General features: G+C 46.0%; 2 protein-coding genes across 2 annotated transcripts; one reads left to right on the top strand and one right to left on the bottom strand.

Annotated features, from left to right (window-relative positions):
• The first annotated feature begins 1,418 nt into the window (after positions 1-1,418).
• On the top strand, positions 1,419-10,661 carry GTF2A2 (general transcription factor IIA subunit 2). The gene is made up of 5 exons (XM_055002695.1): positions 1,419-1,476; positions 3,360-3,491; positions 3,860-3,964; positions 5,935-6,061; positions 10,363-10,661. The coding sequence occupies exons 2-5, from the start codon at positions 3,420-3,422 to the stop codon at positions 10,386-10,388; spliced, it is 330 nt and encodes a 109-aa protein (XP_054858670.1). The 5' UTR covers positions 1,419-1,476; positions 3,360-3,419; the 3' UTR covers positions 10,389-10,661.
• A 12,505-nt stretch (positions 10,662-23,166) lies between these two features.
• GCNT3 (glucosaminyl (N-acetyl) transferase 3, mucin type) lies at positions 23,167-26,456 on the bottom strand. Its single transcript, XM_055003000.1, has one exon. The coding sequence runs from the start codon at positions 26,315-26,317 to the stop codon at positions 25,001-25,003; it is 1,317 nt and encodes a 438-aa protein (XP_054858975.1). The 5' UTR covers positions 26,318-26,456; the 3' UTR covers positions 23,167-25,000.
• Between the last annotated feature and the right edge of the window lie 24,999 nt (positions 26,457-51,455).

Below are 51,455 nucleotides of genomic sequence, written 5' to 3'. Positions count from 1 at the left end.
AAATATTAAATGATCGGAGTAGGTGGCTGTGACTGTACCATTTCAGACAAGCCAAAGGATTCCCTCCAAGTGGCAAAAACAACACAGTTTGAAAAGAGTTCTGCTAGAATGCCTCTCCTGGATGCAATAGTTCTTTCTGTTTGGAGGGTATTTTTACATAGGCAACAGTAGAGAGTCTGTTCTGCTACCTCTCTATTCTGTAACCTTATTTTGCTGCAGTTGAGGCTTACCCTCAACAGCCAGAAGTTTAGGGCACTTCAAAGCGAGTGTCAAAAATTTCATCTCTCCACCACCACCCTGACCAAGAAGGCATGCTCTTCAGAAAGTAACTCATTTTACTTTATAAAGTAGGCTATCAGCCAGAGAGAGAAACAGGCTTCCTTCATTCAGTACAACTGAAATGCATAGCCTTTTTTTAAAAAAGCAAAATTCTCATTAATCCTGAAGACAGGGAAACACTATCAGGGCTTTGTTGATTTGCAGCCATATTAAGAATTGCACGTGTTGACTTTCTCTCACTAGCAAGTTTCAGTACTAATTGTTGGTTGTCAAAGAGCTTTATACACTGTGTGTCCGGGGATTAGAGCACCACAAGTCATGCCTCGATGTCCAGGAACCTTTGTGCATGTGCAGAATGCCCTTTCTGCTCCTACACTGCCAGTCTTAGGGCTGCCAATTCCAGATTGGGGAATTCCTGTAGATTTGGGAGTGGAACCTGGAGCAGGCAGGTTTTGGGGAAGGGAGGCACCTCAGTGGGGTATCATGCTAGAGTCCACTCTCCTAAGCAGCCATTTTCTGCAGAGGACCTGATGCCTGTCATCTGGAAAGCAGCTGTAATTCTGGGCGATCTCCAGGCCGCACCTAGAGGTTGGCAACAACGGTTAATGCAAGCCAGCTGGCCAGTCCTGAGCCTCTTTAGGGTGACATGTTGCCTGGTCCCGTGGCAGCTTCCCTACAAGAGACTCCCACTGATCCAAATGGGCTTTACTCTCAAGTAAAGGTGCAAAGGGGTTAAAGGGTCGCATTGACCCCTAGAGCTAAAGTGCGGCCACTACGCATTTTTACCACTGAGCATGCGCTTGTCAACCGAGAGCGTAACCAATCAGCACAGGGATGAGGCGGGAACACTGGGACGGTCCCGCCCCTTTCCTTTCTCGGCTCCCCTAGAGTGCGCTTGCGCAAACCCTCCCTCAGCTACTCGCAAACCTGATTATTGTATTATTTTTCAAAAAGGACTTACGTTAAGTTTATTTATTCACATCTCCAATGTAAAAAAAACCCGTGAACAGGAAATAAAAACGCGCAGGCCCCGTCACGCTTCCCGCGCCTCGGGCTGCGCATGCGTGCCAAAGAGCGTCCGTACCAAGTCGTCTCTATGGCCTCGCTCCTTCCGAAAGCCTATTTCCGCTTCCGTGTGATGAGCTTCCCGTTCCGGGTTGAGACTTGTGGGGGAAAGGGAGGGAGAAGGCGTGTCTGGTAGGTCGTTTCCCCCCTTTTTGTGGGCCGGGGTCTCTGGGGGGGCGGGAGAGGCCAGCCGCTTTGGGGGTGGGGTGGGGGGCCTCGTCTGCCTTTTTTCAGGCGCTGCTTCTTTATGGGGAGGGTTGAGGGGTCCTGCCTTGAGGAAAGAGGCAATGATCACATACACAATGTTGCTAATAGTATTAATAATAACAATGCTAATAATGTTAATATTATTGTTTAGAGCGCTCTACGCACGTTGTCCCCTTAACCCCCTCACCAGCAGCCCTGTAAGGTAGGCTGCTGTTATTGCGTCAGGTGGGAATTTAGGGTTCCCGGCCTCCAGGTGGCGACTGGAGATCTCCCGGAATTTCAGCTAATCTCCAGGCGACAGAGATCAGTTCCCCTAAAGAAAATGGCACCTCGGGAGCGATGGACGTTGGCATTCTGCCTGGCTGAGACCCAAATCTCCAGGAATGTACCAATCCAGGGTTGGCAACCTTAGGCCTGATTATCCTAGCTTGCTTAAGACCAACAGTGATGATTGCGAAGGGACAGTCGTCCTGTTAGGCTGTCCTAGCAAAGTAAAATCAAAGCCCACTGGCACCTTAAAAGGCTTCACAACGTTTATTTAGCGATGAGCTTTTGGGAGTCACAGCCTACTTCAAGTAGAGAAAACTGCCCTGGGAGATCTCATGGGGAAGGCTGGAGGTGGGGAGGAATCTCCCAATACAGTTTTTCCCATGAGACTTATGGGGGGAAACGTATTGGGAGATTCCCTACCCACAGCTTTCCCCATAAGATTTCCCAGTGTGCTTTCCCCCTTCCTATGCTTATCTGAAGTGGGCTGTGTGACTCACAAAAGCTCATCATGAAATGTTAGTCTTTAAGGTGACCCCGGACTTTCATTTTACAATCACTTAATCAGTTGTCAACCTTTGTTTTCATGATGGTGTTTGATGCGTGTAGAGTGTGCGTATAGTGTGTGCTTGAAACACTGTATGAACCTAAGAACACCTGAGTCCAACCCCTTATCTGTCAGTATCAGTCTTATCTCTTTCAAGTGGCATTAGCTGTCCAAAGATGAGGTAGGCTTGTTCCCCTGGGAGCCTTATTCTTGTTAGGGTATTAGCTGTCCAAAGTCTTAGCTGGAAGTCTTGCATCTTCTACTACCCAGACTTTTAAACTGGAGAGGCTGAGAACTGAACCTTCGTGTAAAGCAGATGCTGTATCGCTGAGCCATGTGCACTCTTGAGCTTAATGATAAGTCAGAATAGTTGCTACTTCCAAATAGCAGCGGAAGGGGAATACATTGTATAGTGCTTGTCTTGCTTTGTTTATACCCCACCTTTCTTCCCAATGGGCACTCAGAGTGGTTTATGTCATTCTTCTCTCCACCATTTTATTGTCACTGCGATCCTGTGAGGTAGGTTAGGCTGAGAGGGTGTGATTGCTCCAAGATGAGCTTCCGTGGTAGAGCGGGGAATCAAACCTGGGTCACCCAGATCCGAGTCTGTCACTCTAGCCACACAACTCTGCCTTTGTCGTCACATTAAAATTGTTAGCCTGTGTTTTAAAGATTGTGAGGTAATGTCTATGAAGTTTTTTGAACTCCTCCCCCCCCCCCCTAAAAAACTTCTGTAAATGCTTTGTGCTTATTCTTACTCTGTTTAGTAATAAAATGGCTTCACAGTGGACTTAGCCACAAACGAAATGTGGGAAGGAGGCCTGGCTTTAGATGCAAACCTTGTTTGCCACAAGATGGTGTTCTCTTTCTTCTTTTGTGCAGTGGGGGTTTTTGAGATCAGACTGTTGGCAACTGTTTTGAGGCCAGCGATTGCGACAGATGAGTGTTCTTTCCAAAAGGGCATTCGCTTACAAATGGTGATGACTGTTTTCAGGCTTTCAGTGGAGGTGTGACAGAGTTTTTTGGTGGATGATAAGGAACGGCTCTGTAAGCCATGGCCTACCAGCTGTACAGAAACACCACGCTGGGGAACAGTCTTCAGGAAAGTCTGGATGAGCTCATACAGGTAGGGGGGTCTGCCATCTGAGTAGGGTGGTGGTCAAGTAACTATGGCATTATCCTGGCAGAAATCTGACACAGGTATTTCCTCGAACATCCTGCCCCTCTGGGGCAAGGAGACCTTCCCCAATGCAAGAGACTCTTCCACCAGCATTGGAGGAAGGTTCTTTGTGCTGAAGGAATGCACCTTGTTAGCTGGGGTGGGGGGAGTGGTAGGATGCAACCCACTCTCTGCACTGCTGAGAGTTGTGAAAACTTTGTGGTTTTGGCATCGCTGTTGCTGCAGCTGGCATGCCTAAAAAACAACAACTAGGTTTTAGAGCATATTTTTAAAAACGTTGTTCACCCATAAAACTTTCTCTCTTCCCTTTTCAGTCCCAACAAATCACTCCTCAACTTGCCCTTCAAGTGCTACTACAGTTTGACAAAGCTATCAATTCTGCATTGGCACAACGGGTCAGAAACAGAGTGAATTTCAGGGTAAGAAAACAAGATGCTTAACAGGGTGGCAAATGACTTTTTGTTGCACAATAAGTAAGAGTAGTACAAGCCACAATAGAGTTGTAGGTGGATGGAGGAGAGGTTGATCAGTGGCTGCTAACCGTGGTGAACCTCCATGTTCAGAGACGGTAAACCTCTGAATACCGGTACCGAGAGGCAAAACGGAGGAAGGGACTCAGCCTCTGTGCCCTATTGATGTCGACCAGCTGGTCACCATAACAGACAGTATGCTGGACTAGATTGACAGCTGACCTGATCCAGCAGGGCACTTCTTATGTTCTTAAGGAGATTGAAAACATTGTTCTAGCTTGTTGCTACCAGTTCTTTAACATTTATAATATTAAGTTGACGTTACAATTGTATGCCGTTTTCCCTCATTGACTTTAATTGGAGTAACCTTAAAGAGCTGAACTGTAAATAAGCGGTTGCATAAGTTGGCAGCGTCTCAGCTTCCGTGGTATTACTCATTTGTTCAGAAAGATAATGCTATTTTTTACATAGCAGGTTTGCTCTCGTCTACTGATTCCTCTATCCTCTCCTTAAAGACTCAACATGAGTTTTGTTAAAACATTAATATAAAACCTGTTGAAAAACCCAAAGAAACCTTCTTTGAGTCCAGTAGCAGCTTAAAGACCAATTCCCCTCCCCGCCCCCCGACTATAGGCTTTCATGAGTCAATGCTCACTCCATCATGTCCAAGCGAGCAGATCAGAATTCTCGTGCTGATGCTCTAATCCCAACAAGTTCAGGGTAACGAATCTTCCCACCGTGCCTCAGGGGGGACATGGGACTCTTGCCTCGTTGCAGCTGCTTGTTTTCTGCATTTCCTGTCTCTGTGTCGATCTCTCAGCTCTAGTCAAGCCAATTGCATTTTACATCCGGGCTCCCACTGGCCCTTCTTTATAACGCCCTCCCACATTTTCATCTGCATATAAGAGCTGACGGATCTTCATTCTCATTTGAATCTGACAAAGTGAGCTTTATTTCGGGTGGGAAGCCACGCTGGCCTGCAGTAGAACAGCAGAATTTGAGTCCAGTGGCACCTTAGAGACCAACAACATTTTCATGCTTTAAGCTTACAAGAGTCAAAGCTCCCTTCTGTACCCTAAAAACCTTGTTGGTCTCTACGGTGGCACTGGGCTCAAATCAAAGTGAACAAAGTGTGTATACACCCTGGAAAATTGTGTTACACGATCCAGACGTTTTTCTTCTGCTGGAGACTGACATAGCTGCCTACCTGAAACTACTCAAGCAGCACTATAACGCCATCTTTTTCTGTTATATCATGTTGATCTTTCTTGTTGACATTGGTAGAAATAAGCCGAACACACCATAGTTTAACAGTCTTGAGGCAAAGTCACAGGACCAACCTTGTCTGCTTCTCCACTTAAATCTAGTGTTAGCATCATGCTCTGGCAGTTCCCAGCATTCTTCGTTCTCACAATGATATCTTCCTCTTGGTGGTTCTTTTAAGATTTGGGGGAGAGCATGGGAACGCAGTGGGAGGGGGGAGAATGTGCAGCTGACCTAGCTTGTCACACGTCCTGGATTTTAAGTGGGTCAAGCAAGAAAGGTAATAGCATGATGAAGCAGGTGGAAAGAACAGTTGAGCTGAAGCATAGTTGAGGGGCTGAACAGAAATAGCTCTCATTTGCTTGTGCAGCTACGTCTCGCCGTTCAGTTTTCCCCATTTACTGTCTGATATTCCCTGAACTACCACAAGAGGGCACTAAAAGTACACCCTTTCTCAACATTGCCTGGCCCAGTATTTGGTGGCCCTCCAGTGTAGAAAGGGCTAGCAAGGTTGGCCGAGATTTTTCTGTCAGCTTTAGTGGTATTACATGTGTAATCCGCCTAGAGTCTTGGTGAGAAAGGTAGACCATAAATAACATAAATCAATAAAAAATATTTGCTCAGATCTTTTTCTTCTCCCTTCCAAAAAAAAAAAGGGCTCCCTAAACACATACAGATTTTGTGACAACGTCTGGACATTCGTCCTGAATGATGTTGAATTCAGAGAAGTCACTGAACTCGTGAAAGTGGATAAAGTGAAGATTGTAGCCTGTGATGGAAAAAGTAAGTCCTGCGCCAAAAATACAAGCATTGTGGCACCTTAAAAAGATGCACAGGTTTATTGTGGTGTAGGTTGTCATGGCCTAGAGCCACTTCGTCAGATGATGTCTTTGGTTGGCAGGTGTGTGTCTGCATTTTAAAATGTAGTCTTCCTTGTTCTTCTAACTAAACACTTCAAGTGGGTGAAAGAGAGCGTGGTGCCAGCCCACAGTTTGTGGAGATACCAAGAACAGGTGGCAGAGAATTTTAGATGCTCATTCAAGTTAGTTTTTAGATCTCATGGCTGCAGAGAAAATAGCAAATTTCTTGATTTATTTTTTTTTAATCTGTTCGCTCTCTGTTGAAAATTGGTCAAGGCCATTTATAGTAGGCTTAAATACCATAACACAACCCCCCCCCCCCCAAAATCACAAATACGCGAATAAGCAAAATACCTTGGCTGCATCTGGAGGTATGGAACCAGTTTGGGACACAGATTTTTTTGGCCTCTGGTGCAGTTTGTTCCATCAGAGCGATCCTTAGTTTGCTTCTCCTTTCTCTCCAGAACCTTTTTGTGACCTGTATTTACGTTTGTGGTCCTCTATTTTTCCTCTGTGCTATCCATGGATCCTTGTGAAAGTGTTAAATTCTTTTAAAACCCGAATCTGGATGACAGCACAAACTATGTAAAGCAAATACTGGCTTACAACTGGCACAGTGTGTAAGTATGGATTTCTGGGCTGTCCAGAATACTTCAGGCTGGCAAAGCTCCTTCCAGAATGTGTACTGAGTATTCTTTACGATGCTTGGTGCGTTGCTGTTCTGTCACCTCCATCCATGGACCAGCACCATGGTCTGGATCCTGTTGAAAGTCTCCAGAGGTGGAAGCGATTGCCATCAGAAAAGAACTTGTTCATCCCTCACCCCATTTGCAGCAATCCAGAATTTTGCCATTGTGGGGGGGAGGTTAAGAGAAACAGCATGGTGGGGGAGGGGAGATCTGGAAACCTCCTGCTCCCTTCCGTTGCTGGGAAATTTTTGCAGTCGTCCCCCCCACCTATAAATACCCCACTTACCTGCTTGTTTATATAGAACTTCTTGAGTAAAGGTCTGTTGGAACAGTCCAAGAGTACATGTGAATTTTGGGTATGTTGCTTCCTATATCTTTTAGATTTCTGGGCATTTTGGCCCACACAGTTTAAAATATTTCCCCTATATATTCATTCATGAATGAATGTGTGTTTGTGTAAAAGAGAGAGAAACTGCACCTAATGAAGTGAGCTGTGTTCCCCAATGCTGCTGCCACAATACATTTCTGAGCCTCGAAGGTGCCTTTTTATTTAGCTTGGGGTTTTTCCCATACATGTCAGCTCTGGAAAAATCTGCTCCTGTAAAAAAAGACTGAAGCGTGCCTTAAAAAAAAAATCAGTTTTCCTTTGTTGCACAAATATGACTCATGCAGCTACCGATGGTGAATCAAATGGTGAGGCGTTCCAGAAGGTGTGGTGTGACTCCAGCCGTTCTGAATGCTGGTGTTCAAAGCTGAGAACCTGGACAGGAACTTCACGGGCTGGTTTGCACGGCAGTTGATCCCTTTGGAACAATGGTAGCTAATGTATGCCAAGGCCTGCATTTCTTGGCAGGCTGCTGCCTCTTCCTCTGTCTCAACCAGCGTGCCAAAGAAAGTTCTTCAGACATGTTTGAATGGTTCCCATTCAGAAAATACCAGCTGTCATGACACGGGTAGGGTGAGCAAAGAGTTTTCCAGGGACTAGTGGAGGAGACGAGTCGTTGGTCTTTTCTGCACGAAGCTCTGGCCCCATGCTGCATCCGTTTCTATCCAGACTTCTGCACGCCTGGGGAAAACACCCCACTTCAGTCTCCAAACTGCTTCCTAGACTTTTTAGCATTCTGCCCAGTGAAAGGCGGCATCTGCTGCAGGATCCGTCTTTCCCTGACTTTTCTGTAGCCCTGCGCACGTGCCCCGGGTTTTTTTCCAGCCAAGACAAACGGGGGCGTTTTTTGAAGTGCAGAATGAGGCCTGGCACTGGCCCTCCCTTTCGCCTTCCTCATTGGTTGAACTTAATCCAGTTTTTTTCCTGAATTAAAAAAATTAAATAGCAATTCTGCAATGTTGGTGCCTTAAAGGGAAAAAAAACCTTGCAACTGCCATTGGGAAATGCTGCAACAAGGCTAACGCGAAAACTCTGCAGAGAGCCCTGAATCCCAGTTGATGTTTTGATGTTTTATCCTGTGCTTCCCCTACGTTCTTGGGCATTTTAAAAAAATTTAAACAGCAACCAATGCCGCACTGGTGTCATTAAAAAAAAGAAAGGAAAAACCCTTTGTAAGGTTCCTTAGCCTATCAGCTGATGAAACAGGAGTTCTCATCCCATCAGCTGAGGAAACTGAGGAGTTCTCATCCCATCAGCTGAGGAAACTGACCTGATCTCAGCCGATCAGCTGATGAAACTGATTATGTCCTCAAAGCCTGCAGCAGAAACAGGGCATTTTTCTAGTGCGGAAATAAAAAAAGACACCCCTTCAGTTCAATTCCCTCAAAATGTAGAATTAAAGAATTGGAGCAGTGTTGGGCCAGAAACAACGAATCAAGTGGATCCGATACTCATGGGTTTATGCAGAAAGCCCGATGTGAAGTTCACCATGCGGAGAGGCCAGTTTTTGCACTGAAATGCTTTATGCACCCCCCCCTTCCTGAAGGGAGGCCCTATCAGTGGAACATGAATCATGCAGTCTGGGGCAGCCTTTTCTTCTATCCTAGTAGCATTGCCAGTATAGCATTTTACTAGTTAAAAATAAACTTCAGCCCTTCGTTTACATGAGAAAATACAAAGGGGAATGTTTGTCAGTATTTCATCCTTTCTCCTAAAAGGGTGGGGCTGCACGCATGATTCTCCCCCACCATCCTGCCCGGGCCGTGGTCAAAAACATCAGTAAGATGTTTAGGTTGAGAGGGTGAGTGGCTGGCCCACAGTCCCCCGGTGAGCTCCATGGAAAATGGAGACTTCAGCCCACATCTTCATAGTTCTGCTTGGGCTCTCGGCCACCCCCTGCTGCCCCCCCAGTTTGCGTGTATGTATTTGCTTCATTCATAGCCTGTCTTTCTCACTGAGATTTAAGGATGACTACAGAATTAGAAAGCGATGCAATAAAGAGCTGTATCCTTGAAGAGAGCAACAAAACCAGATTACCAAATTAGAGAATATATCCAAGAAACAATTCCTTTTTACCGTTCATCTCACTTTTTACTGCCACCTGGTTCTTTTTAAAAAATACCCTCTGTACAACTCCCTCCATTCCACTTCTTTGGGTGGGAAGATGAAAACAACTGGGAGCCTTCTGAGAACTGCACTTCTGTCCCTTTCATAAAGGACTGAGGGCTTGGGGGCGAGGGGGGGGGATCGTATCCTTAGTGACCCTGCTTTCTTGAGCGGAGTTGCTCTGCAATCATCTCAGTGATTTACTTTCTTACATTCGAATTGTCTTTCTGCCTTTTGATTTTTAGATTTATTTTTAGACTCGCAATTGTTTTAATTTGCTTCCTGTTAACCATCTTTGGCGCCAGTATGACTGAAAGACAGTCTGCAAATACAGTGAATTGTGTTTGCGTCCATCCCTTGATTCAAGAAACTCTTGAGGGATACTTTGTTCTTTTCCAGTGGCTCCTGTGAAGCGGGTATTCCTTGGAGAACTCTTGCAGAGGGGCAAACAGGAGAGGAGCGTGAGAACCCTCACAGATTGGGAAGCGCTGCCTGTAATTCAAGAAACGGGTGCCCCTTCTTTCCAAAAAAAAAAAATCAGAATGCACAGGGGAACTACCCATTACTCCAAATAGTAGCATGTTATAAAATAAAAACCAGAATGATAAATATGACACAACTCAACCAATGTGAAAACTGTGGTTTAAAATAAATAAGTGATAAGAGCCATAAAACATTTTCAGTAATAATCAGCGGTGTCTTTACAAGCAGCCGTCACAACAAGGAAACCAGAGCGGAAGTCAAGTGCAACCGTCCAGTGCCAGCTGAGAGAAAAGTGCCTTTCCTGGTGTAAGAATGACAAGGGAGGCTGCTGCAGCTGGGCCTTCCAAGGACAACTGTGCCGTAACTGTGGTGCTACCACTGAGGAGGCCCTGTCCCGAATTGTCACTTGCCTCTGTTCGTTTGAGGAGGGTCCCCAGAACAAGACCTCCAGCAGTGACCTCCAAGTGCAGGCAGGGCGGTAGCAGTCATCTGTTTTAAACTGTGATCTTTTGTTTTCATCTTTTGCCAGTCTGTCCTTAGTTCTCTTCTTCTTGCTTCCAGATACAGGTTCCAATGCAGCCGAGTGAAGGGGAAGGCGGCCTTCCATGCCAGCGTTGTCTTGTCGCGCTGCGCTTCTTGGAAAGGCGCACGGCCAAGGGACTGTGTCGGTGACACTTTTAATGATGCAGACATGAGTAGTCCGTGCTGGAATCCCTCGTGGAACTGTGGTGGCAAGATCTCTGCAGAGCGTCTTTTTTGAGTTCATCTCCTAGGGCACAAAGACAACAAACCTTTGCTTTTTTTTTAAAAAAAAAAGATGAAGCTTTTAACTTCTCCAATAAACCTTTTATTTAAAACGGTTAGGTGAGAGTGGTAATTAGGCCTGGATTCTAAGCTGAGGGTCTGTTCCAAGCAATCTACACTCAGCTCTCTTTACACAATCCTGAATACAGCTGCAATCCTAACATTGGAAGGGCGTTAGAGGCCATCTAGCCCAACCCCCTGTTCGTTGCAGGAAATCCAAAGCTTAAAGCATCCCCTGCTTTCTGCTTGCAGACTTCCATTGAGGGAGAGCCCTCCACCACCTTGGGTCATGGATTTCAGCGCTGGATGTCCTTAGGAGGTTTCTTTACCCTGTAACTTTCCAGGCACCCTCTAAATTTCAGAGTTTCGGCTCCTGAAATTCTGGTTTCAGGGAAGTCTTTTTAGGGCCGCAGTGTGCCTCTTGACTCGGTTCCTGTGTTTCACCTAGAATGTTTTGCTTTGAAGGCTTGCACTGGACCGGTATAAAAAGGCAATCCAACAGTGAAAAGCCAGCGCTAATATTAACCAAAATGCAGTGTGGTTGGGTAATCTCTCAGGCATTGGGTAATCTCTCAGTCTCTCAGCTTCTCAGGCATTGCCCAATGAGGTGTGATGTCAGATTTGCTTTCCTAAAAGACAGCGTAGAAATGGCTGCCGCCTTTCCCTGAAACACACTGTTGCTTGGGAGTATTTGAGTTGTTGGGGCAAGGGGAGATATCCAACATCCTGCATGAACTTAGAACCCATCTAGGACACACACAAATTTTTTGCAATGTGCGGAAGGCGTAAGTCTTATTGGTGGCTGTTGGCTTAAGTAGAACCTCTGTATATAGGATAGCCCTGGATAGGCCAGGTGATCCCAATCTCGTCAGCTCTCGGAAGCTAAGCAGGGTCAGCATTGGTTAGTAATTGGATGGGAGACCTCCAGTGAAGTCCAAGGTTGTAGGAGCAGGCAATGGCAAACCACCCCTGTTCATTTCTTGCCATGAAAAGCCTGCCAGGGGTAGCCATAAGTCAGCTATGACTCAAAGGCACTTTCCACCACCATACAGGGGTGGTGTCGCTCAATGGCAAGTGCAGGAGATCCACAATGGGTGAGGGTTGTTGCTCCCCCCTCCCCCATTTGTGAGTTTCTCAAAGATGCCTGGCTGGCTGCTGCAGGAAATGGGATACTGGGCTAGAAGAATTTGGTTTTTGAAGGTAAGGAAGTTATTTTTAAAGAATTACACTGTACACAGAAGAGCACAGAAATGTGTGGATTAAATCATCTCAGTGCTTCCTTATGTTAAAAGTTGTATTCTGGAGAGGGAACGGGCGTCTTTATCATAAAGGAATAAACACCCTTTGAGAGCGAGATCTCCACCTCTTGACAGCTCCTAGAACACAGCGGCAAAGGGACATGCCTGTGGCCCGGGAGTCCCTGTTCGAGTCTTGCCCGTCAGGCAAGCCGCTCACTTTAAGCCTCAACACATCTGTAATACAGGCATAATACTCAATACAGCAAGATCATGTACGTAAAAAGCATTTGACCCTGGAAAGCTCTGTACAGATGTGAAGAGCAGCTTGGGGAGCAAAATACATGTGGCATCTGAACTTCCTAGAGGCTTCTAGTCTTCCCTCAAATAAATGTCGTGGAATGCTTGGAATCCTTACTAGCTGAGGAGGCTATCATTGGATTGGGGTTCCAAAAGAATGTTGAACAGAATTGTGCTCTATGTGGTTTTGGTGCACCTGAGGGCATAGCAGTGTTTGCTAAGATGTGGGTATGTTTCCAAGGTCAAGGCTGCACCTCTTAGTTCCTGGTCTGAAGGCACTTCCGTTACACCTAACAGACACAGCTGAGCTTTGATCCATCGGGGTGCTGTAAGCAAATGGAAGCAGGCCCTTAAAATGGAGAGCTCTTCATTTGACTCTATGTTTGGAAGGGGGGGTGCATTTCCGCTTTTCACTTTTTTAACGAACAGGTACCCCAGTTTCGTCCCACAGGTATTCAGCTTATGGTTGTAGCTGGTACAGAGATCCATGTGTGCCATATTTTTTTAATGCTTCCCTGCTGCTCCATACTCTTATTTTTAACACTGTCATTGTTCAAGCTTGGTGTCCATGTTAGTTTATCTGCAACAGTAGAAAACAGCAAGAGTCCAGTAGCACCTATAAGACTAACAAAATTTGTGGTTGACCAGGAGCTTTCATGAGTCACAGCTAACTTCTTCAGGTACAGCTAGAATGTGAGGCCCTCTGTCCTTATATCTTGGAGAGTGGCGTGATTACAGAAGCCAAATGATAATAGTGGCTACCCATCTTGATCTAAATCCTTAGTCTATTTTCAGTTTTTTCTACCTTGATATTTTCTCTCCCCCCCCCACCCCCCCCCTTGGTTGCAGCACAGCTAGCTTTCTGGCCCTTCACGCCAGCACATCTGCAAGCAGCGGTTTGTCAGGTAGGCAGAGATCCCATGAAACTCAGAGTGTTTCTGGGGCAGGCGTTGGCTCAGAACCTTCCACATCCTAAGCTCACATCACAATGACATTTAAGATCTGGTTGGCACTTCTGTGCACCTTTCGAACTTGATGTCTCCAGGGCTGGTTCCATTGTTGAGTGGGGTGGGGCAGGGGGAGTTGTTCAAAGCAAAGTGAGCTAACTGCATTCCTGGTGCTTTAATTTATAATCCAATTGCTTTGTTAGCAAATCTGTTCCGAAGTGTGCACCCTGCGGTACTGCAGTGCTTTAGAACGACAGGAGACCACATTTGCACTACCTGTTTTCAACCGGTTTCGCTATCCTGCTCCCTTTTACTTCCGTGCACTCCAGAACACATCCTGAGAACTCTGCCTTCACAAAAGTAGACATGGGCACGAATTGAAATACGGATCAAATTTCGTGACGAATTGGGTCGATTTGTGTTTCGTGAAACGTGTTTCTTGGGGCCGCGTTTTTCAAAAAGTTCAAGACTTTTGGGGCTGATTTGTTCAATTCATGAATGATTCGTGATGCCAGACAGGCTGGCACCGATCCATTGATTCCCTAGGCAACATACGCCTGGAATGTCTGCAGACCTTTTGTCGCCATTGGAAACCCCAATCTTAGCCCACATAACCTTGATAGACAGCTCTCCCTGCCAACTGGAGAGCTTCCATTTTACCCTATACAGCAAGGAGTAGGGGGCTTAACTTCCTAGGCAGCTGAGGAGATGGGCCTTCTGTAGCCGTGGGAACACCAATCTCATCCCTCCAAACCCTTTTAGGCAGGTCTGTCTGCTAACCAGAGACTTCCTGTTCTGCTCTATGTGAGCATTTCTTATAAAAGGCACAGCTCTCTGTGCCTTATGTAAGTTCATGATTCATGGAATGCGACGAAACACAAAACGCTCATTTCAGTTTTTTCCCATTTCGTGCCCATCTCTGCCAACTGGAGAGCTTCCATTTTGCCCTATACAGCAAGGAGTAGGGGGGTTAATTTCCTAGGCAGCTGAGGAGATGGGCCTTCTGTAGCCGTGGGAACACCAATCTCATCCCTCCAAACCCTTTTAGGCAGGTCTGTCTGCTAACCAGAGACTTCCTGTTCTGCTCTATGTGAGCATTTCTTATAAAAGGCACAGCTCTCTGTGCCTTATGTAAGTTCATGATTCATGGAATGCGACGAAACACAAAACGCTCATTTCAGTTTTTTCCCATTTCGTGCCCATCTCTGCCAACTGGAGAGCTTCCATTTTGCCCTATACAGCAAGGAGTAGGGGGGTTAATTTCCTAGGCAGCTGAGGAGATGGGCCTTCTGTAGCCGTGGGAACACCAATCTCATCCCTCCAAACCCTTTTAGGCAGGTCTGTCTGCTAACCAGAGACTTCCTGTTCTGCTCTATGTGAGCATTTCTTATAAAAGGCACAGCTCTCTGTGCCTTATGTAAGTTCATGATTCATGGAATGCGACGAAACACAAAACGCTCATTTCAGTTTTTTCCCATTTCGTGCCCATCTCTGCCAACTGGAGAGCTTCCATTTTGCCCTATACAGCAAGGAGTAGGGGGCTTAACTTCCTAGGCAGCTGAGGAGATGGGCCTTCTGTAGCCGTGGGAACACCAATCTCATCCCTCCAAACCCTTTTAGGCAGGTCTGTCTGCTAACCAGAGACTTCCTGTTCTGCTCTATGTGAGCATTTCTTATAAAAGGCACAGCTCTCTGTGCCTTATGTAAGTTCATGATTCATGGAATGCGACGAAACACAAAACGCTCATTTCAGTTTTTTCCCATTTCGTGCCCATCTCTGCCAACTGGAGAGCTTCCATTTTGCCCTATACAGCAAGGAGTAGGGGGCTTAACTTCCTAGGCAGCTGAGGAGATGGGCCTTCTGTAGCCGTGGGAACACCAATCTCATCCCTCCAAACCCTTTTAGGCAGGTCTGTCTGCTAACCAGAGACTTCCTGTTCTGCTCTATGTGAGCATTTCTTATAAAAGGCACAGCTCTCTGTGCCTTATGTAAGTTCATGATTCATGGAATGCGACGAAACACAAAACGCTCATTTCAGTTTTTTCCCATTTCGTGCCCATCTCTGCCAACTGGAGAGCTTCCATTTTGCCCTATACAGCAAGGAGTAGGGGGGTTAATTTCCTAGGCAGCTGAGGAGATGGGCCTTCTGTAGCCGTGGGAACACCAATCTCATCCCTCCAAACCCTTTTAGGCAGGTCTGTCTGCTAACCAGAGACTTCCTGTTCTGCTCTATGTGAGCATTTCTTATAAAAGGCACAGCTCTCTGTGCCTTATGTAAGTTCATGATTCATGGAATGCGACGAAACACAAAACGCTCATTTCAGTTTTTTCCCATTTCGTGCCCATCTCTGCAAAAAAGGTTTATTGCTATTTTTTGGCAATAGCACATGCCCAGAATTTGACTTGATTGTAAACCCTCCTACACGTTTGGTATCATGATTGATAATGTTTTTTTAAATAACATTTTGTGCTCTTATGTACACTATAATCCTTCTCCTCCCACTGTTTTTTTTGTTTAAAAATCGAAGTGTCGATAGACACAGGGGTCTTTTATACCCCAAGAATGGCCTATTAGTCTGTTGCAGCAAAAATAAATAGGGTCTTATGGCACCCAAACGACTGAGAAGCTTTTGTTCTAGTGTAAGTTTTTGTAATGTTGCTCTTTCCCAGAAAAGCTTTTGCTAAAATAGCAACTTGCTAGGCTGTTATGGGCCGCAAAACTCCACTAAATGGAGAGGAAATTATAATCCCCCGTCCAAGGTACTAGTGGTACAAATTACCCCAGCATGTTCAGAGTTGTCATATTGCAATAGCTGTTATCAGGTGGTACTGGCCATTCAGTGTTCAGTGTATTCCCAGAGTTTTTCTTTTGGTAGTATGACGTGGCTGAATAAGGTTGATGGGTGGGGGGACTACCGGAAGAGCCCGTGAGAATTAACGTTGGGTATTGCTACAGAACCCATATGCCATCCTTGTATTTTATAAATATACTGCAAACGATTTCCTGCACTTTTACACTTTTTCCATTCAGTGGAATGTGTTGTTGGATACATCTTGTGTGTTAAAACTGAGTGCGTTGGGGTTATAAAGACCCCCAATGTCAGATCAGTAGCACAGAAAGGTTTCAGCACACCGGACTTCGTAATGGTTTGTGGTATTGCTGTCTGCCAAAAAGCTACTTCCTGAAGCTCACCCTAGCTTGTGCGTGAGTTTGCTCTTCAAAGAGACATGTGGCAATATCGCTGTATAACGTTACTTCCTCTGGGCTGGGAATTCCCATCAGGTTGGGGCATGCTGTTCCTGGACTTTTTACGTCTTACGAATTTTATCTCGTAAAATCAACATTGACTTTGCAATTCATAGTTGATAATGTGAGCGTCTTATTTACGGAGGCATTTTTTCCGGGTTGACAGCTGCCTGCGTCTGTTACACGGCAGTTGAATCAGTGGAGGAAGATGTTGTTGAAGGAAGGAATCGATAGGTTTGGGCTCATACAGCCGTTATCCCTCGACCCTTGTAGCAAGAGGTATGTTGTGTATACCTCTAAGCAAGGAGTCAAATAGAACCTGACCCCAAAACCAGGTCTTTTCAGAACAGAATTCAAACCTTATTAGTCAGCCTCTGTTGAGCCCGAACAAGAAAATCCACGCCACTCGTTCCAAATAAGGGCTTGAAAACAAAAGAATAAGGTGGTAATTCCACTTGAATGGATCATTAGAAGGGCTGTCTCAGAGAGGATGGCGCAGAGTTGTTTTCAGTTGCTCCAGAGGGTCAGGCCAGAAACAACAGGTTAAAATTAAAGCAAAAGGGTTTTCGGCTAAACATTAGGAAGAATTCCTGACGGAGTGGTACAGTTTTCCTTGGGAGGTGGTATTTTCCTCGGAGGTATTTAAGAAGAGGCTAGATGGCCACTCGCATCAGTGCCAATTCTGTGACTCAGTATGAATGTATGCAGATTGGGAGAGGGGGGGCAGGAAGGGATGAGCCAGTACTTGAATTTCGTGGCCCTTTCTTACATGCTGATCACCACTTTGGGATTAAGGAGGAATTTTCCTGCAGGCCCTATTGCCTGGGATCCTGGAGATTTTTTTGCCTTCCTCTGGTCATAGAGAGGGGATTCTGGGGGCGATGAGGAGGGCAGGTAGCTTTGAATTTCCTGCATTATGCAGGGGGTTATACTAGATAACCCCTGAGGTCTCTTCCAGCTCTAAGTTTCTATGAGCTCAGGCTAAAATCTGGGAGGATCTCTGTGTTTTGTACATCTGGAGTTCTCCCTCTTTACAACTTCAGGAGGAGCAAACAGGACAGTAAACTGTTCCCTTTAGGGTCAAAGCTGCAACCCACAGGCAGAGTGCGCTTGAAACACCCCAGGATAAATCCAAAGTGACTCCAGGGAAAGGTTCTCAGGTGCTGAGAAAGACTTTTCTCTGTCTAAGACCCAGTTGGACAGCGTTGGCCTTGATGTAGCAATGGTCTGACCCTGAAGTAAAGCCATGTCCTATGCTTAGTGCACATTCAAGATGTGTTGCAGTATCTAGTGAGATATTCTAGACACTGACTTGTGGAACTCCCTGCCACATGATGCGCTGGCGGCCACTGCTGGCTTGGATGGATTAAAAGGACTGACAAATTTATGGAGAATAAGCAACAGACCTCTTGGCCATTATAAATGGATTGGACCTCTAGCTGAAGCAGGATGCCTGTTCTTTGTCAGCTGCTGAGAAGCAATCGGCAGAGGAGGGCTGTTATATACAGGCCCTACTTCCTGGAGGAATGCCGACCCACATGAGCGGCCACCTGGAGTCTGCCGTGGCACAGGCTAGACTACTTTTTTCGCTGTGTATGAGAGCTAGACCTCGGTAGGCCCATTAACTTGCTCTGCTCTTCGAGCCAGATGCAGAGAAGGGCTGAATGGGCTCACCAACCCGCTATTATCATTTCAGTTAGAGGATAACCTGACCCAGAACAGAATGGCATGGTTTTGTGTGTTGAGCAGGAGCTTAGTGGCTGGAGATGTTTCACTACAAGTTGGAGGGAAGAATGTGTAAATGTTGCCTTCATCTCTGCTTGAAGACACCTTGCTTTGTGGCTGTTGGGTGTGTGCGTGTGTGTTAGTGTGTGTTAGTGTTGCAATCAGGTCCAGAATAACATGGGGCGGCACAGAAGGCAATCTAAACTCCCCTCTGTCTGGAGGTCAGGGGGCGGGGCCACCAGCCATGTGACCATTTTCAAGAGGTTCCAGAACTCCTTTCCACCGCGTTCCCGCTGAAAAAAAGCCCTGGATCTGTCTATTCTCAGCCTCCCGCTATACTAACAAAAACATTTTCGAGGAAGATTCCAGCGTGTCAGTGTTGGAAGGACTTGTTTCTGGGCACAGTTCAAAAAGTAAGTGGCGTAGGGCCAGGATTGCCAACTCGGTCATAAACCTGCCCGATTGGTTCTGGCAAAGAGGTTGAGCCACCTTTGGGTGCCTGGGCCCTCACAAGCAGAAGGGTGGTGACTGTGGACAGAGTCTTTTCAGCGGTTATGCTTTCTTCGTAGAACTCAGTCCCTATGCCTATTTGCTGGTGCCAGCATTGGTGGTCCTCAAGTGCTTGGGAAAAAATTCCTGTGTTCATTTATTTCATTTTGACCCTGATCATCTTTGTTGTTCTCCTCTGAATTCTTTCCAGTTCCTCTCCCATGTTGTGTTTGCACGCAGCCTGATTTGGCTTCTGTACCCCAAAGCTGTGCCTCATTGCTGTCTCCCTTTTGGATGATGATAGAGCCGAGGAATAGAAAATCATGAAATTGTTCGAGATTTTCTATTCCTTGGCTCAGTCATCAACCAAAAGGGAGACTGCAGTGAAGAAATCAGAAGAAGATTGAGACTTGGAAGAGCAGCTGTGAGGGAGTTAGAGAAGATCTTTAAAGATAAAGATGTCTCTCTGGGAACCAAGATCAAAATAATCCAAGCTATGGTATTCCCCATTACGATGTATGGATGTGAAAGTTGGATGGTGACGAAAGCTGACAGGAAGAAAATTGATTCATTTGAAATTTGGTGCTGGAGGAGAGTTTTGCAGATACCATGGATGGCCAAAAAGACAAATAAGCAGGTTCTAGATCAAATCAAGCCTGAATTCTCCCTAGAAGCTAAAATGACAAAACTGAGGCTATCGTACTTTGGTCCCATCATGAGAAGACAAGATTCTCTGGAAAGGTCAGTAATGCTAGGAAAAGTGGAAGGCAGAAGGGAAAGAGGAAGACCTAAAACGAGACGGCTTGACTCAATAAAAGAAGCCACGTCCTCCAGTTTGCAGGATCTGAACAAGTCTGTTTTGGAGGTCCTTCATTCATAGGGTCACTGCAGGTTGGAGGCGGCTTGACGGCACATAACACACACCCTTCAAAGCTGCCTCTTCACTAGCAAGAGGAAGCCTGGGACATGGTTTCGAGATGGATTTTGTCCAATCTTAATTTATGTTACCAAGTAAACGGAACTCTTATCGGAGAAGCAGCTCCCTAACTCAAGGAGGCCGGATCAAGATTAGGTTGGGAAATGAAGCCAGATTCTTTTGTCCTTATCTTACTTCTTCCTCTTTATGTTTGTAGACCACAAACATTTCCAGTGTTTAACCAGCAGAGCAAAGACAAATACACTTTTGCGCGAGGCGCCTTGAGTGTAGGCTGCTGAGCTTTCAGTAAGCTGAAAGTAAGCAAGGCAGGGAATCAAGTGTGTGCACAAAAGAGTTGTTGATTTTATATAGTTGAGTCTACAAAGCTAAAGCCGGCATGATTCCTGTTCCCCCCCAGCCCATCCGAAAAACTTCCACGGGTCTATTTTCTAGAATTCAAGTTTACTATTTTGGTTTGTGAAGGTATTGCAGCTGAGCATGGAAGCGCTCCCTGGAAGAAGTCTTTGGGACCAGGGGAAGCTTTGGGACAGGAGCTATCATATCACCTTCTTAATTACTCTGACTTCCTCCCCTGAGGTGGTGAAACTACGTGGTTTGGCGGGGGGGGCACATGGTCAGCGCTCAAACGCAGCTACAGCTTTTGCCAGCTAAAGGAAAAAGGAATGTGTAGACAAAAGCAGACAAGCATGGTTGAAATGTGGAATGAGGTTTGGTCCTGACTGGGAAGTCGATGGAGTCAAGTGAAACCCAAAGGTCCAAAGTAACAAAAGCGTAAATATGTTTCATAGCCTGCTCTCTGAATACTCTGTGGACAGTGGCCTAAACAGACCAGGTTCAACCTTCCTCCTGCCTTAACCAGAGTAGAGATCATTTGTCCAGGAGCACACGTGATCAGCCTGCAGGCAGCCAGATGTGTGGAGGGGCAGCTCAGCTGTGACCAGCAGCGATGCAGGATCAAATCAGGTTCTTTAACACCAGGATTCAATCTGTCATGGATATGGCTAGAACTATAGGGAAACAGTTGCTGCATATGACCGAGAAAGTCATTGAAGATGCCTTTGCACACAGAAACAAGATTCGCGGTTTAAAGACCTTCACAGACTGGGACCTGCATACCTGCGGGACCGCCTCTTCCATTACATCCCTTGCAGGGCATTGTGTTCTACAGACAAGCAACTCCTGGTAGTCCCCGGCCCGAAGAACATCCATCTGGCCTCAACCAGGGCCAGGGCTTTTTCTGCCCTGGCCCCGGCCTGGTGGAACACTCTCCCGCTGGCGATCCGGGCCCTGCAGGACCTGTTACAGTTCCGCAGGGCCTGTAAAACGGAGATGTTCCGCCAGGCCTTTGGCTGAGTGCCAGTGGATGTCCTCCTTCCATCTAAGACCATCGCTTTTTCTGGGGCTGCCCTCAGTTATCTACTGTGCCCATATACAGACTCCCAAATATTTATTTAAAAAGCTGCACCTGGACTATTTTAATGACTTTAAAAAGATTATTATTGATTTTATGGTTTTGTGATTAATTTGCTGTGTTTTATGAATGTTGTTAGCCGCCCTGAGCCCATTTGTGGGGAGGGCGGGGTATAAATCAAATAAATAAATAATAAATAAATAAACAGGGCTAGCCAGGCCCCATAACTCGACAGGCTACAAAAGGAGTCTTGGGGCCTAGAATACAACCACCTTGGAGATGAGTACAAAACAATAAAGTTACACAGTTGTGTTGCCATGTGTAGATTAGGAGAGCCATCTGACTCAGCTCTTTTGGCAGGGCGTTATTCTCACACCCCTATGGAACATCGCACCTGCATTTGTGGATTACCTACACTGGAGAACCTTTCTCACTACCTACTTTATTGTCCATTATATAGTGTACCCAGAGCTAAATTTTTGGCCAGAATCATACCAGTGACAAACACATACTCTGAAATTGAGAAGATTGTGTTTTTGTTATCTGACACTGATAATCATGTGCCCTATAGAGTCTCTCAGTTCGCACTCGCAGCCAAAAAGGTAAGATCTAAAGTGGTACTGAATGAGGCCGCTTCGTGATCCCTGGGATAGTTTGGCACACTGTACTGTTTTAATTAATTTTAGTAACTTTTATAAACTGTGATAAGTGACTTAATTGTTTATTAATCAATGCCTGGGACCTTCTTGTGTTTGGATAATATACTTTTTTTTGGACTCGTGCAATTGCTCTCTTTGAATGATTTATGTAGTTATAATGGATGTCGATTGAGCCGATATTAAGATTGTCGAATAATTATGTTGTAATAATAAAGGCTTAGAATGGAGGCAGAGGCTCCGTAATTGTATTACTTGTGTCCAATACCTGGTAGTAGACCTCGAACGTTTTCTGTGGTGTTGCCAGGAGTCAAATGATTTGATCTCGGAAAGCTAACTAGAAGCTCGGGGCTTCTTAAGTGCATGCCTGTATCTGAATCAGGCCCAATCAGAGTCATCCAGACCTAAGCTGGTTGTACTGGGATCCCTGATGCTAAACCTCAACTCTCTCCCACTCCTGGCCTTGCTGTGCCTGACAACTTACAGGATTTTTCTCCCAGCCTGGCTAACTTCCAATGTCTGAGGCTAGCTGGGAGAAAATAGGCTTCAGCTGGCAGAGGACAGCAAGGTAAGGCAGGGGATGGGGACCAAATGGTTCCCTTGTCCATGCGCTCTGTTGTTATTTTTTTTAAAGAAGTGTCCCTTGCTTTGCTTGTAAATGGGGGTGGGCTTGTGTGTATAATCCCCCTCCTGCAGCTGGACTCCTTTAAAAGTATAGTAAAGACATCTGAGAGATCCCCGATCAGCAGTTCCCTCAAGCAGAGGGAGTTCATCCAAACCTTTCTTGTTCCCTCTGGTAAGTTGGGTGTGTGCTTACTCTCTACTATCCCACGAAGATGGCAGTGTCAAGCTGTTAACTCTGTCCTCCTCCAGTCTGCACAGAAAGCAGAATCCCTGTGGCCAGAGGTGGGACAAAGTCTTGGCCTCTTTCCGTGTTCCTCCTAGCCTCTGCAGCTTTACCTGTCAGTAAATCAAAATCTTTGTCCCTGCCCAACAGGTGCAATCCCAGAGAATATAACTCTTTTCACACACAAAACCTCTACTTATATAGAAGCAACTTAAAACAGGACAGTGGTTTGTGTAAAATGGCAATGTTGCATACAGAAATGCCAATCTGGACCATCATGTTGGGCAGGATAATTGGCTAACTATTTTGGTTGGACAGCATCCCTCTCTGGCTTTTATTTGCTGAGTCATTTTCCTCATTGCTCCTCCCATTGACTTAGAAAATAAGACTAGATGGTAAACTAATGGATCAAAACAGGTTTCAAGTTGCTCTTGCCTGCTGGAAATCATTCAGATTCGCAATATGTTTGTGTGTGAGACATCTTGATCAATAGAAAGTAGCAGTTGGAGCGTTATTGATTTTCTCCCTCCCCCATGAGCACTCACCCCTGTACATTTTTATTGTGCTAACATATCACATCTCCGCCTAGTGTCCTTTGCCCCACCTAGATTTTATAATCATTGTCACTCCAACAATTGCCTTGTGCAAAAGTGGAATGTTCAAGGCTGATTACAGATACTCCTCCCATTTTTATTGCAGATACTTCTCCCGTCTTTATGATTGCAGTATATGTAACAACGACGCAAAGAGAGGAAGAGGAAAAATATGAGGTTATGTTAGTTTATTGTACATTGTTTGTAGAGTGAGCTTAGCTAAATCCAGACTTACAATTTTACAAAATAAAAGTTGATAAATAAGAAATAACACAAAACCTAAGACATTTGCCCTTGATTTACATTTATGGAAACGTGTATACGTCTGTAAAAATGGGTGGAACACCTCCATATCCGCATAATATCTTGTAGATCATATAACTACACAATATTGTAGCAGCAATTGACAGAAAACCCTTAACAAGGAATATTTCTTGTGTCAGCCCAGGACATCTACACTACACTACAGACCTAGACTAGTTTAAGTTATTCCTCCTTCCCCTCCGCTGGTAAAGTGCATGAGGTTTATGAGGGGAGGGGGGTTATCCGAGAGAGTGCTTAGCACCCACTTGTCAGGATTGGGGGCCATGAAGCCAGCATCGACTTAAGTGATCTGGATCAGGGGACCCATGAAACTGGGCCGCCTTTATTCCCTGTCCTCCTCACCAAATTAGAAAGGTGCGAAACACACCAGGAAGGCGTGCTGCTTTGGAGACGCCTCCAAAAGCCATCCATTCCAAAGCCTTAGAAGCGCTCGTTGCAGTCGCCCCCCTTCTCACATGGGGACTCCTCTTACACTAATCCTACCTTTTCCAGCACAGCAATGCAGTGCAAAGGTGGGGGCATATCTACCTGTTGAAGTTCTGCCTGTTGAACACTTGAGAGTTCTTTCAGGAAAAGATGGCACCCCTTACCCACAAAGCTTCAGGTTTTGGCTGCCTTCTGCAGCCTATCTGTTTATCTTCCCTGGTCCAACCTCTTTTTACATCAAAAAGGAAGATTACTCAACATCTCTCCCCCCGCCCCCGCCAACCCTTCCCCCAGAACTGGAAATATAAACTTTTTAAAAAGTTTTCACATGTCTCCCTTGGCTAGTCCAGGCACTGTTTGCAAGTGCCTTCTTGGGGCATCTCCTGTTCTCTAGCCTTTTCTGTAGCTGGAACCTATATAACGCTACCTCGTCTGATCGCGTTTACTAGGACAAGTTTGCATTCTTGACTGGCTAGTTTTTGATGGCTGCTGGCTACTGTCTGTCGGTTGCACTCTCTGCGTTCTTGAGCTGGAGAGCAGAGGGGACTGACAAACAGCTTAGCAGTTGGAGAAGTAGCCGTGAAGGCGAAGCACGTTGCAGCGAGGTGAAAAAATAGCCTCAGGGGGGACACTGAGGGTCCTCAAAGAATGGAGGAACTTTAAAGACCAGTCCTCGCAGGCAAGGTATCTATTTATTCCCAGTTTTTTCTTCATCTCAAACAAACCGGCTTTGTTTTAAACAAAACAAACACAAAGCCCTGAACACCCCTACGGCTCAAGGAAGAGTGTAACAATTTTGTAGGCACACATTCAGAAATGACAGCCCCTTATTTTCTTAGCAGCTCATTCCTGGATTCCAGAAAGTGATGCTGCGTGCAGCTTTAGCAGTTTCCGACAGGGAACCCATGGCAGAGGAGCAGAATCATGGCTCTCCGCCTTGTTGCATGCTTCTACTACGTGTGCACATTGAACAGACAAGGGGGAATGATGGCAGAGGCCGAGTGAGTGACACATTGCTTCTTTCTTTGTGTACAAAAGTTGATCCCGATGAAACGGCATTTTGCAAGGTGCTCTCCTGTGCCCCCCCCCATGCCCTACCTTGCTCTTTGCGACATCCATTGACTCGTTAAAATCTCACCATTTCAGTCCTGATCAGAAGTGACCACCGCTGTTAGAGTACGACGGGGATTGAGCTGCGTATGAAATGCTGTCAGGTTCTAGATCGTCCCCTTTTTGGTGAACAGGCTTGAATGCCCATCAGAGCTCCTTCCCGTAGATCGCCTTGTACCGCAGATACTCTTCCAAACACTGTATGGCAGATTCATCCACCATGGGATCAAATTTGTTGGCTATGAGATGACGCTGATGGATGATCCAGTGGAGGTCACCCACGCCGTAGACACACACCGCCCTCTGGGAGACCCCTGTGCAGGGAGGGTACGGGGCCCCTTTGCCAACATCCCCCTCTAAATAGGACCACTTCACCAGCCTTGCAATGGCATTCATGTCCGTGAGATCGTACTTGTCGTTGGAAGACACTGACCCCGGCACTCCCGGCATCCGGTGCAAAGTGGCCCAGAGGTGTTCATCTGGACTGTAAGTGTCCTTGCTCCACTCTAGGAACTGTTTTGCCGTAGGGTCTTCAAACAGATGTTGCACGAACTCCCTTGTGACCACGATATATGCATTGCCGGAGAACATGGGGGAGCTGTGCGGAGGTGGGCTCTTCTCGGTATTGGTCCAAAACACAGAATCCTTCACTTCGTGGTGATATTTCCAACGTGCCATTTTACCGGAAGACGGTCTCTCTGATTCCATATTATTCTGCTGGTTCAAAGCTTTCAGGGCACGGACAATCTCTGCGTTGGTCTTGATAGGGAAGTCCGTCCCACAGGTGTTGAGTAGGTACTTCCATGGAACCTTGCTCGCCAGGAGGTCTTCCATGCAGTTCAGATCGGCTTGGACCCTGGACCAAGAAGCATACACTACCTGCTCCAGTTTAGTTGCTATAAAGACATTCTCAAAGCAGGAGGCGATTGCTCGAACTGCCTCTCTGAAAAGTTCAGGGGCCTTCCTGTCTACGTGGACACAGTACACATTCTGAGGGGCGTAGATGGACCGTAACAATCTTTCAAACATCTCAATCTTGTCATGGATCACCATGGAATAAGCGATGGGGAAGTCTTCTTCCTCTTTGCTCAGCGGGAATTGGATAAATCTCCTGCTTTCTTTGAAGATGCCACAGTTCTGGGTCATGGCCAAGTAATCTCTCTCAGTTAAGGAGACCTTCTGGTTTTTCTTTTGCAGCCTCCGCAGAAGGGCTTCCTGGACCGCTTTGGCATCTCCTCTGGTGAGCTGCGAGCAGTTGATGTCGTTCTTGGGAGAGAGTCTCAGAGACTGGTAGAGCTGGTCCTTGCAGAGTTGAGTCTGCGGATCTTTGGTGTCTTTGCCCAGATCACCGAACTGGCACTCCCAAGAGGCATATTTCAGTACCACCGTGGCAAACAGCATCATGGTTCCCACTGCCAGGAGACGTAAGATTTGACTGAAGAGTTTCCTTTCTGAGCAATACATTTCGTGGGCAGTGGAGAGAAGCAAGCTTTTTACTGCTTCTCAGCTTCTGCTGTGGGGTATAAACACCTGCTCTCTAGCTGGCGAACTCTGGACAGACTCAAAGGTCTCTTTTCAGAGTGAACATCTCTTTGGTTGCAGCAGGTGCTCTAGGAGTGTTCAGCTATATGCAAATGCAACCTGAGCTACCTGAATTGTCAAGTGCAATTCAGGTAGGGAGGGGCCACGAGAGCACGACTGGCCAGCCAGATTTGTTCACCCCAGAAGTGTCGCAATCCTAGCAAGGTGATGAACAAACGATAGGATTATCTGGAAAGAGGAAGTTGCCTCTCTTTTTTCTGGGTTATTCCTTCACTGACCTTTCAGCAGTAACTTGAATTTCTGGTAGATCCAACAAGTTTATTGCCTATCCTGCCAAGGTGAATAAAATGAGAGGAAGTATATCGTCTTGGGCATAGGTAGCCCCTGGGACAGTGGCACTGTTCAGGACCACAGTTAGAAGACATCGCAGAGCACGCCACTGGGAGCTGCATTTGGCTCCCTGAGCATCTCAAGTTGCCTTTTAATGAAAGAAAGGCTGTGTTTGTTACCCTTATGGGAGCAAAGATATACGTGAAAATGATTTCTCATTGTAATGACTTCTTATTCGCCTGTTCAAACTGGGAAGGAAAGCACAGAGCCAAGCTACACATTTTGTGGGGGACATGGCAACTTCAGAGGGCAGACTGTGTTGGCATCACATCTTTGCTGAGGTTCCTGGCTTCCCCAGGCCCCAGCTCCAAATCTCCAGGAATCTCCCAAGCAGGAGTTGGCAACCCTGCATTTGGAGTGATGCTAGGGCATTGACAGAGTGAGGGGCTCGACCTTTTTTCGTCTGTGCTGGTTCCCCAATAAAAATCTCTCCCCCCCCCCATTGCTGTTAGCTATGGTAAGAAAATAATAGGTGTGGATATTGGTCTCTTCTCTACGTAAGATGATCACAACAGCAAGAGGGGGAGGCTGAAAGATTTCTTTTGGGGAAAGGGTGAAAATTCCCAACCCTTCAGTTTTTGCAGCTGTGATCCCTCCAATCGCTTCTTTTTAATGGTCAAGGGAAGGTTGGGAGACTTGATTTTGTAAAAATATCTGCTCTGAAGTACTTGTACTGGGCGCTTAACACCCTCTACATCCATCTGGTACATTTTTATCCTGTCCTTTCACTGAGAAACTCAGGTCAGCATATCTGGCTCTTCCTTCCTTATTTTGTCTTCACAACAGCCCTGCAGGGAAGGTTAGGCTGAGAGAGTGAACAAATGGCCCAAGGTTACCCCTTGAGCTTCCATGCTAGGGTGGAGACTTGAACCCAGGACTCCTTGCTCTTAGCCTAATGCTCTAACTGCTGCATCCCATGAGTTCTTTTGGCCAGATCCTCTCATAAGCTTCTGTGCTCTTCTGTCCTTTGGCCAGCCGTCCTACTTGATCTGTGGTTGCATTTTCTGACTTGCATAGCTCCCTGCCTTCCCCAGATTGTGGGTGGATTTCATGTCCCTTGTCATTCCAGCCTAGGGTTGCCAGCCTCCAGGTAGTGGCTGGAGATCTCCCGGAATTACAACGGGTCTCCAGGCCACAAAGATCAGTTCACCTGGAGAAAATGGCTACTTTGAGGGGGGACAGGACTCTATGGAATTATGCCATGCCCTTTCCTCTCCAAACCCCACTTTTTGTAGGTTTTTCCAGGTTTCACCCCCCCCCCCAGATCTCCAGGAATTTCCCAACTTGGATCTGGCAACCCTATTCCAGCCGCACTCTTCAGTTTGCAGCTACACCAACCCAAATGCTCTGCAGCTGTTAAAAGAATAAAACAGTTTCCCAGGAGTGTGTACATTTTCTGTAACTGCAGTTTGATAGTTCCCGCTCCTCGGTTATGCCACTAAAACAAGCAAGCGTGATCCCCCCCCCCTTTCAGTGTATTCCATTGTGTGTCTAGCAGCCTTACAAATAACTTGCTTTAAAAGTAGGTGGCTGCCTTAGAAATGCTTTGAGTGGTTGATGGCCCTGTGCCCCGTTCGCAAGCCCCAGTGCAGTCCAGTTCCCTCCGCTTTGGGGCCTTTGTTCTCATGTATTCCTTGCTCTATTTCCTGGAGCTGTTAAAGGACTCTAAATCCCATGTTTAAACATTGTTTGGCAGGTTGTGGCTCTTGTAAGGACTTGACTCCTACCCAGAGTGTACATTAGAGTGAAATAAAGACACACTCTTGGCGCAAGAATATGATTGGAACAGCATCAGAAAAGCAGCTTGCTGGGCTAAATGGAATCTGATCCTACTATGTTTAAAAAAAGTATTGGTTCTATTTGACTGGAGGGGAAAAGGGTTTTTTCCCCCCTGTCACTACAAACGGAAGCATTAATTGAAATGCATCTACTTCAGAGTTTCAGAGATGTAATTCAGAAGGGGGATGAGAACTTCATGGGATATTTTATTACTATTATTATTATTATTATTGATCTTCGGGGTACAGATGCAGCTGACTTCAGCTTGCTGCTTTTATTTGACAGGAAACAAAATAAACATCTCTGCAGCTGAGGAAAGGACAAGTGCTGATTTTGGCAATCGTTCTCCCCAGTATTGAGAGGCATCTGTACCACCTCCCATTTTGGGGACCGTAGTGAAAGCAACTCAAACGTTTTCCCTGCAAACTGTAGTCCCGGATGTTTGTTTTATTTTAAATGTCCCGAGTGGCTAATGATCATCAACCACTGTACAGTAAAAAAAAAAGTACACTAAATACATTCCATAAAAACCAGCATAGCAAACAGGTGTTCAAATAACACCTGTTTGCTACTGTTCAAAGTAACAGTAGAAGCACTATGCAACAGATCCTCAATAAAGCACAATAAAGCAGCAGTCGTTGCTCAAACATGACAACGTAATTGGCATCTTCCCTTGACATTTCGTTACGTAACCGTAAATGTCCCCAGTGGAACCCAGTACAAAAACAAACTGAAACAGGCTGTCCTGATTGGCTAGATCAGCCATGTGACCAGGCTAGGACAAATCCCCTAGCTGCTTGCCCGCCAATTATGATCTTCTGCAATACTCTATGTTGTCCCCTCCCTCAAGTGAGGTGGGTGGTTAGCAGAAATGGGGCCTTCTCTGCACAGGCCCCACAGCATTGGCCCTTCCTTCCTGCAGTGTCTACTTTGTCAAGTTTTAAGCGTCAGCTGAAAAACTTTTTGGATTACTTGGGCTTCTTATTGCTTTTTGATGATACCTGTGTGGCTTTTACCATGGTCTGCTCTGTTTATGATGTTTTATTATGTGGGCTGCTGGCTTTTGTGTTTTCAGGACCGATCTAATACTTTGACCCTCCTAATTGCAGGGAGTGGGGAGGTGTCTCCTTACTGATGACGAATGGTTTTTAACGATATGACTTAAAATTGTGTTCCTGGGCACGTCTTCAGGTTTGTGTATGTGTGTGTGTGTGTGTCACAAACCCTAAGCATTTTGCATTCCTGGTCAGGACTGGCTCCGGGCTTTTTGCTCTCTGATCCCAACAGGCCAGCTGTGGTTTAGCTTGCTTGCATGAGCCACCTGCTCCTTGCTCAACAGGGCTTCAAGTTCTCCCCATATCCCAGTAATAAACTTTCCAAATACTACATTTCTCTCATTCTGTTCCCCCACTTTAAATTTCATCAATCTCTTTCCAGGACAAGTTTTTAAAAGTTTGTAGTTTTATCCATTGTTTGCGTTGCAACATTCCACTCCACTTCTGTGTTTTGTAATCAGACACCCAGAATTTAATAATGTGCAAAGAGCGAGAGAGAGAGATGCTTGTGTGTTGGGTTTGTATTGCTGAGCCATTAAGAATGCTCTTAGAAGTACCATGAAGTTAATAATCCGTATCCAATAGCCATTGAGTAGCCTGCAACTCCTGGTAAATCACGAGGAGGAAGGCTTGCCCACCTTGAAAGCAGCATTCCTGACCCTGGCCTTGTTTACCAGAAGGGAGCGCCACCTTTTACGCCTCCCTTGCCCGCTGCGGAGGCTGGCCGGGAAAGGCCCGCGTTGAATCTCTTCCTTTCAGGGCCACAAGAATCTGTAGGACTTTTGGGGTGGCTGCACCAGCATGGTGGAAAACTTTGCCCAAGGACTTCTCATTCTGTTATGGTTTCATCCTCAAGTGAAGACCTGCCTGTTTTAACAACCTTGTGAGGTACGCTAGGCTGAGGTACAAATAAATCGTTCTTCATTACTGCACATGGCAAACTAAGCCCAGCAGACAGCTCCCCGTTCACACGTATTTCCCATGAAATGCATTCCTCGTTTTACTACTGTGCAGCTGGTATGAAAAACCCCAGTCTCGTATGTTCCCAACCAATTTAAAGCTGGCGGAGGACCTTTTCTTTAGGACTTTGTCAGGCTAAAAATGCTTCCTCGATTGGTGGCTGGTGTCTACTGATTGAGCAGCACGCTTTCTTTTTTGCGGCAAGTGGGGGTAGTAGCTGCAAAGAGACAGTTTAGCTGCTTGGAACGCAGTGCAGAATCTTGCATTAACTAATGTGTGTGTGTGTGACACTAGTTTAAAGCGCAGCTAGCAAGAGGATGTGCCACCTCCCACTTGACGGGGATGTATCCCGGCAGGTGCCCTAATTTGCCAGAATCTGCTAAATGCCAAGGCCCACTTCTAGCAGTAAGCTCTTGGTTCTTCGCCATGTGCTTCCCATGATCTGCACTGGTTTGGTTGGTAATTATTCTATTACTAAACCTCCATAATGAGGCCTTTTCACTAGCTTTTCACTCTTCAAGCAAGATTGGGGTCTAGTAACACCTTAAAGACCCACTAGATTTCCAAAAGCAAGAGTCCAGTAGGATCTATAAGACTGGCTTTCGTCAGTCACTGCTCACTCTGAAGAAGAGAGCAGTGAAAGCTCTTACCCTACCACTAGTTTTGTTAGTTTTATAGGACTCTTGCTTTTTTCTGCTGCTACAGAGAGACTGACACGGCTACCCATCTTGATAGATTTCCAAGGTATAAGCTTTCAAGAGTCAGAGCTCCCTTACTTAGATCTGACAAAGGGAGTTCTGGTTCTCAAAAGCTCATATCTTGGGAAATCTCGTTGGTCTTTAAGGTGCTGCTCTACTTGAATCTTGTATTTACTTCTGGCTCTGGCTAAGATGGAAGAGGGTAAAGTAAAAATAGTAACAAATAGTAAACTTTCCCCCAGGCCAGTTTGGCTAGGGATCCTGATGGTGTTTTGCCATCTTCTGGGCATGGAGCAGGGGTCACTGGGAGGTGGGGGGGGAGGTAGTTGAGAATTCCCTGCATTGTGCAGGGGGGTTGGACTAGATGACCCTAGAGGTCCCTTCAAACCTATGATTCTATGATTCTAAATAGAAAGCCAGTGTGATGTAGTGGACAGAGTGTCAAAGTAGGATCTGGGAATCCCAGGTTCGAATCCCCGCTCTGCCATGGAAGCTCGCTGGGTTATCTTGGGCCAGTCATATGCCCTCAACTTAGCATACCTCACAAGGTTGTTGTGGGATTAAAATGCAGAGGAAGAGTAGAAAGATGTGAGCCATCTTGGGTCCCCATTGGGGAGAAAGGTGGGGTATAAATGAAATAAAATAATAAATTGTAGTTGTGGCTGGTTTCCTTTGTTTTATAGAGCATGTATAATTTGGACGTCATATAGCATGTATTATTTGGACACCATATGGTCTTTCTTCTTTCGGCAGTTAGAAACTCTAAAGCGCCTTATAAAATCAAAAATTTGAGATGCTACAATAAATTAGCAACAGTCTCATATGCACCGCTGGTAGGGTTGCCAGCTCCAAGTTGGGAAATTCCTGGAGATCTAGGGAGAGAAACCTGGAGAAACCTGGAGAAAGTGGGGTTTGGGGGAGGCAAAGGACCTTGGCGTGGCATAATCCCATAGAGTCCACCCCCCAAAGTAGCCATTTTCTCCAGGGGAACTGATCTCTGTGGCCTGGAGACCAGCTGTAATTCCGGGAGATCTCCAGCCACTACCTGGAGGCTGGCAACCCTCACCGCTGGTAGGCTGATGTTTCATGCGCCCCCTCCCAAGTCCTCCCGGTCTGACTGTTGAGCCTCCTTCACTTATAGCCGGGGGGTGGGGGTGGGAAACACAACTAGCCTAACTTAGCAGGTTGTTTTAAAGATTCATAGTGTGGCTGCGTGTGAAGTTCTTTGGACTTTTTGACATGAAGGCTATGGTTGTTTGTTTGCTAAATTTATATCCGGCCTTCCTTCCGTCATGGAACGGAACATGGGTTTTGGCCCCTAAGACCCACCCTGATCCACGCTGCCTTGGGCTCAGGGGGACAGAGGGCGGGCAGGCCTCGGCTCCCTTCTGTTCGTCCTGTTTTCACTGCAGGATCCTGTGTGTGTTTGCAGTGCGGCAGTCGTGCGCGTGGTGTTCAGGTGTAGGAAAGGAATGCATCCTGTTTCCACTGGTGTGACCTTTGCCATAGAATCTCACCTCTGAAATCTGGAGCGAGGAATGGGTGATTCATTATTGGCACTTGGGGTGGGGAAAAAGTTGCTTCAGTGACTGGTCTCCTTCTAGTCTGGCGTCAGCACCAGTGCCTGCTGATCTGATAAGCTTGCATACTTGCTTCGTTTTAGAAATTAATTAAGTGGAGGCTCTGGCCAAAGTAAGAACTAGTTGGGGAGGGGGGCGTGACTGGGCAAAGTACAGCCATTAGCTCCTTATGACTCTCTAGGCCTTTTTGCACAATATTTTTGTGAATGCACACAGGCAGGGCACCTGCTTTGTGAGTCCCAGATCCTTCCCTGACACACTTGCTTTCTCTGGAAGGTGCGTAACAGACGTCCAATGGACTCTGAAAAAGCCTGGGTCCGATGATGTAGGAAGAATTCTGTGTGTGTATTCTTGGACACCTGTTAAGACCTCAACAGACTTTCAAATAAGCCCTCCTAAATTAAGGTTAGAGCTTGTAGCCATGATACTATGTGAGCCACACTCAAATGCATATTCCATCTACCAAGAATGTTGTGCAAAAAGGGCTTAGGAATGTAGGCATTTCTAGAGTTCAAAGTGTTTGCTCTTGTTCTTGTCTATGATGATCACCTCCCATTGGTATTGAAGAGACTGAGCTCAAAAGTAAAAAGTCCAGTAGCACCTTCAAGACTAATCAACTTTATTGAGGCATAAGCTTCTGAGAACCACAGCTCTCTTCATCTTCATGCACCTGACGAAGAGAGCTGTGGTTCTCGAAAGCGTATGCCTCAATAAAGTTGATTAGTCTTAAAGGTGCTTTTACTATTGAGCTCAAAATTATTCTCCTCCAGCAGGCAGTCATATCCCCTCTGCTCAAAACTTTAGAAAGGCAGTCTGTTGGGTTGAGCAGGCCAGTGATTTCATAGTGTTACAGTCGCTTTTTTAAATTATAGTTATGCTGCAATTTAAATCAGCACCAGTTAATGGGCCGTTTCCACGTCTTTTGCGCCTCCTGATAAATAGTGCAAAACTTACGGAACAATGCACCTTCATGGCGCGATTTCCCGACATGACTTTGCTTCGTGGCGCGATGACATCAGAAAATGCACCACGAAGCACAGTCATGATGGAAAACTGCGCCGTGAAGGCATGTCGTTCTATAAGTTTTTTTCGGGAGGGGGAGACATGTGGAAACAGCCATGAATTCATTCTCCCTTCTGGAACCCTTGAAGCTCCCACCCTTCTGGCTTTCTGCAATTATCCAGGAGGATTTTCTACTCAGTTTATAGTGCTGAATCATAAGAAATAGCTCATGATAAGGGGCAGGGACTGTAGAAAAGGGTATTTGGTACTGTCTGCTGATGCAGATATGCTCCTACTGGGTGGTTCAATGTTATTTTACTTACTTACAATCTATTTCAGAAAAGTTTTGTGTATGTGTTTGGCTTTGTGCTGAATTTCAAATTTGTGGTTACCATACCCTATTGTATCTATTTATATTGAATGTCCCAACTGTTGACCATATTGTATTTTAGCTGTGAACGTCTTAGCTATTGATTATATCGTATTTCACTTGCGCTGCGTAATCTGCCTTGGAACTCAGTGTGAAAGCCAGACTATAAACAAACAACAACAACAACAACAACAATTTTGGAAGTTTGCCAATAGGTCTGTTACTCCTGGTTTCTTAAAAGTTTTCTGTCTCAAACTGAAAGACAAGACAAAACAAAAGTATTGGATTTGCATTCAAAATGGAGCACTCCTGAAACAAATCTTCCCCTTTGAGTGACTTTTGGACTTCAAGATTACAGAACAAAAGTTGGCAGTATTGCCTATCAGGAACTTGACTGGAAGCAGGAAGTGCTCCTTCCTTCTTCAGGCTGGGTTGGGTCCCTCTCGGCCTGCTGTTCAGACCCGGCTATCAGCCAAGTTCCTGCTATGCAGGGGACTGGGGGGCTGTGTGTGTGTGTGTGTGAACCAGCTATAGGTTGATGACAAGCGGGAGGAGTCAGTCCCCACCCACTCAAGAGTCCAGCAGAGCGCGTTGCAGACCCAAACTACTGAAATCACGCCTAGTCACGGGGTTGCTTTTTGCGGACTGCTGCTGCTATGTCTTTGGACGGAAAGAAAGCTGACCATTTCAAACACAGAAACAAGACACTGCTTGGTCTGAAGAAGGGAGCTGTGACTTTCAAAAGCTTACAGTGAAAATCTTGTTCGTCTCTAGGGTGCCACTGGACTCAAATCTTACAGTTCCACTGCCGACCAACACGGCGACCCACCTAAAATAAGGCGCTGCTTCTCACTACGGATAAGTCCCCTTGCACAGTTGTGGCCCTGAGCAATTGTCCCCAATTCATCTGTGCGAATTAAATTAAAGGGGGAGGCCTGGGGGTCTCCAGTCATTTAGAGGGACCAAGAGGAGCCCTGCATCGGGGACTGCTTCTCCACGGGCAACTTTTTGTTCTGTCAGCTCCTTCTGGCTATACCCACCTGCGGAAAGGGGTCACGCTTACTGCCCATCTCCAGGCTTATTCCGGCACGGTCTTCCCACTGTGGCATGAGGAAAGCTCCTGTTCTGGTGTCTTTCCCAAGAAGCGGGAAGGCCGAACTGTTTGGAGGAGCATTTGGGGGCCTGTAGATCAACGCGGGATTTGATGGCTTGAGCATTTTAGATGTTGCTGACCCCCAATAGGTGTTTATTCGCCAACTTTTTGCTCAGGCCTTTTTAGGCTGTTTCATTCAGAGGCAGGCGATGGCAAACCACCTCTGTTAGCCTCCTTCCTCGAAACCCCCAGCAGCTATGACTTGACAGCACTTCCCACCACCACACACCATTCTTAAGCAGAATGTGTATATGTTGTATCGTTGTTTTTCAGTCGTCTTCTTCCCTGGCTGGTTTGGGAGAAAGGTGGGTTTACGAATATTGTAAAAAGTGGGCGAGACTACAGACCCAGAATGCTTTCAGGTGGGCAGCGTTGTTCGTCTGCAGTAGAACGGCAGGATTTGAGTCCGGCGGCATCTTAGAGACCAACAAGAGTTCCAGGATTTAAGATGAAGAAGGGGGTTCTGAGTCTCGAAAGCTTATCCCTGGAAAACCTTGTTTGCTTCGAAGGCGTCACCAGACTCAAACTGTGCCGATCCAAAACATGGAACAGCGTGCCCGTGACGTACGTCAGCAGAAGCTTTCTGCCTGCTCGTCTCCCTGGCCGGGTTGTAGCGTCTGCATTTTAAAGCTTTTAACTTTTTACAAATTGCTTCTGGTGCAGAAAGTAGCAGCTGTGCCGAAAGCAAAGTGAAGGATACAAATCTTGCCCTGAGGCCTGCAGTCTGGGTAAGGCGAGGCACAGAAGGGAAGGGTGTGGTGCGAAAGGGGTCAAGGTGGTGGATCAAGAGGAGGAAGAGATTGCGGTGTGGTGAGGCATGTTTATCCCTCTTGTGTCATTTGGGCCGGAGGCAAGAAGTTATCCCAGCAAGCTGCTTGAGCCTCTGGATGATCTTCAGGTCTGGGAAGGAATGCAACATTTGGCCAAGTGAGTGGCAGCAGGGGCAATATGGAGCCTCTGCAGTGCCCACAGTGTCTCTTTTCACGACTTGGCACATAGCAGTTTAAGAAGAAAAAGAGGACTATTTATTTGCTTTACAGTACATCCTTTTCACTTACCTCGTTTGCTCTGGACCGACTTGTTTCAGTGACCGTTGATTTTGTGGATGGAACTGTACCTTTAAATTGTTGTTCTAGAGCGGCTTACCATTTGTGAATGTATGCTTTAAACGTGTCTTAACTATTCTTTCCTAAATAAGTTTGATATTGTGCTCTTCACTGTATTTAATATATATTTTGACTGACAGCTTGGTTTATTGCTTGAGTTATAGATTGATTTGATTATTTTTCCTTCACGTACGGTTTGTTCCGTTTGCATTGGTTTTTGCAGGTATCAGTCCTGGCCTTCTGCCCTTGGCTGGCCAGCGCTGTGGGACCTCCTTGCCTGCTGCCCTTCAAACTCCAGCAACTGGGACAACGGGCAGGAGCACAAATGCTCCAGTTCTGGATTCCGGCACGGAAGGGTTGTCAGTCTCTGGGTTGGGCCCGGAGTTCTCCCAGAATTACCACTGATCCCCGGCCCCAGAGATAAGCTCCCTGCAGGAAATGGCATCGTTAGAGGGTAGGCTCTATGGTATCATGCCCCCATTGAGTGCCCTCCCATCCCTACACACTGCCCCCAAATCTCCAGGAATTTCCCAAGCTGGAGCTGGCAACTTGGCAACTGTATGGAATGGCCACTCACAGCCCCCTTCCCTGACCTTGAGCAGGAAGGGTGAAGTCCCAAGGATGCCATGGGGTGCCTTTTAGCGAAAGGCTTGACGGACATCACGTGTGTCACCCAAGCCACCCTCCATCACATGAGCTTTTCTTGCTCCTTGAACCTTCCATGCACAGCCTTGCATTGTTCACGGTCATGTTTCTAAAAATCAGGAATCCCAGTTTATTCTTATGGTTGTTTTTTTTTTTAAAAAAAATGTGTAACAGAGATGTGTGCCTAATTTCGGGATGGATATGTGCTTGATCAACTTTCCCAGATTCTCAGCAAGCAAGCACTTATCTCAGTTTGCATTGTAACAGGGGGAAGAGGGCACCGTTCAGCAGTGTGAGGTAGGGTTGCCAATTCTAGGTTGGGAAATTCCTGGAGATTTGGGTGGGTGGGTGGGCCCTGGGAGCAGTGGGGTTCAGGGAGAAGAGCGCTACGGAGTCCACCCTCCAAAAAATCCCCCCCTTTAGGGGGATCCGATCTCTCTAGTCTGGAGATCAGTTGAAATTCTGGGAGATAGCCGTGCCCCGCCTGGAGGTTGGCAGCCCTAGCGTGACAACCAGGTGGAGGAGGCATTTGTGGATGGGAGCTGGGTATCGAGGCTGGCTTCTTAAAACTGTGAAGCTCCTTTCACGTTATACCCCAAGAGAAGTATAAAGGAAAGTTGGCAAGCTGTGATATGAACATGTCGGAAATTGAAATGGTATTGACAGGTGTTAAGGGAGGGTGGAATTTTCTCCTCTGTGTTGTGCTACATGATCATCATGTTGTACACTCAAGTTCATACGGTGCACCACTCACAACAATTTTTATCACTTATTTAGAGTGCTGAGCTGGTTGAAATGCAGTTAAAGTGGAGGCTTGCTCTCAGCCTAAAGATACTTTTATGAGTGCTTCTAAATATTCTCAGATGGATTATAGGATATAAATAAATCCGTTGTAGCAAACACAGCCAGTAGATCTATGGCATACCTTAGATATTTTATTATAATTTGTAGGAATTGGGAGTCGCTCTATTATATGCACAGACTTCCCAAGGCAGGACGTGCAACTGCTTTGACAAAGGCTGCGGTCTCTAAACACGGATCCTGTTATCTGAGGTTGACCTTTATCTTCAGAAGTTCCTTCCCTATGTCAGCCCTTGAAGCTCTCTTCGGGTGCCCAAGGCTATACCAAGTTGATCTCTGATTAGCAGGAGGTCTGAGTTCTTTACATTGACCAGATCAGGAACCCTGGGCTTTGCAGGCAGTAGAACCAACCACAGCTTGTTATTCTGAATGGTGCTAGTTTTAAATTTTTAATTTCTTCTCCTTGTTGGGGGGTGAGGGGCAGAAACAGAGCAAAAGATCCTGAAGAATTGCCGTCTTGTTCTGATCACCCACAAACGGAGATTTGTTTATATGACATTGGAACACATCTGAGCGTGGGAATATCTCTGGTAATATCTGAACAGTGAGGCATCAATAAATATTAAAGTCCAAAGAGTTTATTGTCTATAGTCATAGGCTGTCACAATTTACCAAACATCGACTAAATATTAAACGTACTCCTCTGTGTAGAATGCTCCGATCAGCATGCTGCTTCTAGGAGAACTATGGTTGTGTGAGCTGTGCGCCCCCAGCCCAGAAGTCGCTTGTCCAAATTCTTCCTCCACCATAAACTTACAAGGCAGCTCTGCTGTGTGTTGCCCCTGTTTCCTTCCCTGGTCTGCAATGGCGGGGGGGGGGGGGGAGAGGTGTAACAAGGTTGTTGTAAAGGAAGAATATGTGAAGTGCTTTGAATGTTCTCTGTAAACGCCAAGTATTTTTATTTATTTTGATCCTTCCTTTAGCATTGAAAATGTTCTGTAGCCGTGCACCACCTGCTGGTGGTAGAAACATTTTAAAAGCTACGTTTACCATCAGGGATAGTTCTGAATTTATCTCACCCTGCTGTTTCAGTCTGAAAACTCACACATTGTGTGTTTACTACAGAATGCAAGAAATCAGGATATTAGTAAAACTATTTCAGCAAAACCATGATGTTGACATATGTATGATTTTTTTTAAATGGGAGGAGGCGCTCGTGCTGTTAACCAAGAACCACACTGTATCAGCACTCAAAAGTCAAAAGCTCTTTAAAAAGCCTCCTTGAGAAGTTTTTTTGTAGTAAGTTTGAGAGATTAAATAAATAGGTTAAATACAGTGCCCAGAAGCAAAGTGGTAACAAGCGGAGATCATGAAAGAAAGAGTAATTTGGTATTAATTGCCCAATCCTGAGCCAGATAATTGGTCTGTTGAGCCTACTATTCTCTGATTGGTGCTGGGTCTCAGGCAGTGGCATTTTCTTTGGTCCGGGGATTCTGTGTGTGTCAAACATGCATTATATCACTTCCCTTTGACATGTATTATATCACACTCCTTCCTTTTTCTACTCCTTGTATCTGATGAAGGGAGCTCTGACTCTCAAAAAGCTCATACCCGGAAATCTAGCTGGTCTCAAAGGTGCAACTGGACCCAAATCTTGCTTTTCTACTACAGACCAACATATCTACCCACCTGAACCTCTCTCCTTTGACTGGCTCCCATCAACGGTCTAGTTGCTGCCATCTGGCCAAGTCAGAGTTCCCAAAGGCAGACCCAACCGTAGCGATCCAACCTGGAGGCTACCAGAACTCATATCCTAGAGAAGAGACTTGTCTTTGGCCAGGAGAGGGTGCCGTTCGCATATCAGGTGAAGCTGGGCAAAGACGTTGCTGGCCATGAAACAAAATAAAACAGGTTCCGTTTCTGGAAGAGGACAGGACAGCTCTGTGTGGGAGGGGAGATTTCACGACTGGAGGACACTGAAGAATCTTGAGGGCTAGCAGAAAGGAGCCGAACTTTCTGCTGCAGATAAATACCCGAGTCCTTGGGTTACCTGTGGATCTCTGTCGCAAGCAACTCAAATGGCCCATCCCTTGAGCTGTAGGAAAATCAATTTTAAGAGAGCAAGGCCTTGCTATCTACTCAATAGCTTCCCTGAGGATATAAATGGAGGGTATTAATCTCCCCCCTCTTTTTTTTTGGTTAAGGGTCCACAGGATTTTCATTTGACATAATACCAAATGAAACCATTTTGCCTTTGGGGACCTAATCTAGCAGGCGCTTTTTCCTCAATAATCGTTCTTCATTACTGCACATGGCAAACTGAGCCCAGCAGACAGCTCCCCGTTCACACGTGTTTCCCATGAAATGCATTCCTCGTTTTACTACTGTGCAGCTGGTATGAAAAAACCCAGTCTCGTATGTTCCCAACCAATTTAAAGCTGGCGGAGGACCTTTTCTTTAGGACTTTGTGAGGCTAAAAATGCTTCCTCGATGGGTGGCTGGTGTCTACTGATTGAGCAGCACGCTTTCTTTTTTGCGGCAAGTGGGGGTAGTAGCTGCAAAGAGACAGTTTAGCTGCTTGGAACGCAGTGCAGAATCTTGCGTTAACTAATGTGTGTGTGTGTGACACTAGTTTAAAGCGCAGCTAGCAAGAGGATGTGCCACCTCCCACTTGACGGGGATGTATCCCGGCAGGTGCCCTAATTTGCCAGAATCTGCTAAATGCCGAGGCCCACTTCTAGCAGTAAGCTCTTGGCTCTTCGCTAAGTGCTTCCCATGATCTGCACTGGTTTGGTTGGTAATGAGGCCTTGCTAATAGCTTTTCACTCTTCAAGCAAGATTGGGGTCTCGTAACACCTTAAAGACCCACTAGATTTCCAAAGGCAAGAGTCCAGTATAAGACTGGCTTTCGGCAGTCACTGCTCACTCTGAAAAAGTGAGTAGTGACTCATTATGAGAGCTTTTACCCTACCACAAATGTTGTTAGTCTTATAGGTGCTACTGGACCCTTGCTTTTTTCTACTGCTATAGACTGATTAACACGACTACCCATCTTGATAGATTTCCAAGGTACGAGCTTTCAGGAGTCACACAGCTCCCTTCGTCAGATCTGACAAAGGGAGTTCTGACTCATGGAAATCTTGTTGGTCTTTAAGGTGTTATTGAACCCAAATCTTGCGCTTCTACTGCAGACCAACATGGCTACCCACCTGAAACTCTTCAAGCACTGTGGGCGGGGGGGGGGGGGTGGAGAGCTTTTGGCAGATTTCACTCTGTTTACTGCTGTGGCTGATGGGGGAGGACTTGAGGTTGGGGTTGCTAACTTAGACTAGTGACAGTTCAAATGGTTCTGGGGCTTTCCCTCCTGTGTCTCCCCGCCCCCCCGTACACAAGCACTTTCTTCTAAAGTTGGCCGAACGACATGTAAAGATTTGCTGCCATGTCCCGTTGATAAGATTGTCATGAATCTTATAACACTCAAAACCCAATTTGGCTTTTGGCCAGAGGCTGTTCTGACTTGTAGAGATGGGAACTGTATTGTGTTGCTGGCTGACACACAGTGGCCGATTCCAGACGACTAACCTGAAGGCGCTGCATGCCGCCATGTTCCGGATCGTGACGGGGAAAATGCGAAATATTGCGTTTTCTCGCGCGAGTTTGGTGTGACGTCGTGCCAAACTCGCGCGAGAAAACCCGATATTTCACGTTTCCCTGTCACGATCCAGAACATGGCGGCATGCAGCGCCTTCAGGTTAGTCGTCTGGAATCGGCCAGTGTCCAGTTGTTGGCAGGGCTAGTTCTCCTGTTTGATAAGGGTCCACTTCTGCCTCTACAGAGTGCCGTTTCCTTGACGGTAGCTAATGAGGCTGGTGAAATTTACAACTCTGCTTTCTTGCTGTCTATAGTTGAAAGCTGCCTCCAGCCCAAGAGAGGGAAGCTACAAAGTGTGTTAAACCATCACAATACCTTTAAGGGGGTAAGGCAGTATGCAAAGCAGGTGCTCTGCTCCTGGCTACCTTTCCTTCCTTAAATAAACAAATTCAGTGCCCATCAGTATGATATAGGCGAAGCTGCTTTGTGCCGGCTTGGACTGTTTGATCCATTTTACTTGGTATTGTCTGAGTGGCAACAGTTCTCGAGTATCTGGGGCAAAGGGGGCTCCCCCCCACCCACACCAACTGCCTGAGAACCTTTAAGTGGAGCGATCTGGGGCTGGACCTGCAGGCAAAGTGCCCCTGAGCCTCAGCCCCTCTCTTGGGCTTGCCAGCAGAAGCTCCACTGTGATTAATACAGTTATGTCCACATTGGCCCCCCCTCCTAATGCTCCTGTACACATTTCATATAAGCATAAGCTTTCGAAAATCAAGTTCTCTTCATCAGATGCCTGATACAGAGACTGGAGAGAACTTGATTCTCGAAAGCTTATGCTACAATAAAATTGGTTAGTCTTAAAGGTGCTACTGGACTCTTTTTGATTTTGCTACCACAGACTAACACGGCTAACTCCTCTGCATCTATGACATTTCATATAAATCAGGGATTTCCATCTTATGCTTGCGCAAGAGACCTTCCCGGTGGACTACACCTGTTCTGGGTCCTCCCCTCCCTCCTGTTTTCAGAGAGAAAATGTCAGGTGACTGTCAAGCTATATTTAACCACCGCGTTCTGCTTAATGGAAAATATCCTAGGAGAGGAAGCGAGAATGTTGCCATGGGATCCCCAACAGAAGCAGAGGAAGTGCAAAGGAAGTGCCTTTGCACTTCCTCTGCTTCTGTTGGGGATCCCATGGCAACATTCTCGCTTCCTCTCCTAGGATATTTTCCATTAAGCAGAACGCGGTGGTTAAATATAGCTTGACAGTCACCTGACATTTTCTGCTCTTAACGTTTCTCCACCACCACCACTGCTGGCTAAAAAGGCAAAACAAAAATGCAAGCTTGGGATTTTAAGGCTTCTCCTCCGACTCTGCCCATTGGCTTCTGCCTCAGGAAGAACTTGACTTCGTGGTCCTGATATCAGGGCACCTCACCGGACGAGGGAAATGGCAGGTGCGTCCATTCTTAGAGAGACCCGTTTGGTGTAGTGGTTAAGAGTGGCAGGACTCTAATCTGGAGAACCAGGTTTGATTCCCCACTCCTCCACTTGAAGAAGGTTGCCAGCCTCCAGGTGGTGGCTGGAGATCTCCTGAAATTACGGCTGATCTCTAGGTCATAGAGATCTGTTCCCCTGGATAAAATGGCTTCTTTGGAGCATCTATGGTATTATACCCTGCTGATGTCTCTACCCTCCCCAAACCCCTCCCTCTCCAGGATCCACCTCCCAAATCTTCAAGAATTTTGCAACCTGGAGCTGGCAACTGTAGCTTGAAGCCAGCTGGGTGACCTTGGGTCAGTCACAGCTTCTCGGAGCTCTCTCAGCCCCACCCACCTCACAGGGTGATTGTCGTGAGGATAATAATAATACACTTTGTAAACTGCTCTGAGTGGACGTTAAGTTGCACTGAAGGGCGGTATATGAATCAAATGTTGTTATTGTTTATATTATTATTAAGAGAGGGGGCACTTTTCCAAGCATCAGAACAGTCAGTAGGCTGAGATGATGGCTTTCACAGAGATGCTTTCTGTTGGTGGGGCCTCCGCAAGGAAGGCAGGCTATGAATAAAGTAAATCAATCAAATAAGAGAAGGCCTTTTGTGTGGGCCTTAGTGATCCTTCTGCTCCATAGGGAGAAGATGGGAAGGCTGGCTGAGAAGTGTGATCCAGGCCCCACTCACCATGCTTCACACCTAGTCCCAGACCTCAAAGAGAGCTTTGCATGCAGAAAAGGTTCCAGGCACAGCCCCCAGCATCTCCCGTTAAAAATGGGTCACGTAGAGGTCAGGTGATGTGAAAGACCTCTGGAGAGCTGCCGCCAATCAGAGCAGATGATACGGAGCCTGGTGGTCCAGCGGCATGGCTTGGTGTAACGGCAAGTTGGTATGCCATGTACACAAACTCATGAAAGGGCCTTATTACTGAATGAGACGCTTGGCCCATCTTGGTGCCAGACTGGCTCCTCGGACATCCAGCGGCTCTCCGGAGCGGCCAAAAAAGAAATGTCTTCCTTAGTCCCCCGACCCGCACTCCATTTTCGCTGGAGGTGCCAAGACTATGCACAGAAACTCTGCCTCGGGCCTGCCCTTTCCGCCACTCATTCCCATGTGCAAATCAAGACACAGAAAAGAATCTCCCAAGCCTGTTAGGTCTCCTATCCATCCCCCAAATAAAATCTACAAAGAAGAGCAGAAGATCACCAGAACAGAAGACCCCTGTTGCAGTTCATGAGAGCAGCGGTGGTGGGAGAGAGAGGGAAATCTCTGGTCCCATGTGGCGCTTTCCTCTACTGCTCTGGTCATGTTTGGATCCTGGAAGCTGTGGGACGGTGGAGGAAGGATTTGGACACGCCATCTCCTCATTCCTTATTATCCGGCTGTTGCAGAGGTAAAAGATGAGAAAGTAACGAAAGCCCTAGTCTTTATATTTGCGATAGTAGGATGGTGTTGCCTCGCCTTCATCCATGAAAGTCAAAGGTACAACCTGACTCTGACTTCACCTGGCACCGTTTTATCTGAGTGTAAACCTTCTAGGCGTTATCCACAAGATGCTTTTAAAAGGCCATAAGATCCAGGACTGAAAAATCTCTTCCCTCCCCCACAATCCTTTTTTTAAAACATTCAGTCTGATTAAGAGTTCTGGAGAGCTCAGAAGCTTGCAGATTGATCTGTGTCCTTTGGGTTGGTCTTAATAAAAGAAGATTGCAGGGCTTTTAAAAAAGAAAATCAAGTAAACCCTTCCAGAAGGAAATCTCATCAAAATCGTGATTTTTTCTCTGTAGGGAGCAGAGATTGCTTTCAGTTGGAGTTTGTTCCTCTTCGAGTGCCAGAGAACCCCCAAAATGCTGGATCTGGGAGGTCTGGAAAATGTGAAAGCATGTGGTCTCTCCCCGTTTAGTCCTGTCAGGGGAAGAAATGGACCCACGCTGGAGAAAAAGTCAGGTCCTCAATTCAAAGGAAAAAAGACTGAAATGGAATTAAAAAGAAGTGAGTCATCAATGTGGTACGAAGTACTGTGGGCTTTAACAGCCTTAGCAGTGTTTTTCTTTCTTTTCTTTCTATTTTTTTTTTTGGTATGGAAAAACGTGTTATTTATAGCTATCACTATTGGGGATGTCAGAAAAGTTGGCTTGCAGAAGCCTAGATGAAAAGGAACATTTTCCATACAAAAGCTATGCACCTGTTTAATACCTCATTGGCGCTAATTTCTTCATTCATTTTTATAATATATTCTTAGCTTTGCCATTCGCTATTTAAAAATGTCTTTTTGGCTATTTTTTTAGCAAGTTAGGTGCTGAAGCATTGTATGGAGGTCTTAACACGGGCAGAAGGGGGTGGTGGCATTGGGCAGACTTTCTGCACCTTGTAAATGTGTGGAATTTAATTTTCTGGGCGGAAAGGATAGCTAAAAACACAGGTGGTTTCTGTTGGGACTGAAACGTATGCAGTGTTTTGCATATGATATTTCTATAGTATGGCTGGGACGTACCAGAAACAGCCGAGTGTTAGGGAACGCCATTTTAATTTTAGAAGATGGACGTTGAATTTCTTGTGCTCATATCCCGACTCCTAGTCACAAACGTGGTAGTAACTGGCCAAAAGGTTAGACAGATATTCCATCCCCGACGATTTTCTCAGCCCTTCAGCAAGTAACTTAGATCTTCGAAATTGGGTCTATAAGGGTGATGCCCTGATAGACAGGTGGCCTTGAACTGCTATTCAGCCTCCTGGTTTAAACTTTTTAAGTGTAACCACTCCAGAGCCTCTTACCTAGTCAGTATCACAAATTACAATCTTAGAGCAGCTTTCACGCTTTGAAACAATGCCAACTGCAGTTTTAGACGGTCCCTACAGTAAAACACCTAAAGACCAGCACTTTTGTCCGTGCAGTATCTCCACAATTGAGGAGTTACCTCATTACATTCTTAATTGCCCTCTGTACACTCAACCCAGGACTAAATTCCTGACTGAGATGTTGTCTGACCTCTATACCCACTCGGATATTGGGAAGATTGTAGCCTTACTAGCCAATTCTGACGGCAATATTTCCCATAAAATGGCCTTATTTGCCTTGGCTGCAAAAAAAAAAAAAAAGGGCTAATGTGGTTCTTAAGCGACCCAATTAATATTTGTAGGATTTTCATTGTTTTACCCATTTCACTTTTTATTGCTTTATCTGAAATTGTTAACTGAAAACTGTTCATCGGTTTTATCAGTTTCAATCTATATTGTTCTGACTTTGTTATATTAAGTTTAATCATTCATGTTTCTGTTTATACTCTCTGCTGTTTGTGATTTGTAATGGCCTATGGCTAAATACAATACATTTACTACTACTATTGTGGATCTTCCCTGTGCCTTTGTGGGAGCAGGTGGGAGCTGGTTTACTTCTCCTGAGCAGTTAGGAAAAATATTACTTAGATGGTTCTTTTATCCCTGTAAATATATCTGGGTTTTTTTGTCTCCCCCCCCCCCCACAAAAAGCTGAACAATCAAGAAACAGGCAAGAATATCCCCAGGGGACCTGCGCACTTCATGCTCTGGCCAAGCACATAGCCTACTCCACCGTGCCTAGTGGAGTGCCGTCCATCCCACACCCCTTGCAATTTGCCCACCCCATAGGAACTGTACGATTGGGTGATAATCTCTGCTTTAGTGAGTCATAAATTTTTTTAAATATCAACAGCCACTATGCCAACCCCCAGCTAGTTTTCAGCCCCGTTTGCATGCTTAGCAGCTTATGGAGAGTGGACAAAAAACATCGTGCATTCACAAACCCAGAAGCAAAAGGTCATCTGTAATTAAGTACCCAATTTGGGGGGGGGGGATAGAATGTGACACTTGCCCCAGAATGCAACATTTTCATTGCACTGTGAAATCTAGGTTGATAAAGCTGCAGCCAGATTCTGTTGAAAAAGTAAGCCCTGAGCCTTAGAAATGAATTGCTACTTTGAGCTAAGTGTGAGGTACTGAATCTTTGTTCTGTGCAAACTGCTAGAAAGGCAAACATTTTGTTTAATTAAATATTGTATTGGAATAATTGATTTTATGGTAACTGTGCCTTCTTTGTAAGATACGTTTGGAAATACAGGTTCTAATTCCAGTTGAATGAGATGTGGGATAAATATATGCTTATGGATTTGTCCCCCGCCCCCCCCCCCCGGATAAAATGAATTAGTGATGTTTGCATATTAAAACAGGCTTTCCCCCCTCCACCTGTCCATACACACAAACTTACCAAGTTAAATGAAGACATTATAAACTCTGTCTCCTCTTATCGGTGAGCAAACCTTTTCTGTCTTACTAAAATCTCCTGGTGCTTTTCTTCCTATCACTCTAAAGTTGGCAGAAGCGAAATTAATCAGTTCGTGGATGAAAACAGTAATGTAATGAAAGGGGAGTTCCAAAAGGCATGGTTCAGGATCCGAAATTGGTTTGTGGGGTGGGGGGAGGATAGCTACCCATCTGGGACTGAGGGATAGAACCAGTGGCAGATATTTGGTCCTGGCCTGGCTGGAAAAGTAGCGGCCTCCTTGAAGTTGATGTTGCATCGTGCCCAACAGTGTCCATCCTAAGCCATCTGATGTCATTGGGCTCAAAAGGGTGCAACTACTACAAGTTCTATGCTCAGCCCACTAGGTGGAATCTGTAGCAAACTTCTCTCTCAGTCTCAAGTCTCCATCTGAAATACTGGGCTAATACTGGCCTACATTACAGGCTGTTGTATGGATTATTTGTTTGGAATCCTTTCCACCCACTTTTCTCCAAAACCAGATGGTGGTTGACAATATATGTGAAACAATATGAACACTGAAAATGTTTAGGTAAATACTGAGTACGATAGCTCAAGCATGTCCCCCTTGAGCCACCTCTAAGATGCACATTTCAGGCTCACGCTGAACCGACCACGGAAATGTCAGCCATCTCTGCCATTAGACCAGAGCGTTTCCCGGTGTAGCGTAATCCTACAAAGAACAGCTGCTTGATGTGTCTTCATGTGTTTGGCGAAATGGCTTCCGAGTCGCTAAAGCTTGTGCTAGGCTAGTCCAACATAGGACTTGTCAAGCCAAACACAGGCCAGGTGCTTCTGCTAGGCGCTTGATCCTCCCTTTTTAGGCACAGGAGAGGTACAGGATAAAAGCCAAGGAAGCCGACCAAACAGTGTGGCAACTCTATGAGGGATTGTCGACTAGCTGTGACGATCTTCCACTGGTCTTTTATTCTCTTCTTTGCTAAAATCAGCATTTAGGGACGGGAGAGTTCTGGGAGAAGGATGCAGAGGAAGATACTCACCATTCAGTGAGCGAAGCCTGCAGCTCTCTCGGGTGCTGGATGACGACGGCACTTCAGGGAGCAATTAGGCAAGCAAGGGGTGCCCTTGAGGTGCAGGTCTTTGCACGCGACTGGCAGTTCCATTGCATTTACATCACAGGCCTGACTGGCGCTCCAGCAACCACTGCACGGAGCTGCTGGCATTTTGAAAACAACTCCTATACCAAGGAAACGGGGCGTGGAGCCGGCCTGTTGTTGCCCAGAGATAGTTTTCATTAATAGACATTGTTTCCTTGCTCCTTGGCCTGTCCAGTTGTTAAAAGCGAGGCTTCTCCTTTGTTAATGTAGCAGGTGACCTGTCTGAATGAAATGATCTCCAAGTCTCCCCCTTACCTCTTTTAATGGCATCCAGTTAGCTGCCAACTCAAGAAGCGCAGGTCCATGCCTTCTTCATTGTGCAGTCACGACACGCGGCACATACCCAGTGGCTTAATCTGTCTGAAGGGCTGCCTGCTCACAGATCTGAGTTTGGTCTTCCCTTTGCTGAGCTGGAGGCAGCAGGCAGGGAAAGTTTTCAGTCATTCATTCTGCAAGCTGGCCAGGATCGAGGAGTGGAGGAAGGGGGGAACTGGGATATTAAAACAGCCCAGGGACAAACTGAGTTGTGCAGCTCCAGTGATGACCGTCATTCAGCAGGGCCTGCTTTGGTGGTGGCCTCCCAGGGGCCACTTTGCTTAGATGTGGGCCAGAGCAGCGATGACCACTGAGTGCAGACACCATACCTTCGCTGGCTGGATCAGAACTATTGCCTCGGCGAAAGCTTTTCTTTCCGTTCTCTTTGCAAGAGGACTTGGAGAGCTCCAGTTGCCTGTGAAAGTGGAGAAGGTTCCGAACTAGAGTTCTTGAGCTTAAGGGTTGTGCTTGCAAAGGGAGGGAGGGCAAAATCCTTAGGGTTTGGGGGTCATTTTCCAGTTGGTTAACTCTTGTTTATATAAAATAAGCATGCTTCTGGGCATTTTAAAAAACGTTCTGTTGGCTCTGAAGCTACAGGGGAAGGTTGGATTTTTTTAAAAAACACCCGTTACTGAGATATACACTTTGCTTTGGGCAGACACCTGAGTTGTCATGAATATTATCCACCTGCCGATATCTGCAGCAACCCCCCCTCCCTTTATTATAATATCTGTGAAGTTGAAATAAGAGCAGCAGACCCAGGGACAACAAGCCACTCTTGAGAACATGGAGAAATGCAGGCACTTTGCGTTCTGTAGCCATTGTGAACCGATTTGTACGCATCCTTTCTGTTTGCTTAAGATGTGCAATAGCATATTGTTTTGCATTTTGGCTAAATTGGGATTTGATAAATCCAGAAGCGCTTTTCGGTGTTTTTTTGTAGAGTCTTTAAGAATCTGGGTTGGATGCGAGATGTTCCAGAATGAAGGGATTAGTTTAGCCCTCATCTCTGACAGGTACGAATGTTAAAATACAGAGGTTTAAAAAAAAAAACCCACACCCTTCCTCTGTATGGGTTAGTTCTGACACTTGGGCGTAGAAGAATTGTTGCTGAATGTTATTGCTTTAGAAGAAATCATTCCAACGTTATAATATAGCAGAATTGTCCACATTCCACGTGGATGAGCGTAACCAGTTTAAGGGAGCTGACCCAGGCTGACATTTCTTTGAACGTAACTGGGACGAGGGCCTATTTTTCCCTGTTTATCCCAAATGACCTCGCTTCTCTCTGTCTCTCTTACCTCAGTCTTTAAGTTGCACAACTTCAGACCAAGAATGACTTGCACTCTATCAAGTGCCAGGCACGTGGCCACGATATGGTAATAGTTATGAATAACAGTCCTGGGAATGTGTGTGAAGTAACCATAAAACAACAGAATTCTTGTCCACTAAGTAAGCACATTTGGATCCAGCATGCTTGAAATGAAAGATAAGAACTTCCAGGCCATGAATGATGGCAGAAGAAGACATTAAGTTCATTGAAGAAATTAAGTTCTACATATCTTTGTAACCAAATCGCTGCACACATTCTTCTGAAAATCGCATGTTTCCATGTGGCTTTAGAGTTTTGTAAACATCAACCCCCTTCTTTCCTCACTAGGTTTAGATATTTCCCAACTCCAAGTTAGAAACTTCAAGGAGATTTGGGGGTGGAGCCTTGGAAGGGCGGGGTTTAAGGAGGGGAGGGACCTCAGTGGGGTATAATGCCATAGATTCCACCCTCCAAAGCAGCCATTTTCTCCAGGGGAACTGATCTCTATTGTTTTGAGATTATTCTGGGAAATCTCTAGGCTCCATTTCAAGGTTGGCAACCCTATAGCCTCAGTATGGTGGTGATTCCCTCTTCACTAATTTCTGCTTCTGAAAACCTTGTTCTCAACCAACGCTGGTCCATGGCTGGGCAACAAATGTGGTGAGCTGCCTGAACTACATCCAGGTAAGATTGCTGTGATGGTGATGGTGATGGATGGCATATTCTGGAGCCCTGGCATCGGTGGCGTTTAGCTCCAGCTAGTCACATGGACTTGAAATTTTGGTTGCTCCAGGATTCATTGCTGGTCCCAGGTTGCAACAGTCCAGAAGCAACTATCCACCCTTCGGGCAGATATAAGTAGCAACCATCATTCATTTGTTACCAGGAAGCTACGTGGCAAGAAACTCTTCACAGGCCTCTTCTTAATGACAGTTTTTGCTGCAGAATGCTGCAGGCCACTTTCTGTTTTAAAAAGGAAGTACGAGGGTGCACAGCACCAGTATTTGCCCTAACTAGCCTTTGCCTTTGGCCAGTTTGAGGGACTGGTTTTATTTATTTATTTAAAACATTTCTATCCTGCCTTTCTACCCAAGTCAGAGTCCCCATGGTGGCCAACATTATAACATTTCAAACACTAAAAAGCATTTAAAAAACTGGCTCTGAAGTGAGCCCCAGGAGCTGAACGTCCACAGATCTAAGTAGCTCGCTCAGCATTGACTCCTCCTTCGGAATACGAGTTTCCTAATTCAAACCCTGGATCCCGTGGCACGTGTTACCATAGCAAACCCATGTCATGCCTCCCAAAGGGGCTCCAGTGTTATGTAAACAGATCAAACAAATAATGATGAGGTTTGTGCAAATCCTTAAGATGTGTATACAGTGCAGAGAAAGG

Source organism: Eublepharis macularius, chromosome 18 (assembly GCF_028583425.1).
Source record: "Eublepharis macularius isolate TG4126 chromosome 18, MPM_Emac_v1.0, whole genome shotgun sequence".
Classification (NCBI taxonomy): domain Eukaryota; kingdom Metazoa; phylum Chordata; class Lepidosauria; order Squamata; family Eublepharidae; genus Eublepharis; species Eublepharis macularius.
This window is presented reverse-complemented; position numbering and strand designations above follow the sequence as displayed.

Excerpts from the sequence above, each read along its gene's own strand:
- GTF2A2 (XM_055002695.1), top strand. The coding sequence starts at position 3,420 with ATGGCCTACCAGCTGTACAGAAACACCACGCTGGGGAACAGTCTTCAG. Across the intron at positions 3,492-3,859 it reads GTCTGGATGAGCTCATACAG|TCCCAACAAATCACTCCTCA; the intron begins GTAGGGGGGTCT and ends TTCCCTTTTCAG. Across the intron at positions 6,062-10,362 it reads TGTAGCCTGTGATGGAAAAA|ATACAGGTTCCAATGCAGCC; the intron begins GTAAGTCCTGCG and ends TCTTGCTTCCAG.
- GCNT3 (XM_055003000.1), bottom strand. The coding sequence starts at position 26,317 with ATGTATTGCTCAGAAAGGAAACTCTTCAGTCAAATCTTACGTCTCCTG.